The sequence below is a fragment of the Pinus tabuliformis genome, chromosome 2_1 (genome assembly GCF_031772625.1).
Source record: "Pinus tabuliformis cultivar Carrire ecotype Pingquan chromosome 2_1, CPIR1, whole genome shotgun sequence".
In the NCBI taxonomy this organism is placed as follows: Eukaryota; Viridiplantae; Streptophyta; class Pinopsida; order Pinales; family Pinaceae; genus Pinus; species Pinus tabuliformis.
Window position 1 is genome coordinate 6519464 of NC_142299.1, and position 72089 is coordinate 6591552.

At 39.7% G+C, this 72089-nt stretch overlaps 1 protein-coding gene and 3 pseudogenes across 1 annotated transcript; all 4 read right to left on the reverse strand.

Moving 5' to 3' along the window:
* Positions 1-14027: 14027 nt before the first annotated feature.
* On the reverse strand, positions 14028-14608 carry LOC149198419 (E3 ubiquitin-protein ligase UPL7 pseudogene; annotated as a pseudogene).
* Positions 14609-14612: 4 nt separating this feature from the next.
* Positions 14613-18529, reverse strand: LOC149198420 (E3 ubiquitin-protein ligase UPL7-like; annotated as a pseudogene).
* A 2892-nt stretch (positions 18530-21421) lies between these two features.
* On the reverse strand, positions 21422-23570 carry LOC149198421 (E3 ubiquitin-protein ligase UPL7-like; annotated as a pseudogene).
* A 40544-nt stretch (positions 23571-64114) lies between these two features.
* On the reverse strand, positions 64115-64873 carry LOC149198422 (uncharacterized). Its single transcript, XM_089403697.1, has one exon. It carries the CDS (start codon positions 64871-64873, stop codon positions 64115-64117), a length of 759 nt encoding a protein of 252 aa, XP_089259823.1.
* Between the last annotated feature and the right edge of the window lie 7216 nt (positions 64874-72089).

The window sequence follows — 72089 nt, forward strand, 5'->3', positions numbered from 1 at the left end:
AAATGTTTCTGTATCCTCATCCATATTTTTGACTTCTTGATGGCTTGCTTCTTCTTCCCGTGCTTGTACTGAGCCTGAATCCGTTGTGTCTATCTCCATCTCTGGTTGGCTCCAGATTTTCATTTTGGTGCTATGGATATTACCGTCCTGTACCTCGCTTTTTCCTTTTGATGACTCTTTGGGATCCTCTGACATGTTCGGATTTGATATACGCTCAGATGACATAGGATTTTGGACTGGTTGCTCTTCCTCAGCTAAAGCAGCAAAGCTATTACTCGTTGAAGGCTTTGTAGGATCCTTCGTGACCTGCCTGTTCTGAGACGGCTGTTTCTTATTTCCTCTTCTGCGGTTCGCTACTCTGGTGAACCCGTCGGTCGATTGCTTGTCCTGATCTTGTTCCGTGGGCTTATTATTTAACGGGCAATCTCGGAACAGGTACCCTAAGGCATGGCATCTTCTACACCTAAAGGGAACATGTTCATAGTCTATTAACTGGATCCATTCTTCATCCTCATGAGTAAGTTTTACCTTATCAGGCAGGGGTTCCTTTAGGTCCATGTAGACGCAGATCCGGGCATATGAGGTATACTTCTTCATTTTCATTTCTTCTGCAACCTTGACAAAATCCCCCAGAACCTTCCCAATCTCCTTAAGCGATTCTTCTTCCCAGTATTCCCATGGCAATGAGTATAACCTGATCCAAACTGGTGCCCAGCTCAGATCCTCCTTGTCTGGGTTAAACTTTGCTACCCATTCTCTAAGGAATAGACCCGTTGAGTTAAAGAAATAAGGTTCGTTCTCAAAGACTCTGTTTCTGTCCTCCAGGCAGTTGAAAACTGCTGTAAAGAAACCTTTTGGGCCTAAATGCAGGGATATATGCCCTTTTGGGTGCCATTTGATGTTAATCCATGTCCTCAGGGCTCTCTCATTTGGCTAAATGCCTATAAATTTGCCAATGAGGGCGTGATCCTTCATATATTGGATTCTTGCATTGATCCTGTGACTGGGGAACTCCACTGTTGGCGTATGCTTAGCAACAGACTTGCATGTAGATGATCTCACTCTCTGATCCTCTGGCTGAGCCTGATCTGTCTGCTTGTCCGGCGTACCTTCATTTTCATTTTCATTTGTTCTCTGTTCCTGCCCAGAATCGGATTGCTTTTCGGGCTGCCTTTCATCGTTTGGGGAATCCCCTTCTGCCCCCTGGCGGGGGTTCATTTCCTCTGTGCCAACGTTCTACGATCGTGCTGCGCAGCGCTGCCGCCTTGGGGTGGGCAACTGCCCCTGCAATCCGCCTGCCGCTGCAGGTCTGCAGCAAACCCTAGCCGCTATACCCTGCTTCTCTGCTCATCTTCTCCCGTTCGCCGTCCTCCGACCCGACTTGTTTATTCGTCGAGAAGATGTCTTGAGTTTTGTTGTTGCATCTCTTACTTGAATTCTTCCACTACATTAAAACATGAGAATGGGCTCTTGAGTGTTCGCATGTTGAGGCATGAATCTTTAGTCAACTTGCACACTACAACAAGGAATTTTCCTTTATGTGAAAAAATCTCTTGTCCTCGAGGTTCTGATATTTTTTCAAATCCTTGTAGCATGTAAGAAAGATCAGAGATGGATTGTCTCAACTCATGCCAAACTCCATTATTTCATCTTGCACAATCGTGGTCCATTCTGCCTTGACGCAGTGATCTAGGTGGATGTTGGTGGCCACCCACCTATCCCACTTGGACCCCCACAACTGTCTCTTTTAGTTTTTCAAATTCCTTAATTGTAGCACAATTTACTATTTTTAGCAGTTTTTCGGGTCCTGAACTTCCGGAGCCGTTTTGAGGCCCTAAACGACGTTTTTTGAGAAATATGGGAGCAACATGGGTCCATGGACGAATGGGTCCATGGACGAATGTTGCTCTTCCAAAAGTTGTAGTGCTCGGATATATCTTTCTAACAAGCTATTGTAGGCGTCAAACGGAGATTGTATGCCAAAGTTACGACCTCGGGAAGTTGATGTACCAATTTACCCAAACGAGGCCCACAGTTTGGCGTTTCATCTTCTAGGGTTAGGTTCTTGGATGTTTATTGTTTTCCATTATTTCTCAGCAATAAATAGGCCTTTGAGCCTCATTGTAACACAGTTTAGAGGCATGTAGCTGCCACATCCCTTCTGAGAGATAAGCTACCATCACCCTAGCTAGTTTATTTCCATTTCTATTTGTAAGCATATTTCAGTATTTTACAGTAATGAAATGAAGTATTATTTCCACTGCATATATGTATTTATGGTTATCTCTGTAATTTGTTGTGTTCCTATTTAAATCCAGATCAGTGGTATCAGAGGGGTCTGCTCTTTCTTTGTCTTTCTTTGCATGTCCCCAACAAGGTCGGGACATAAGGAGTCAGGGCTTGAATTGGTCGAACCTTTGCAAGACCAGCCTCGCAAATCCAAATGGCCTCCTATGGCAGATGAAAATAAGGACGAGGGGGTAGGAGATCCTATCAAAATCTTGCTCGAAGAAGCCCTCGAGCAACAAAGGAACACGATGATCGACAACTTTTCCCAGATCCTTCAACGACTACCCAGAGGCGATGCATCGGCTTCCAACAACTACTCTGGAAATGCCACACCCTTTAAGGTACAAGTTAATTTTGAAATCCCCATCTTCGAGGGTCAAATAGACGCAAATTCCATAGATAAATGGTTAAATCTGCTAGAAGGGTACTTTTCTGTTCATGATTTTTCCAGTCGGGAAAAGATTATTTTCGCTCTTCTTAAAGTAGCCCCCCACGTCAAGGACTGGTGGGAAACCTACTGCGAGCAGAAGGATGAAAGTATGGGCTCACTATTTTCAGTCACACCCACTTGGAATTCATTTCAAGATGTCATCAAGGAGCAGTACTACTCTATCAAAAGCTATGAGGACCAATACATAAAGTGGACCACGTTGCGGCAGGGAAGGGACTAAGATGTGTCGGAGTTCACAAACATTTTTCATACCCTTCGCACACAGTTGGGTATCAAGGACTCTGAGCTGCATTTGGTACTCAAGTACCGCCGCTGCCTACACAGATACATCCAGGAAGAGATGGAGTTCCTGAACATATCCTCACTCGGCACAGCATACCGATACGCTGTCAAGATTGAGAAAAAGTTTAAACAAAAGAAGCAAGACTTTGGATTTGAAAATCTGAAGACCAAAGGACAAAGCCAAGGTGGGGTGACCCAAGACAACCTGTCAAAGATGCAAGAAAATAACAACACCACAAAGTCAAAGAAGGACATATGAAAGTGGTGTGAGTTCCACAAGAGCCCCACTCACAACACAAGTGAGTGTCGGACCAAGCAGTCACTGATGGCTGAGTTGAAGGCTTCAGAATCAGATGCATGTTCTGACCCTGAGTCAGAACCCGACAAGGGGAATAGCAAAGGGAAGCAGATCATTGAAACAAAGCCCAGCGCCACTATAGCCACAGCCAAGATCTAGAAGAATGAGCCCAAAGATCCAGAGGTGGGGGAGCATATTTTCCACTCATAGGTGTGGGTGAAGAGTTTGCCGCTGCAATTCATTATTGACAGTGGGAGCCAAAAGAACCTCATTTCAACAGAGGTCGTGAAGCGGTTGAGCCTACCGACTACACCACACCCATAGCTATATAGTATTGGATGGCTTCACCAAGGACGATATCTCTGAGTGCGCCAGTAGTGTCACCTTCCCTATAGCATCAAACGCTTCACATATGAGGTATTGTGTGATGTTGCACCTCTTGATGTTTGTGATGTAGTATTACACCAACCATACTTATGGAGGCGACATGTTGTGCATGTGTCAAGGCCTCGCACTGTTATTATCACTTTGGTTAATTCATATATAGGATACCGGAGGTAGCCCCACCTATCACCACCTCTTTGATCTCTGCTAAGAAAGGTAGCAAGCTCATCTCTCAGACTAGGAAATTCATTTTCTATCTGGTTTGCTCCCAAAGTAAGGGAAAGATCATCGCCACATCCATGACCCCCACGAAGGGTTCCTCCACGCAACAATAGCAGCAGAGGGATACGGTCATGAAAGAACACAGGAACAACTTCTCCTCACCCACAAGGGTACCACACAAGTTTCAGGTGGGCGACAAAGTTTGGTTGCATCAGCAGAAAGAACGCCTTACCAATCAGAAGCTCAAACCACTCCGACATGGTCCTTACACCATTACCAAGGCTATGGGAAACAATGCTTTAGAGCACAACATTCCCTCATTCCTTTTCCTACACCAAGTGCTCAATGTGTACCACCCTCAACCATGCTTCCCACCATTAGTGGACACATCCGAGATTGCAGAACAGCTCACTAGGGACCAAGTTTAGTAGATGGAGGAACTCAACGCAATGTGGAACATTACTTCCTATGGGGGGAGGAACGACCTAGGTGGATGTTGGTGGCCACCCACCTATCCCACTTGGACCCCCACAACTGTCTCTTTCAGTTTTTTCATTTCCTTAATTGTAGCACAATTTAGTATTTTAGTAGTTTTTTGGGTCCTGAACTTCCAGAGCCATTTTGAGGCCCTAAACGACACTTTTTAGGAAATATGGAAGTAGCATGGGTCCATGAAATGATGTTTCCCTTCCTAAAGTTGTATTTCTCAGATAGATATTTCTAATGAGCTATTGTACGCATTAAATGGAGATTGTATGCCAAAGTTACGACCCCGGGAAGTTGATGTACCAATTTACCCAAACGGGGCCCACAATTTGGCGTTTCATCGTCTAGATTTAGGTTTTTGGATGTTTAGTGTTTTCCATTATTTCTCAACAATAAATAGGCCTTTGAGCCTCATTGTAACACAGTTCAAAGGCATGTAGCTGCCACATCTCTTCTCATAGATAAACTACCATCGCCCTAGCTAGTTTATTTCCATTTTTGTTTGTAAGCATATTTTAGTATTTTACAGTAATGAAATGAAGTATTATTTCCGCTGCATATCTGTATTTATGGTTATCTCTGTAATTTTTTGCGTTCCTATTTAAATCCAGATCAGTGGTATCAGAGCGGTCTGCTCTTTATCTCTCTTTCTTTGCATGTCCCCAACAAGGTCGGGATATAAGGAGTTAGGGCTTGAACTGGTCGAACCTTTGCAAGACTAGCCTCACAAATCCCGACAGCCTCCCATTGCGGATGAAAATAAAGATGAGGGGGCAGGAGATCCTATCAAAATCTTGCTCGGAGAAGCCCTCAAGCGACAAAGGAATGCGATGATTGACAACTTTGCCTAGATTCTTCAGCGGCTACCTAGAGGCGACGCATCGGCTTCCAACAGCTACTCTGGAATCACCACGCCCTTTAAGGTACAAGTTAATTTTGAAATCCCCATCTTTGAGGGTCAAATAGATGCAGATGTCGTAGATAAATGGTTAAATTTGCTAGAAGGGTTTTTTTATGTTCATGATTTTTCCAGTCGAGAAAAGATTATTTTCTCTCTTCTCAAAGCAGCCCCCCAAGTCAAGGACTGGTGGGAAACCTACTGCGAGCAGAAGGATGAAAGTACGGGCTCACTATTTTCAGCCACACCCACTTGGAATTCATTTCAGGATGCCATCAAGGAGTAGTACTACCCTATATAAAGCTATGAGGACAAATACATAAAGTGGAGCACGATGCGGTAGGGAAGGGACCAAGATGTGTCGGAGTTCACAAACATTTTTCATACCCTTCACACACAGTTGTGTATCAGGGACTCTGAGCTGCATTTGGTACTCAAGTACCGCGACTGCCTACACAGATACATCCAGGAAGAGATGGAGTTCCTGAACATCTCCTCACTCGGCACAGCATACCGATACGCTGTCAAGATCGAGCAAAAGTTTAAACAAAAGAAGTGAGACTTTGGATATACAAATTCGAAGACCAAAGGACAAAGCCAAGGCGGGATCACCCAAGACAACTTGTCGAAGCCGCAAGAAAAGAGCAACACCACAAAGTCAAATAAGGACATAGGAAAGTGGTGTGAGTTCCACAAGAGCCCCACTCACAACACACGTGAGTGTCGGACCAAGCAGTCGTTGGTGGCCAATTTGAAGGCTTCAGAATCAGATGCATGTTCTGACCCTGAGTTAGAACCCAACAAGGGGAATGGAAAATGGAAGCAGATCATTGACGCAAAGCCCAATGCCACTGTAACCACTGCCAAGATCCAGAAGAATGAGCCCGAAGATCCAGAGGAGGGGGAGCATCTTTTCCACTCACAGATGTGGGTGAAGAGTTTGCCACTGCAATTCATTGTTGACAGTGGGAGCCAAAAGAACCTCATTTCAGCAGAGGTCATGAAGCAGTTGAGCCTACTGACTACACCACACCCATAGCCGTATAGTATCAGGTGGCTACACCAAGGACGAGATCTCCAAGTTTTCCAGCAGTGCCGCCTTCCAGTGAGGTATTGTGTTATGTTGCACCTCTTGATGTTTGTGATGTACTATTAGGCCAACCATACTTATGGAGGCAACATGTTGTGTATGTGTCAAGGCCTCACGCTATTATTATCACTTTGGGTAATTCATTATATAGGATACCAAAGGTAGCCCCACCTACCGCCACCTCTTTGATATCTACTAAGAAAGGCAGCAAGCTCATCTCCCAGACTAGGAAATTCATTTCCTATCTGATTCACTCCCAAAGTAAGGGGAAGATCGTCACCACATCCATGACCCCCGCGAAGGGTTCCTCCATGCAACAGTAGTAACAGAGAGATACGGTCATGAAATAACATAGGAGCAACTTCTCCTCACCCACAGGAGTACGACACAAGTTTCAGGTGGGCGACAGAGTTTGGTTGCATCGGCAGAAAGAACGTCTTACCAGAACCCATCAGAAGCTCAAACCACTCCGACATGGTCCTTACACCATTACCAAGGTTGTGGTAAACAATGTTTTGGAGCACAACATTCGTTCATTCCTTCGCCTACACCAAGTTCTCAATGTGTACCGCCCTCGACCATGCTTCCCACCATTAGTGGACACATTCGAGATTGCAGAACAACTCACGAGGGACCAAGTTCAACAGATGGAGGAAATCAATGCAATGGGGACCATTACTTCCTATGGAGCGAGGAATGATCCAGGTGGATGTTGGTGGCCACCCACCTATCCCACTTAGACCGCCACAACTGTCCCTTTCAGTTTTTCAGGTCCTGAACTTCCGGAGCCATTTTGAGGCCCTAAATGACGTTTTTTGGGAAATATGGGAGCAACATGGGTCCACAGACAGATTTTTCTCTTCCCAAAGTTGTAGTGCTCGGATAGATCTTTCTAACGAGCTATTTTATACGTCAAATGGAGATCGTATGCCAAAGTTACAACCCCGGGAAGTTGATGTACCAATTTGTCTAAACGGGGCCCACAGTTTGGCATTTCATCTTCTAGGGTTAGGTTTTTGGATGTTTAGTGTTTTTCCATTGTTTCTCAACAATAAATAGGCCTTCAAGCCTCATTGTAACATAGTTCACAGGCATGTACCCTCCACATCTCTTCTCATAGATAAGCTACCATCACCCTAGCTAGTTTATTTCCATTTATGTTTGTAAGCATATTTCAGTATTTTACAGTAATGAAATGCAGTATTATTTCCACTGCATATCTATATTTATGGTTATTTCTGTAATTTGTTGCATTCCTGTTTAAATCTGGATCACACAGTGATCTCTCTCTCTGTCTCCTTCCCGCGATAGTCGTAATTGATTCCATCAACAAACTCTTCTGCACGCATTTACTTAGCTGCTGACTCATTCATCCTTCACACTCCTATGTGTTGGAATTTTTTAGCCCAATCATTTACTAACTTTATTAAGTAGATGTTACGAAATCGTGAGATCTTGATTGGTCTTTAGCCCTTTTTGCTTAGCCCCCTTTTTTTTGCTCCATGTGATTACTTGTTGTGACAGGCGGCTTCATACACCTCCATATTGGAATTTTAGAGCTCCCACATATTGTAACTTTTTATTAACGCGATCTTACAATATTACAAGATCTTGAAATCCCAAGCCTAGCCTTTAGCCCCGTTTGCTTAGCCCATTATTTCTTTTCACCATATGATCGGGTGTTGTGACTAATGACATAACACTTAGATGTTAGGGCCTTCAGTCTCCTATCGGGGGCTGATCTCCTTGTGTTCTTTCTCTTCTCCTTTGGTTCTTTGGGCTTTCACGACCAAACGCCAACACATCATAGCTCCATGTATTAGGTCTTTCTCAAAATTCACTTACGAAGGAGTTACGAAATCTCCAGCATCTGAAATACCCATGTGGTGTCTCAACAACACATAAGTGCTAAGCCTTTCTTTGTGCCCTTATTTCTTTGGGTATCCATGACCAAACACCAATTATCATCGGAAGCCCTTTGCATCAAAATTTTTTCAAATTTCAATTAGAATGAAGTTACAAAATCCCAACCTCTGATGCGTACTTCTTAAATGATGTCATTCTATCATCATAAAATCCATGTGGTGCCTCCATAGCGGTGACACGTGTCACCAATATTTTCCCCATTAGGCCACCTAACTGTAATACCCCCTCCTCCCATGTCTACCCAAGCAAATGACCAGGTAGGGTAAACATGTGACAAGAGAGGCCACTATAAGGGATTCAACCTCCTTAGTGACGTTAACGAAATGGAATCGACGGAAAACATCAACCAAACCCACCCACATCAGCAACAACACCCTCAGGAGACATGTCAGCCACTCAAACATCTTGTCCCTGATCCCCACTGATGTTTTAAGCCTTTCACCCCCTGGTTTCCCTCATTCTATAGGCATGAAAACATCTAGAAACCCAGAGACGCTCTCACAGGCATATGTGTCAGTGTCCATGGACTCTTCTTAGTAGACTTGTGCCAGGTTCACCAAGATTTGAGCTACTTTTCTAGCCCAGAATCTTGACCTTTTCCAAGAACTTGTTACAACCTCCATAATCCATCAAAGACATGATGACAATACTATAAATAAAAAAATAAACCTCATTATTAAGCATGAGCATCCCCAACCGAGATTGACATTCTATCAAACACTTGGCATCTGAATGCAACCTACAAGTCTAGAATACAAGACAGAGCATGAATGATTGAAAGCAGTTATGAAACATAACCAAAAGGATCAACACCTTCTCCATTGAACTATTATAACCTCAATTATGTCTTGCATCCATCATTTTAAAAATTATAAGTAAATACATGAGATGGCCATGACATGAACCAATCATATAACCATTCTTACAACCAACATAAAACCATATAAAAATTAGAGATATGACAACCATTAAATCCACTTATAAACAAGTGAAAAAGTAAGAGAACTTAACTTTTATTAATCGAAGGAAAACCCGACTAGGTTCAGGACTTCCACGTACCACCCGACCATAAACATGGCTGAACCAAATCTTTTTTTCAACTAGTCACCCTCGTGCCATATTCCAAGCATGAATGTGATATCTCATAGAAAAAAAAATCCAAGAACAATCAAGGGAATCCAGAGGTTAATCAACTTCCACCCTCATCAAACTGGGATCACACCAAAACCGGTGCTCCGATCATAACCAAACTTCCAATGCCATCTGGAATCCATCACTATCCTTGAGGATTTTTTGGCCTCCTTGTCTCTCAAGCTTTACCACAATCCAATCCTGGATCACTATGCCCTAAATCGAGATCAGTCTCTCAAGCTTTACCATAATCCAAACCCAGATAACTAGGCCCTAAACTGAGATTTATCCCTTAGGCTTTACAGTGTATCCTACCAAAACTGGTCAAGAGATTCCTATGCCTTTGGGAATGAAACTTTAGACCACCTCCACTCCAGATTCTGGAATCCATCCAGCAAACCAAAGCTCAAATATTGAAATAAACATCCCAACACCATGGCATCCAAAAAAAAGGCAAGATTATGCTGAAAACTATTGTCATAACTCGGTAAAACCATACCACCGACAATAAGAGAACCATACACCAACATGCAAAGCCATGCATGTCCAAACCAGCTAGGAAATCACACATGAAAAAGGTTACCTGCAAATATACATGTTGAAGCTTCTTGATCCTACTTTTCCTTCCTTGATACTTACCTTCCTTCCTTTCCCTTTGCTTTCTTTTCCTTCCTTGCTCCAAAACTAGATTGCTCCAAGAAAACTCTATATGACCAAGAGTGTGAGAGAGAGAGAGAGAGAGAGAATAATTAGAGAGCTCCAAACTTCAACTGACAAAAGGTTAGCAAAAGCTTTCCCATTGATCCTCAGAAGCCTTTTTATTAATGAGGCCTCTATTTCTTCATTTTCCTTCATTTTCCTCCTCACATGCAACCTGTGACCTTTCACCTTAATTTTCTCCTAATTTCCTTTATTTTCATAAATAAATGTGCAAAAAATGTCTTTTTTCCTTTTTAATGCCTTTACCTTAGCCTTTGCCAATTTTCCTTATCCAAATAACACATCTAGTGATGCCTACTAGGATATCTTTGCCCAACATTCAACTTGGAATAATTGTCCCTTAACCATGGTCTTATTTTTCCTTTAATAACTTTTATTACATGAAGTTTTCACCAGGGTTGTTAAAGAACCCTCCCCCTTGGGGAACATTGTCCTTGGTGTTAAACCACACCATGACCTCAAAAAAACCGCTGAAAAGAAAACATACTACCCATGGAGCTTTATAACTTAGCTCGTTCTAGTATTTACAATGAATATCTACTCAAAAGAAAAACATCATGACAACATGAAAAGATAACAACCATAAAAACATGACACCCATAACTCTTATTGGAGATTCATAAATTATCTCATGGTGGTATTTACATCCATATACATATACATACATATACCAAAACATCAGCAAAACATATGCCAAATATGTACCAACATCAAACCAAAAATACAATGCCTCAATAGGAAAACAATGAAGGATACAGGGTCCGCATCTGATTCGCCATCTCCCATATAGCTTCTTCAGGCCCAAAGTGCTTCCACTACACATTACATCTCTCTATGGCTCTGTTCCTGAGCATGAGATGTTTCCGCTGCAATATGAACTGAGGCTCTAGCTGGAACTCTCCTTCTTGCTCCACCTGCAATACAGACCAATCAATAACATGATCAACATCCTTTATATACTCATGAAGCAATGAAATATGGAAAAATCATGGAATTTCATTGTTGGAGGTAGTGCAAGTTGATATGCCACTGGTCCAATCCTCTCAAGGATCTCAAAAGGCCTGCAATACCGTGGTGCCATCTTAGCACATGATCCAATCCTCAAAGAGATTTTCTTGGGCTTGATGCATAAATACACATGCTCCCCATCCTGAAACTCCTTGAATACCCCTTGCTGATAAGCATAAATATTCTATCTATATTGTATTTCCTTTATATTCTTCTTTATAACTTTGATTTCCTACTCCATGTCTGTCAACATATCTGGTCCAATAAGTATCCTATTCACTGGATCACTCTAGCTGATGGGAGTGTTAGAAATTGGTCCATACAATGTTTCGAAAGGACTCATCCTCAATGACTCCTGATAACCATTGTTGTATGCAAACTCAACCAATGGAAGATACTCCTCCCATTTCCTTTGGTGGTGCATCACATACACCCTCAACATATCCTCCAAAATCCCATTGACCCTCTCTGTCTGTCCATATGTCTATGGATCATAAGCTATAGTGAAGTCCAACTCTGTACCCATGTTTACAAATATCTCCATCCCTTGGAAGTGAAATTTACATCCCTGTCTGACACAATCTTCTTTGGAACACCATGCAGTCTCACTATCTCTCTAATGAACACCTATGCTACCACACTGGCTCAATATGTAGTCTTTACTGGAATGAAATGAGCTACCTTGCTCAACCTGTCAACCATGACCATAATAGAGTCATGCTATCTCGCTGTCCTCGGAATACCTGTAATGAAATCCATGGAAATAACCTCCCATTTCCATTGAAGAATCACAATAGGCTATAGTAAACCACCTGGATGCTTACATTCTACCTTTACCTATTGAAAATCTAAGCATCTAGCCACGAACTCTGTGTTATCACTTAGAATGAACCTCAAGGCTGAGAAGAGGCAATTACGAGGTAACCACAGACCAAGCTTTCAATTTGGCATCTAGCCCTGCCAGACCAGAGAGGGATCTCTCTTTGCCACCAAAATGTGGCTACAATGAGTGAATCTTAGGCTAGTTATGGAGTGCAAGGATTTGTTTGAAAGTTTTTGGGTCGAAACAGCAAGAGAAAGGACGATTGGGCTATGGAGTCAATGCCAGTTTCTGCTGGCAAACTTGGGGAAAATTAAGTGCCATGTTTAGCCAGATAGAAGATTGCAAATGTGAGAAGAATAGAGGGGAGAAAGCCCACTGCCCTGCAGGCATCAAATAAGGGATAGATCTCCAGTAGCAGCATTAGACGAAAGAGAAACATGAGGTTTCTCAACAAAGCATCTAGCAAAGTATGAATTCTGCAAAGACAACCATTACATCTAACAGCAAAATCATCATGAAAGGAGCATCATAGGGGATGGATTCCTAACACATCACTTAGATAACGTCGTAACAAGGTAGAGAAAACAAAATATGTAAGTGAATTACAGGAAAAACATATTGAACAATAAACACTGTGATGGATCCCAGGTCTAAAGGGAAAAAACTGCTTTATTAAAATGATATTAAGGAAAACTTTACACAGTGCCGAGAAGCCTCTCTCTGCTGCCAAAATCAAACCTCTACCCTTTAAAAATAATCCTATATATACTAACTTATAAATCTATTTTTATTTCCTCAACATAGGAAATAAAAAAATTAAAATAAAGAAATACAATTAATGATAAAATCCTATCATAAAACAATATTAGAACTAAAAAATATTGAATAAAAATCTCATGAAATATGGAAAATAGAGTTGCTTTGGAAAACCAAAATTAGTGAATTTTGGTCAAGATCTGCTTCCTTTAAGGGTGGAATTCCACAAAATCTTCCCTTTGATTGCCAGTTTGCACCTGCTTGCACGAATTTTGGAGTTGGTTGATTAACTTGGTGTTCCTGTTTCCTCCTTGGATGTTCTATGACCGCCATTTGTACCTAGAATTCTACGAGCTATTAATTTGTACAACAATAACTATAATGTCATCACTACAAATGTCATACTCCAACCATAAATGATATAATTCATTAACAATTTCGGCACAAGCATCGCGAGGATCATCGAATTTGGCAACCATATCCACCATCGCTTTACTGGAGATAAACTCAAAGATTCCATCACAAGCAACATTGCAACAAGATCCTTTCCATAACCAGGGATTTGCTACAATTGTTTGACCATTTCCATAGATTTAAAACGTTACCAGCATTTTGTATCATTTCTGAAAACAAATTTTATAAACTCAACGATCATTCCAGCCCAGTTCAACAAACCTTGTTTAATAATCATTAATAAAACAACTAGTTTGTTTTCGATTTGCTGAAGGTGTCATCATTGGACATCTGGAACTTTTTAACAGCTACACTCTGCCACCATTTTGCTCATAATCATCGTAGGCATGATATTTTCCTTTGTCATAGTTTCTATCGCTTCTTCTTGCATTGTACTGCTTATTTTCCAGGTCCATGTATCTACCAAATTCCCTCTCTTTCCCATATCCAGTCCGATCATCATTTCTTCCCCTATAACAGCTTCCAAATCGATCTTCGCCATATTCATATCCACCACCAGTGCTTGGCTCACTACTAATTACATCAAAGACCTTTTTGCTCGATTCCGAGCACCTTTAGAACTTTGTTTTATAAGATGGCTATACGCACAGTGCCATAGTCCAGAAGCACAACGCCACAGCCAGGAGCGTAGCGCTACACTCCAGATAGGTTTGGTTTCAATTTTTGACTTGTGTGTGTTTGTGGATGCAAGGGCGATGAGCTAGGCTTTCGGTTCTCATGGTTAGTATGACAGAAAAACAAGAATGTTTGTAACCCATACGCAAGGTTGCTTCAAAACCATGTTGCAACTTATCCTCCCCAAAATAATTTAACAGTTTGACTACTCTCAGAGTAACCACCTGTGTACCAAGTGTTGTTTCTCTGGTCATCAACATCAAAGTCATGCTCTCCCCAGAAAGCAGTTGATTGAACTCCCTTGCATTAAATAAGCTCATCCATGATGGTGAAATCAAATATGATAATCCTTTATTGAATGCATTTATTAGTGGCTGGATCTGCCGATTAAGTTTATAGTCTGCCATTGCATGTACATACTGTAACCTATTTTCATTTGTAACAATCATATTAGCACCACCCGGTCTAAGCTCAATAACCACTAGATTTCCAAAAACCTCCTATGTTACTGTGAAATCCAAAGCAAGGTCTCTAACATCCCCTTCATAATGCTTTAGGTACACAAGATTTTGATGCAATTCTGGATCAAGGCCAGAAAGCTCATCAAGGAAGCTATATCCACCTAGCAGTTTCCAGACAAAAACATGAGAGAAACAGTAATCTAGTAAAATTCCCTCATACAAAGTTTTTCCAACAATTCTACCGAGGAACTCAATCATCTGCACCCCAGTTGCAAGGATTCTTGTTGACGAGTGTGGAAATAGCAGACACAGCTTCATGTGCTCTAGTTGCTACAATAATTGGAGGACGATATTTTATAGCAAGAGCAAGCCATAGAGATGGGGGCCAGAAACTACATCTACAATCTCTTTCATAAAAAAAGTACAAACACCTAACAGTTACATCCATGAAGGGATTTCTATAATGCCCAGAATTATTCAAAAATCCATTGTAGACCATTGTATTAAGCATTGCCCCAATTGTTCTTTGTTGTTCCAGTGTAAAAAGAGCCAGTTTTTCATAGAATTCTTCACCATCAAGAATCATAAGCAAGTGGGGATAAGTTACACAAAATAGAAGTAACATTGTTGAAGTATCTTTTGGAATGCCATGAGGACCCTTCTACATAGGTTCCAAGTCCCATACTGTGCATGCATCATCTTTATCAGTATATCGTTGAAGAGAGTTATCTTTACACATATCAGTACTGCTATCTCCATTTGAAGACTTCCCTTTCATTCTTAGAAAGGCAGAGGCCCATTTATTGCTTACATTTCTGATCAAACTTTCCTCCTTTCTGCCAACTATATCGTGAATTTGGTTCTCACCAATACTTAGACTGGTCTGGAATTGCTTCTAAACTCTTGTAAATCCATCTTTCTTAAAAATAAGAAATCTCTCTAACCATTCCCACAAATGTGACAAAAATCCCTGAGTGAAAGCTAATAAATTAAGAATAGGCAAAGGTCCACCAAAGGAATTCAAGGAAGAAAAGGTAGCGAGCAGGTATGAATACAATTGGGCAACATCTTTCAGTTCCAATTTTGTCTTTAAGCCCCCATGACCCAGATATACTTCATGCACAGAAGAACCCTCCTTTTTCACTATAGCTAGAAGCTGGTGCAAATGCCACTGTTGATGGACTGGACTCAAATACTCGATGAGTGATGAAGTCAATTCAGTAAATCCATCCCCATTTTCTGTACCACTCAAAAAATGGTGCTTGCGAACACTAGAACTATGGTCATCATATTCTTCCTCATCCTCATCTACTTTCCGCTTTGATCGCTATTTTTTTCTCAATCCATGGCATCAAATTCTCTAAAATACAGGAAAGAGCAAACACATATTCTCTACAACATAAGCCCTCCACAAGGTGTCCAGAATGTTCAGGGCTCTCGATAGAACCTAATGCCAAATTAACAAGATAACTTCCTTTGAAATCTGCCATTACCACCATTGTTCTCAAACATGGAGAGAAATTCGATGAATGTTGAAGAGCAGGTAACAATGCAGCAGGAAGCCTCTATGTGAGATAAGAAATTGTAAGTATATATACACAAAACTATTCTGCTGCACTTTTAACTCTAGCATCATAACCTTAGAGACAATTTTTTTGATTTGATATAGAAAAGACACTTTCACATAAATCCGATGGCATAGAATGGAAAGGACGGAGGACCATGGTTATAGCACTTGCAGTAATGATAAAAGTTTCATCTGTCTATACAACAACCTTGTTTTTCCTATTCATTGCACTATTGCATGTCATAATGTATTGATGAACTGAAGAAACAGTTTGGCTGGCCGACATATGAAGAAAAGAAAGGGTCTTACAATATCTTCTAATATCTGTTTTGCATTCAAAGAAATATCTTCTGACTGAGTTAAATGTGCATCCCACTGATAACGAAACTGTTCTGCAATATTTCCAGTCGCACAGTGTCCTCTCCAGACCCTCTAAATGAATAATGCTACAGCAGTAGCCTTTTTGGCATGATTACGAATTTCCCTTTCATGTGTAACTTTCTCCAATAAAACATCTCTAGTTATCTCGTTCACACTTTCTCCCCTTAGTGAGACCTTTCACCCGCAATATCGTTGTCAGCAATGTACAGTGTCCTCTACACAGATTCATGGATATCTCTTTCAATCAAAGCAGAACGAGCTCGGCATATGTTGAGATGAGGATTAGCAGCATGGTAATAGGCATTCAAATGCTATGTTCTCTCCTTCTCTATCATAATTCAGCCACTGACATCTCCTAGTTTCCTCTGGATCATTAAACACATAAACAGCTGCACGGGGAGATCTTTGAGTTAATCATTCATTTGATCATATCTTCTGATCCGAGAACCAGTTTTTGGAGTGTGATATACCGTTGGAAATCTCTTTCCAAGCTACTTCTGATGGACACATTTAAGACATGTTTTGTGCTAAAAATCATGTGCAAAACATCTAACAAAACCAGACATAGTAAGAGGCCATGTTGATCCCTAGTGACAGGCTGCGAAGACTGGAACTAACATCGGCCTTATTGGGGATGGCAGCTCCTTGGAGGTGCCAAGAATCGTAGATCTCTAGGAACATGTAGATTAGTGCCTCATCCATTGGGCAATACGGTCAAACAACTACAAACTTGAACAACTTATACCAACCCAAAAACATAGACACACTGCAACCTATACATAAACAAATATGGGAAGAAAAATGTTTCCTTGGGCAGCTTATTTATTTACAAATCTACCCTACTCTGATGCAAAATCAATAGATCAAGTAATGTTGTAATGCTAGATCAACCAATCAAGTAACTGTGACAAGGATGTTGCTTGGAAGTGCTTGAACCACGACACAAGTGGAAATGTTGACATCCATTCATGCACATAAGGAGTCTGGTTGTGTAAAAGACAATCTAACCTATCATTCAAACTGAAAAAATTTTCCATGTACGCTGCAATAGGATCGAAGAAACCGGACTCTGTTTTCTGCCTTAACTCCTCAATGCATGCTTCCAGCTGCAAACTATCAATGCAAATATCCACGACTAGCCCTATTGTTTCTTGTTTTGAAGGAGGGAGAGTTTCCAAGAACTTTTTGGGATCTCAAAATTCATGTGATTTAATTTGAACATCCAATATTTCAATTTCATTTTCTAATCTTTCAACAACTAAGCCCAGAAAACAATATTTATTTTCAGGTATGAGTCATCTGGATTTCAAACAAAGAAATACTAATGTTGAGAAATTCTGATCAATCTGAAATTTTGCTAAATCATCCCTTAAAGTCAATAACATTTCACTAAATAATGGATTTGCCACATACCCTGTCATTGGTGATTACCATCAATGTTCTGAAATTTGTATTGGCAGTGAAGTCGCTTTAAAACTTTGAAGTTTGGGATCTTGAACAATGGAGTCGTCAGGTGGATGATTCCAGCCTTCATACGTGTCTAACTGCTATCCATCATCAGCAATCAGATCTGCAACTTGAATGATCTTTTCCGTAGAAGATCTATCACCTCGTCCCTGGCAACGACGACAAATTGTTATCACTCAGAATGAACCTCAAGTCTGGTAACCACAGACCAAGCTTTTGATCTGCTAGACTAGAGAGGGCTCTCTATTTGCCACCAAAATGTGGCTACAATGACTGAATCTTTGACTAGTTATGGAGTGCGGGGATTTGTTTGAAAGGTTTTGGGTAAAAACAGCAAGAGAAATGACGATTGGGCTATGGAGTCAATGCCAGTTTCTGCCGGCAAACTAGGGGAAAATTAAGTGCCATGTTCAGACAGATAGAAGATTGCAAATGTGAGAAGAATAGAGGGGAGAAAGCCGACTGCCCTGTAGGCATGAAACAGGGGATGGATCTCTAGTAGAAGCGTTAGACAAAAGAGAAACATGAGGTTGCTCAATAGAGCATCTAGAAAAGGATGAATTCTGCAAAGACAACCATTACATCTAATAGCAAAATCATCATGAAAGGAGCATCATAAGGGATGGATTCCTAACACATCTCTTAGAGAATGTTGTAACAAGGTAGATCCCCAGATGTGGGTGAATAGGGAGGCGATCAGTGTGATGGGACAGGAGTGGTGGGAGGCGGCTCGACACCTGCTCACCCTGTACGTGAAGTGTAATGTCAATCGGGGGAGGACAGCCTGGCATGCAGGCCATTACATTCTCCCGTTAAGTGCCATAGGATCCGCTGTTATGGCTTCGGCTCTCGCACGCTGTGACCTGCAAGCGATGGCGGCCTCCATCAATGAGGCAGTTATGGTGTGGGTTAATCGAGAAAGGGCAGACAACTGTAAGGAGGGGCAGGGTAAAGCTAGTGCGATGCAGCTAGGTGAGGTGTTAAGCTAGGTTGTCTCTGTCAATTCTGAGCCTGAAGCGGAGACGCTGTGTCTGGTTTTTTCTAATTCTCTTTGGGGTGCTGGTCAGAGTTCGGGCTCTGGGAAGTGGCCTCTGATTTCGGGTCTTGGGTGCATTGGTCCTATCTCCCGCAAAGATTGTGAAAAGGGGGGAGGGAACATTGTGGGAAACTGATTTCTGCTCCCGTTCGTTCCTATTCCATCTCTGTTAGCTCTGAGGTTTTTAGTCTCAAGGTCAGCGGCATTCCATTTGTTATGTTATCTAGCTCTGAAAGGAAGCCTCTGTATTTCTCTTCCCTTAGCTTGAACCTCCTATATGTTGGCCCTGTTCTATGTGTGGTCCTTGAAAGGGGTGGGTGGAAGACAAGGGAGAACAAGCCATCTTGTCTTGTTCGGTCCTCGCACACCTCTGCGGGCTTTCAAGGCTTCAGTGTGGTGTTTGGTGAATATTCGTCAGAGGCCCCTCCTATAATGGCCTGCCTTCGAGAGAGAATGGGTTGCCGTCAAGGCCAACCCAGGCGTGCCTCCAATGACTCCACTTCAGACTCGCCGGCCACCAGCGAGCTATTCACTGGGCGTTATCCGAGTACCCGTAGTGGGCGAGGAAGGCGCCGCATATCCAATCTGCCTCCGGGGCTACCTGCAACAACTGGGTCAGCCATTTTTACTTTCAATAGTTCACTTCATTGGCCACGGGTCATTGCACACATCTCTGTGGTGTTCTACAAAACCACACAATTGGAAGGCTCTGATAGCCACACGGGAGGTTCAGTAGCTGCTGATGGTCCTCCCCTTGCGTTCCAGCTTGGCATTGGTATGATGCCACAGCCTGCTCGAGTGGAACTGGGGACAGGTATTCAGGACCCGAAGATGCAACCTACCAATCCCAGTCCCTCTGCTCAGTTCAACGCTCCGTTTGAGGATCAATAGGAATTCGGCTGGTGTTGAATTGTGGAGGACGGCCTGATGAGTAGCATGCTTCTGCTGGAGGTGATCCTCCTTCTTTTTGATCAAGTTTTGGCTATCCTCGGCTGCTTCTTAGTCATCTGGGTTTTGGGTCTTCTGGCTGCTGGGTCTTCTGGATCCTGGTTTTGTTTGGGATGTATGGGACTCCATGGGTGTTTTTAGAACATGGTCATGTGTTTTTTGGAATGATGGCTCTCTTCAGAGCAATGTACTAACTTTGGTCACCCTGTAAATACCTTCTCCTCTTCTTAATAGAATAAATTTTACTTAGAAAAATGTTGTAACAAGGTAGATAAAACAAAATATGTAAGTGAATTACAGGAAAAACATACCAAACAATAAACACCGTGATGGATCCCAGGTCCAAAGGGCAAAAACCACTTTATTAAAATGATATTCAAGAAAACTTTACACAGTGCCAAGCAGCCTCTCTCTGCTGCCAAAATCAAACCTCTATCCTTTAAAAATAATCCTATATATACTAAATTGCAAATCTATTTTTATTTCCTCAACATAGGAAATAAAAAAAAAATACAATTAATAATAAAATCCTACCATAAAAAAACATTAAAACTAAACAATATTGAATAAAACTCTCGTGAACTATGGCAAATAGAGTTGTTTTGGAAAATAAAAATCGAATTTTGGTCAAGATCTGCTTCCTTTAAGGACGGAATTACACAAAATTTGCTCTTTCACTGCCAACTTGCACCTGCCTGCACGAATTTTGGAGTTGGTTGATTAACTTGATGTTCTTGTTTCCTCCTTGGATGTTCTCTGACTACCATTTGTACCCAGAATTATGCCAGCTATTAATTTGTACAACAATAACTGTAATGTCATCACTACAAATGTCATACTCCAGGCATAACTGATATAATTCATTAACAATTTGGGCACAAGCATCACGAGGATCATCGAATTTGGCAACCATATCCACCATCGCTTTATTGGAGATAAACTCAAAGATTCCATCACAAGCAATATTGCAACAAGATCCTTTCCATAACCAGGGATTTGCTACAATTGTTTGACCATTTCCATAGATTTAAAACATTACCAACTTTCTCTATCATTTCTGAAAACAAATTTCATAAACTCAATGATCGTTCCAATGCAGTTCAACAAACCTTGTTTAATAATCATTAATAAAAAAACTAGTTTGATGTCGATTTGCTGAAGGTGTCATCGCTGGACATATGCAACATTTTAACAGCTGCACTCTACCACCATTTCACTCATAATCATCGTAGGCACAATCTTTTCCTCTGTCATAGTTTCTATCGCTTCTTCTTGCATTGTACTTCTTATTTTCCAGGTCCATGTATCTGCCAAATTCCCTCTCTTTCCCATATCCAATCCGATCGTCATTTCTTCCGCTATAACAGCTTCTAGATCAATCTTCACCATATTCATATCCACCAGCAGTGCTTGGCTCACTACAAGTTGCATCAAATACCTGCTCGATTCCGGGCACCTTTAGAACTTTATTTTATAGGTCCTACACATAGCGCCAAAGGGCTACGCATAGAGCCATAGTCCAGAAGTGCAGTGCCACAGCCAGGAGTGCAGCGCTACACTCCAGATAGGTTTGGTTTCAATTTTGACTTGTGTCTGTTTGTGGATGCAGCGATGTTGAGCTAGCCTTTCGGTTCTCATGGTAAGTATGACAGAAAAACAAGAATCTTTGTAACCCATACGCAAGGTTGCTTCAATACCATGCCGCAACTTATCCTCCCAAAAATAATTTAATAGTTCGACTACTGTCAGAGTAACCACATGTATACCAAGTGTTGTTTCTCATTTCATCAGCATCAAAGTCATGCTCTCCCCAGAAAGCAGTTGATTGAACTCCCTTGCATTAAATAAGCTCGGCCACGATGGTGAAATCAAATCTGATAATCCTTTATTGAATGCATTTATTAGTCATTGGATATGCCAATTAAGTTTATAGTCTACCATTGCATGTACATATTGTAACCTATTTTCATTTGTAACAGTCATATTAGCACCACCCGGTCTAAACTCAGTAACCACTAGATTTCCAAAAACTTCCTCTCTTACTGTGAAATCCAAATCAAGGTCTCTAACATGCCCTTCATAATGCTTTAGGTATACAATATTTTGATCCAATTTTGGATCAAGGCCAGAAATCTCATCAAGGAAGCTATATCAGCCTAGTATTTTCTGAAAAAAAACATGAGAGAGACAGTAATCTAGTAAAATTCCCTCATACAAAGCTTTGCCAAAAATTCTGCCGAGGAACTCAATCATCTACACCCCATTTGCAAGGATTCTTGCTTATGGGTGTGGAAATAGTAGACACAGCTTCATGTGCTCTAGCTGTTGTAGCAATTGGAGGACGATATTTGATAGTAGGAGCAAGCCATAGAGATGGGGGGCATAAACTACATCTACAATCTCTTTCATATAAAAAGTACAAACACCTAACAGCTGCATCCATCAAAGGATTGTTATGATGCCCAGAATTATTCAAAAATCCATTGTAGACCATTGTATTAAGAATTGCCACAATTGTTCTTTGTTGTTCCAGTGTAAAAAGAGCCTTTTTTTCATAGAATTCTTCATCATCAAGAACCATAAGCAAGTGGGCATAAGTTGCACAAAATAGAAGTAACATTGTTGAAGTATCTTTTGGAATGCCCTGAGGACCCTTCTTCATAGGTTCCAAGTCCCATACTATGCATGCATCATCTTTATCAGTATATTGCTGAAGAGAGTTATCTTTACACATATCAGTACTGCTATCTCCATTTGAAGACTTCCCTTTCGTTCTTAGAAAGGTAGAGGCCCATTTATTGCTTACATTTTTGATCAAACTTTCCTCCTTTCTGCCAACTATATCATGAATTTGGTTCTCACCAATACTTAGACTGGTCTGGAATTGCTTCTGAACTCTTGTAAATCCATCTTTCTTGAAAATAAGAAATCTCTCTAACCATTCCCACAACTGTGACAAAAATCCCTGAGTGAAAGCTAATAAATTAAGAATAGGCAAAGGTCCACCAAAGGAATTCAAGGAAGAAAAGGTAGTGAGTATGTATGAATACAATTGGGCAACATCTTGCAGTTCCAATTTTGTCTTTAAGCCCCCTTGACCCAGATATAATTCATGCACAGAAGAACCCTCCTTTTTCAATGTAGTTAGAAGCTGGTGCAGATGCCACTGCTGATGGATTGGCCTCAAATACTCGATAAGTGACGAAGTCAATTTAGTAAATCCATCCCCATTTTTTGTACCACTCAAAAAATGGTGCTTGGTAACACTAGAACTATGGTCATCATATTCTTCCTCATCCTCATCTCCTCATCTACTTTCTACTTCGATCGCCATTTTTTTTCGCAATCCATGGCATCAAATTCTCTAAAATATAGGAAAGAGCAAACACATATTCTCTACAACATAAGCCCTCCACAAGCTGTCCAAAATGTTCAGGGCTCTCGATAGAACCTAATGCCAAATTAACAAGATAACTTCCTTTGAAATCTTCTATTACCACCATTGTTCTTAAACATGGAAAGAAAGTCAATGAATGTTGAAGAGCAGGTAACAATGCAGTAGGAAGCCTCTGTGTGAGATAAGGAATTGTAAGTATATATACACAAAACTATTATGTTGCACTTTTAACTCCAGCATCATAACCTTCGAGACAATTTGTTTGATTTGATATAGAAAAGACACTTTCACATAAATCTGATGGCATAGAATGGAAAGGACGAAGGACCATGGTTATAGCACTTGCAGTAATGATAAAAGTTTCATCTGTCTGTACAGCAGCCTTGTTTTTCCTATTCATTGCACTATTGCATGTCATAATGTATTGATGATCTGAAGAAACAGTTTGGTTGGCTGACATATGAAGAAAAGAAAGGGTCCTACAATATCTTCTGATATCAGTTTTGCATTCAAAGAAATATCTTCTAACTGAGTTAAATGTGCATCCCACTGATAATGAAACTATTCTACAATATTTCCAATCACACAGTGTCCTCTCTAGACCCTCTGAATGAATAACGCTGCAGCAGTAGGCTTTTTGGCATGATTACGAATTTCCCTTTCATGTGTAACTTTCTCCAATAAAACATATCTTGTTATCTCCTTCACACTTGCTCCCCTTAGTGAGACCTTTCACTCGCAATATCGCTGTCAGCAATGTACAGTGTCCTCTACACAGATTCATGGATATCTCTTTCAATCAAAGCAGAACGAGCTCGCCATATGTTGAGATGAGGATTAGCAGCACGGTAATAGGCCTTCAAATGCTATGTTCTCTCCTTCTCTATCACAGTCCAGCCACTGACATCTCCTAGTTTCCTTTGGATCATTAAACACATAAATAGCTGCACGGGGAGATCTTTGAGTTAATCATTCATTTGATCATATCTTCTGATCTGGGAGCCAGTTTTTGGAGTGCGATATACCGTTGGAAAGCTCTTTTCGAACTGCTTCTGATGGACACATTTAAGACATGTTTTGTGCTAAAATTTTTGTGCAAAACATCTAACAAAACCAAACATAGTAAGAGGCCATGTTGATCCCTAGTGACAGGTTGTGAAGACTAGAACTAACACTCTATGACTTCCTTATTTAGATTTGGCCAATAGCAAAACTTCTTCACCACCATCAATGTCTTTTGATATCTTGGATGAACCAATTAGGGCTTGGCTTGAAAATCCCTCAATATAAGCTTCTTGATCTCACTGAAATTCGGCACATAGATCTTGTCCCTGAATCTCACCAAACCATCTGTCGTGAGACTATAATATGCATCCTGATCACCCATACCTATACCTATACCTATACCTGTACATATTCTCTATTGTAACCTATGCATGATCTCCAAGTATTTTCATCCTGTTGTCCTTCTTGCAAGATCCTATCCTATAACTTTGTCCCATAAGAGCTCATAGCTACTATATGATTTACATGTACCTTCCTGCTAAGAGCATCTGCAACCCATTTCTCCTCTCATTTCCTATATCTGATCTCGATGTCAAACTCACTAACGGTAGCCAACTATATGATTTGCCTAGAATTTAGATTCAGTTGGTCAAACAAATACCTCAACCCACTGTCATTGCTCATCAACGTAAACCTCTTTCCCAGAAGATAGTGTCTCTACATATTTAATGCATGTATGATCGTTGCTAGATCAATATCATGCGTTGGATAGTTCTGCTTGTGCTCATTCAGTTTTAGTGATTCATAGCACATTACCTGTCCTTCTTGCATGAGAAATCCACCAAGGCCTCTCTTGCAAGCATCTGTACATGCTACAAACTCCTTGTATGGATCCACAATCTTTAGCACTGGTGCATGTGTCAACAACTGCTTAAGCTACTCAAAACTAGCCTCACATTCTTCTGTCCATTTGAACTTCTTAACTTTTCTCTATAATGATGTGATAGGATATGCAATGCATGAGAAGTTCCTGATGAACCTCCCATAGTAACCTTCCAATCCCATAAATGATCTCACCTCATCCACATTCCTAGGATCTTCTAACTCCATGATAACCCTTATCATTCCTGGATCTACTGTTATGTCATCCTGGGAGACAACATTCCCATGTTGTTATGAAACCAACTCACCAAAAGAGAGAAAATATATATCAACACCTTAGAAATCAGCCTCTTCGAGGAGGCAAACTCCTTTACATTACACAAATGAACAATTCTTGGATGATACAAATGACAAGACCTCCTTTCTATATATAGGAGTCTAAGGTGTCATAATATAATCAAAGTCGACATAACAATAATAATATAAGGGCACAATAATAACAATAGTGGGCTTCTATGGGGCACAATAATAACAATATGGGGACTACATGGGCACAACAATATAATAAGGGGGTTGCACTAATAACAATAAGTGGTTACACAAGTAGTATCATGACCTAACATGCCCCTCTCCTTCAAAAAGTGTTGTCCTCAATGCTTGAGTAGTTCTTGAAGCTTTTGTATAAAATTCTTGTCCTCCCATGTGGAATCTTCAGCGGGTAAGTTCTTCCACTTGATGAGATACTCTGAACTTGATCGATTTCGTAGCTGTCGAGTTCTTGTTTCTGTGATTGCTCCAGGTTCCAATATGATTTTTCCTTCCTAATCAAGTTCTGGCAATATTATTTGGACTGGGATCTTCTTATAATGTAAGGTCGCCATTCCGTAAGTGTATGTAGCCTTGACAACATTTCCTTCTCATAAATAGCTTTGTGTAAATACTTTCCTTTGATTGGATGACTTTCGAAAGCAATGGGTCTTTCTTCTTGCGTCAAAACATCATCAATTCCATTTCCTGATGTGTCATATTCGACAATAAATATTTTTGTGAAGTCTGGCGTAGCTAAGACCAGTGCTTGACACATTCCCTCTTTAAGATGTTCAAAGGCCTTCGTTGCTTCTAGATTCCATGAAAATGCATCTTTCTTCAATAATGTTGTTTTTGGAATGTCTTCAATTTTCATTCTTATTTGATGATATCCTGAATGAAGATCTAACTTGGACAAGTAAATTAATCCATGCAATTCATCCAATAATTCATCAGTGGAAGGAATGGGAAATTTATCTTTAATAGTGAGTTTGTTGAGTTCTCTATAATCTAGACACATGTGCCATGACCCATCCTTCTTGTGCATCAATACTACTGGAGCAGAGAAAGAACTTTGACTACGTTGAATTATACCAGCGTCTAGAATTTCCACAAACATACGTTCAATTTCACTCTTTTCGGCATAGGGATATCTGTAAAGCCTAATGTTTGGAGGAACACTTCCTGGAATCAAATGAATAGAATGATCATGATCACGAATAGGTGGGAGACCTTTGGGAGTATCCAATACCTTGGAATGATTGTCCAAGGCTTTTTGGAGATCTGGATAAGTAGATGATTTTGATGTGGGAATCTCTAGCGAACATAATTGTGAAATTACGCCTCGTTTTTCTTTCTTTAGAATCTTTGTCATTCTGTTAGAGCTGATTATCTTTCCAATTTCCTTGTGATACCCCTTAATTCAACTTCCTTTCCTTTCGAAGAAAATTTCATGAAAAGTTCTTGAAAATTAAAAGCTATTCTACCCAAGGATTATAGCCATTAGACTCCTAATACAACATCAGCACCACCCATTGGAATGGAAAGCATTGGGCTATTCAATACATATTCTCCCATGGATATCTTGATATTATGACACTTTCCATAGCAATTTATGGTTCCTCCACTTGCAACCATCACTTGACACTCTGGTGCTGGATATAGGAAGCAATTCAATTCCTTGGCTATCATACAATGAATAAAATTATGGGTACTAGCCGAATCAATCAACACTATTATCTTTTTCTTCTTGATATGTCCTTCTATATTGATAGTTTGAGGAGTGGTAATTCCAGCCAATGCATTACAAGATATGGTCGGATTCATTTCTTCTTTCTCGATGTGATCTTTCACTTCTTGAACCTTTTTCTTCTTGATATGTCCTTCTATCTTGAGAGTTTTAGGGGTGGAAATTCTTTCCAATGCTTTACAAGATATGGTCGGATTCATTTCTTCTTTATATGGGGTTGGTTCCTGGTGTATATCCTCTTCTTTTGATGTTTCTTGATCCTTTTCTTCCTCCTCTTCACAATCTGTGTAAAACAGTTTCTTCTCATCACACTTATGACCTTTAGTGTATTTTCTATCACAAATGTAACAAAGCCCTTTTTCTCTTTTTCTTCCAATTTTTGTGGTGTAAACCTTGTAGGTTGGGGAAGGCTAGGAGAAAAAACACTTCCATATTTATAGTTTTGAGTGGTGGGATTGCTTGTTTCCATAATTCTGCTTTCAGTATCTCTTTCCAACCTGAATGACTTCTCTAATGAATCAGGTTCCCAAAGATGAACCTCATGTTGAATGTTATCCTTTAAAGTCCCTATAAAGACATCAATCCTTTGATTCTCTAGAATATCATTTACCCTTATATCCAATTTTTGAAATTCCTCAATGTGCTCTACCATTGAACCCTTTTGTTTGAGATTTATCAATTGGCTAAAGAAGGTTTTTCTCTTTGTATCCTCATAATGTGCTATCATTTCCTTCGTGAAAATTGACCACGTGACAAGTGGTTTACAAGAACAAAGCCCTTCATACCATAAAAATTGATTCGGTTCTAAATATAAAGATGCAATACGTACCTCTTGTAACAGTTTCAGCTCATGTAGATCAAAATATTTCTCCATCTGTAGTATCCAATTTACCGGTTCCTTGCCATCAAACTTCCTCATATCATTTTTTCTTTTTTTTAGGAGCTCGATCTTGAAATGATTGTAACTCTGTAATTTCGAATCTTTAAGTTCCGAAATTTCAGTCTGTGATTGTCCTCTATGTCCTCTTACTAACCCCTTAAGTATGATCGTAATTGTATTCCCGAAGAAAGCATTATGTCCAATCTCCTGAGATGACCTAATTATAGACTGGTTCAATAGAGCGAACTTCTATGACATGCCACGTGTCACTTTTTTGACCTTAGGTATTGAAAATGAAACCAAAAAAACTACAATCCATCTCATTTCTATCACTTTTTATAAAATTTGAATTAGATGCTCAGAGAGAGAGAGAGTTATGACGATTTTCCCAAGGTCACCTGTTTGGGTGTAATTCGAGAGCCTGCAAAAATCCATAAATGTCTCGGACCATATCTTTGAAAATATAGCGAAACAAGATCTGAAATTTGTGACAAATATTCACCAAGATTTTGGCTCAAATGGATTTTAATTTCAGAATCTAAGCCTTCGTAGAACAAAAATTAGAGCGAAAATGCCACGATGACCTGTTTGAGATGGAATTCTGGAGCTTGCACAAACCCTAACTTCCTCAGATCATATCTCTGAAAATATAGTGATACAAGATTTGAAATTTTGAATCAAGGTTAAGTGACATGTGGACTCAAATGGGTTTTTTTTTGAGCTTCTGAAACATTGTAGAAAATAATTTATAGTGAAAATTACACGATGACTTGTTTGGAGAAACGAAACCCTAGAATCCAAAGCTTTGATACCAAATGTTATGAAACCAATTCACAAAAAGATAGAAAAGTAGTTCAATGCCTTAGAAATCAGCATCTTCGAGGGGGGAACCTCCTTTAAATTACACAAATGAACGATCATTGGATGATACAAATGAAAATACCTCCTTTCTATATATAGGAGTCTAAGGGGTCATAATATAATCAGAGCCGACATAACAATAATAATGTAAGGGCACAATAATAACAATAGTGGGCTTCTATGGGGCACAATAATAGCAATATTGGGACTACATGGGCACAACAATATAATAAGGGGGCTGCACTAATAACAATAAGGGGTTACACTAGTAGTATAGGGACCTAACACAACTAATGTACCTCAGTTGGAAAGAAGTTGCATTTGCTAAGTTTAGCATATAATTGGTGCTCTCTTTGCAATCACAACACTATTGTTAAATTCTTGGTATGTTCTTCCCCAGTTTTGCAATATACCAATATGCCATCAATGAATACAATTACAAACTTGTCTAGATAGGGATGCAACACACTATTCATCAAACACATAAATCTAGCTGGAGAATTAGTCAAAATAAATTGAACTACAACAAACTCATAATGTTAAGACCTGGTCCTAAACGCAATCTAGAAGAAGTCCTCTTCCTTGATGCATACCTGATGGTGTCCTGATATTAAGTTGACCTTTGAGAACATTGTTTCTCCCTTAATATGATCGAAAAAATCATCAATCCTCGACAATGGCTACCTATTCTTTATCGTTACTTTGTTCAACTTCCTATAGTCAATGCACAATCTAAGAGTATCATTTTTTTTCTTTACGAACAACACTGGTGCACCCCAAGGGTATACACTTGACCTAATGTATCCCTTATCAAGCATCTCCTTTAACTGCAACTTCAACTCTACCAACTTAGGTGTGCTCATACTGTAAGGTTCCTTTAATGTTGGAGCTACCCCTGGCACCAACTAAATTGAAAATTCTACCTCCTTGTGAGTTGGAAACTCTATAATTTCCTTGGGGAATACATCCTGAAATTGTTGCAAAAATGGGTACTTTCTTAACACATCTACATCCTCAATTTCCTTACCTTTATCACTAGAAATTTTGTTAAACACACATGGACAACAAAGAATAGGAAAGATAAATCAGTGAGTACATTTTTTTTTATTAACATCAGATATACATTTATAGTACAATATGTGACTCTTGGGTTTCAGATCCCAAGGTCTCTTGGACTGCTTTTGTCCATTCGACTTCCACACTAACCCATTGAGGATTAGGTGTCCAACATTCCCCCCCTTAATCCGAAGGGTTATGTATGAGTCCAAGAAGAGAGCTGTAATATAAAATGTGCAAATAAATGCATCGCAGCACTAGGCTGAATGTGCTCTATGAAATGTTGGTAAAAAAGGCGGTGGTTTAAGGATGACCACCAACACTGGAACGCTTAGTGCAGTTCCTGGAACTCTTCCAAAACTGGCAAGAAACTGAAGTTTTCTGCTAGAGGAAGTGATCCTATTGTTTTAAAGAGGGAAACCTTCAACCATAAAAGGGAGGTCTCACCTGTGATGGTTTAAGGATGACCAACAACTCTGGAATGCTTAATGCAATTCCTGGAACTCTTCCAAAACTGGCAAGAAGCTGGAGTCTTCTGCTAGAGGAAGTGTTCTTAATCTATGATGGTTTAAGGATGACCAACAACTCTGGAATTCCTGGAACTCTTCCAAAACTGGCAAGAAGCTGGAGTCTTCTGCTAGAGGAAGTGTCCCAGATTGCCAACTGAAGGCATGTTCAAGGGCATCTTTGTCTCTGGCTACAACTCTGAAACTGGTGTGGCAGGTTGTGGCTCAGGCTCGCTTGATGTGACTTTGAAGCTTGTAGATGACCATCATTTCCCCCCCTGTCAGATACAAGGTGAGATGATGGAGAAAACTCAGCTGCAAGACTGTTCAATACTCTAGAACAAGTTCTGACATGTGTTTGGAATATCTTCTTGGCTGTTGATGCCCATTGCCAAGAAGTGATCCATCCAAGATGAATCTTTGTTCTTGCAGGATGTTTGTTTTTGAAGCATTTGTTTAAAGAATGACTGGTTTTTTGATAGTGCTTACATGGATGAAGATCAAAATAGTGATCTTTCAGATGGCCAACTCGGTCATAGTGTTGGCATTTCACAATATGTTGTTTTTGTTATTGTTGTTGTTGCTGTGGAAGAGGAGCAGAATCTGGAATAGCTGGAGGTGAACTGTCATGAAGAGCAGGTGAACTGTCATGAATGAATCCAGCACTCTGAAACTGAATGGGCTTGGCATAGTCTGGAATATGAAAGGACAAGTCCTTGTCATATCCAAGACCAGTTCTGTGCTTGTTGTGGACAAGCTGTTCCCAAGGTCTGATGATGAGCTTGGGAAGTGCAGACTGAGTTTCTGCATCTGCATGTACAACTGCTGCTTTATTTGAATGAACAGTAACATTATTGACTTGCTGTTTATGGGAGTCTGTTTCAATCCTCTAAACAGAAACAGGTTCAGAATGATGACTCCACTGTTGTAGCTTTGTTTCCAGCTGCAAAAACTCAATATTTTCCTGTGCATTTTGTAGGCATGTCTGAATTTCTGAGAGAAAATCCTTACTGATTCTGATTGTCCCATCAACAGTGGAAAAGATTAGACTATTTAGTAACTGTAATGCATCATCAATTTTCTCCATTTAATGACAATGTTGCACAAATATCTCATACAATGCCAAATAACCGCAACTTTAAAGAATATAAATAGCCCCCAATGCTTATGAACATTGAACTCTGTCGTTCCAATTAATCCTCCAATTGATGAGGGTGCCCTTTTAATAGCTCAGAGCACATTAATAGAAATGTCTCAGTTCTTTGATGTAATGGATGAGGATGGAAATCTTCGAAATACCAATGGACATGACACAGATGGAGATGCTGGTTATTTTGAAAAATAATGCAAAGTGGCACCTTCTAGTAATGGCAAGCAGCAATGCTATAAGGAAAGGTGCAATCAGTGGTAAACAAGGAACCCCAGGAGATAAAAAAAAAGCAATGGGAGACACAAAATCACATATTCAAAAGCAGAAGAATATTGATCATAGACATTCAATTACTATTCCAAGTGATGGAGCTGCCACTTCTATGTGTGTTAAGAATACAAGTGGATTGCCTCAGAGGAATGAACTCAGGGACAATGTCCGTTGGTTTCGCAGGCGTGCAAATCAAGTAAAGACTGTAAAAGACAATAAAAGTGAGCAAGGGTAGCAATGGCTGATCAATTTCAATTTGGAGATCACAGCACCGCTGACATTCAATTACAGTTAATCTACACAGATGGAACTGAGTACCAAAGAAAGCTTCTTCATCTTCATTCCATTGTGCTCAGAAAATCTGAATTCTACAACACCTTGTTGTCTGAGCGCTGGTCCTTGGAGAAGACGAAGCCTTTTGAAATCACTGTACCAAGCCGTTACAGTGGTGAGATTTATATTAAATGTATTCAGCTCATGTATTCTTCTCATGCAGGAAAACCCTTGCTTTTCTCAAATGTGGATGAAGCCCTTGCTATTCTACCAGTTGCTTCAGAACTCTTGTTTCAACAATGCATGGAGGAATGTATGAAATATTTGAGTGCCGTTCCTTGGAGCACTAAACAAGAAGTCAAACTGCTTGCTGTGCGGACGATTTAGCACTTCGGAGGCCGGTAGAGACCGAATTCGGGCGTCAGGATGAAGGTTTTCGAGTGAACAGCGGCTGCTGATTTATCAGGGCAAGGCACTGAAGGAAGAAACTTTCAATTCTCAAAGCAGAACCTAGCGAAAATCTTCAACTCGGAAAATTATTGATGCTACACAAGAAATATCCTTCAGCTTAAAGAAAACGGCAAGCAGGCCAGGTATTTCTTGATGCTTCTCAGAAATTTTTCAAAATGTTACCAAATCCTTCACTAACTTGTTACCAGCATGGAAAGTGACGGTGCCAAAGTAATCCAAATCGAAGGGAGAAACATTCCATTAATTGTTGTAAAGAGGGATGGTGGCTTCAACTATGCTTCGACTGATATGACAGCACTGTGGTACCGGCTTAATGAAGAGAAGGCACAGTGGATCATATACGTGACACACAAATTTGGCCTCTTGATTATTGTATGATCCAGGTTCTTTCTCCAGCAAGGCACGTTCAGCTCAGCAATATTTTTGAGAGTAGCAGCCTTTATACACCAACAGAATAAGCCAAATTTGGTTTTTAGAATGGTACGCAGTCCAGAAGTGGCATTACAGTAGCCTCCAGTACAATTAAGAACTCCATTGAGAGGAACGCTCTCCTACTGAGTCAGCCCATATACATCCCAGGCACATCCAATAAAAAAATAAGAAGACCACTTATATTTATTTATATATCAGTCATATAATGAGTAACACGTTACCCCTTTTGCTCCAAATACTTCAGACACAGACGATAAAGACTTCTGTCATGCCCAACAAGGATAAGTCGAGTCTCTCCAAGTCCAATGTTTTCCACTATAAGCAAAGGCTATTCTGGCAATATTCACGCTCAGGAAATAACAGGAATGCTTGGCACATACAGTTAGTAGCAACACGGCCAACTTTAGATTGTGAATTAGGCCCTGGCAGCGTATATGTTCAACCCAGCATCCAGTACGTAGCCCAGAAAATGCAGACTACGTCCAATAACAACAGGAAACTCATACAGCAAGAGAAATGATGGTTTTGGGTTCTGATCCTGCTGTTTACAACAAAAGCTTCTCACACATCCCCAGAGTAATCTATGAAAACTCGGTTTGGACCATTGAATCGGGCATAGAGAAAAGAAATACTCGAGAGAAGACGACTTCTCTTCTTCCTTTGGAAATGAAACGACATGTTACAATAACCAGAAGCGTTTAAACTTCATATCTACCATAAACGAGATTGAAAGGAAGGATAGCACCGTGCCTTGGAAAGTAAAGGATGTACGCACGTGGAAACGCAATCAAGATACCTGGGGATGGCTATCTTCTCCAACAGCGACCAGTCAAACTGTGCATGTTTGAAGGGTCAGAGTTGACAAACTTAATTTTTTTTTTTTATTCAGCTCCACGCTTACCATGTTAACATATAAACTTGAATCAGGCTCTGGGCTTGCAGAAGATGCAATCCAGAGACCGTCACTGCAGCTCAGACCTATAGATCAGGCTTTTTGGCTCTTAATCGCATCACGCGTGCTCTCCAAGCAATGTCGGATAGACTCGGGCAGCGCTCTCTACTGATATTGAAAGCCATTGCAAATATCTTGTAAAAGAATCTTCATACACTTAAATCTTCATACTGCCATTGCAAATCGTAGAACCCCACGGTTTCTAGCCATAGTTATACTTCATCTATTTGTCGAATGAGTGGAGAAACAAAAGGCCTGTTAAAAAGCGCCCACTGCAACTGAGGTTCCAATCCGGTCCATGGCGTCGGTTGAGGTGGACTATATTGAAGAGAAGAGGACTGCGAGATTGGAGCAGAGAATATATTGAATATGAAAAAGGTAGCTAACAGAACCGGCGAGCGAGAGTGAAATAGCCTTTTGACGAGGCGATCACCTTCCCTTTCTCTAGTCAGATCCAACTGGTCCACACGATGAGGAGTTGAAATTTATATTCGAAATCGATTGGGTTGTGTAGCAGGCAATAAAACACCGGCCCGCACAGTGAAATCCATGAGCCCTTTTCACCCGAGAATTCGAGCCTCAAATATTTTTTCTTCACCCAATGATTGATACCCTGTGCAAAGGATTAGAGAACGACTATGAATCAATAAAGAGCCGAGGTCACAATCCGAACCACCCGGCCACTGCATGCTAAAAGACACCACACAGCCATGGGATTCGAATCTGTTCTCAGTGCAGCACCTCCTCTCGATCTATCATCTTTTTTTCTCAAGGTGGATTCTCAGTCCGTTTCTTAAGAGCGAAGCCATTTGGAGCTGACCCGTCGCAAACCGTAGCAACTTAATATTTTGTCAGACCCGTGGCACCAGAACAGCCAGATTCATTCTGTACCAAGGCCCAGTTACATAAATAAAACCTCTGCGACATTATTTGACACCCATTGAATGTTTCTCGGACCAAACAAGGACAGTGCAAACGTTTCAAATCAGGTCAGGATGACAGCGTTCAGTGAGAACAGTGCTCAGGTCAGGGTAGGTGTGAATTCATTCAACATTTTCAAGCGTTAAACAACTACCGTCAGCGCATTCTAGGGCATTTACACGCAGACCTCTGAGCACACAGCGCATGGTCTCACATTCATTACAATGCAGCCAACGCTCCAATTTCTGGCAGAGGGACAGGGAATAATGAGGCCAATGACAGAAAACTTGCGGGAGTTACAGCACAAAAAAACTAATTTGGGAACCTGGGACCTGTGGCAGCATCAACGCATAGTAACATGAGCGTTGTAATGAGCAGCATCAACGCATACTAATGTAAGACCATGTCAGACCAGTGTACAGCACACAGTAAAACTGGCAATTCTGATTAGGAGAAAGACAGAACTGACATGTAGGTAGAGACCACAAAACAAGTGGCTCAAATATGAGCAGGGCCAGAATTCGCCTGCTCTGATACCATGTTAAACACACATGGACAGCAAAGAATAGGAAAGATAAATCAGTGAGTACATTTTTTTTTATTAACATCAGATATACATTTATAGTACAATATGTGACTCTTGGGTTTTAGATCCCAAGGTCTCTTGGACTGCTTTTGTCCATTCGACTTCCACACTAACCCATTGAGGATTAGGTGTCCAACAAATTTTTACTACAAACATCACACAACCTTTTCTACAACTATGCTTAGCGTGCATAGTGGTAACCATTCTCACTAATGCAGGCTTCTTCTTCCCCTGCAAAGTCCTATTTTCTCCACTATCATCCACACACTCAATGGCCTTGTCTAAGAAATCCACTTTGGTTCTATGAAGGTATAGCCAATCCATACACAAAATCATACTATACAATCATGATGGAAAGACATTCAAGTTTGCTATTGTAGGCATACCATTTAACTCAAATGCACAAGCTCTTAACCAATGTTGAACTTGCTTCTTTGTACCTATAGCCAAATATACCAACCAATATTCTGCATACACTTCTTTTCTCAAACCACATTTATCTAGCAGGTTAGGATTAATATAACTATAGTTAGATCCATGATCAATCAAAAGAGAAACAACTTGATCATAAAGCTTACCATCCACTCAATTATCGATGCCTGATGATCCGCTTGCCTGTTTTCCACAACTATATAGATGCGAGGAATGTTATGACCAACATCTCAAATTGTATATGCCTCCTGAGAGCTATAGATTTTAGGCCTACCACCACTCTAATATTGTGGAAAATCCCTCTTACGATGATCCTTACCACATATCCAACACTGTAATGGTTCCCTACTACTCCCTCTAGCCTCCTGCTCTCCATGTCCTTTCTCAACTGTATTGAATCTCTTGTAAGGAACTGAATTTTATTTCTCACTTACATGTTGAGGTCTTCCTCTCTTTGGTGGCCATTTTCCTTTAGTTTTCTCATTTCTTTTCAAGTCATGCTTAGGCTCAACTTTTCGCTTCAACTACTCATAACAATGTTTCAACTTTCAGATGGCTTCCTCCAATGATCTAGGCTCATCAAACTCATTCTGGTCTCTGAATGCTACTGGCAATCCACTGATGAATATTTGAACCTTGGCCTTCTCCTCCTCGAGGTAAGGCACATATCTCAAAACCTCCAAAAATCTATTATTATACTCCTCATCGATCATAGAACCCATCCGCAACTCATAAAATGCCTTAGCCCTTTCATCATAGTACCTCTTCGACAAGTACTTCTTCTTGAAGAGCCTTTCAAATACATTGTTGGGAAAATTATATATGTTATAATTCCAACATTAAATTATCAATCCGAGGATTGTAAGCTTTGAGGTGAAAGCGTAGGTAACGCAGGATCAGAGCGTCTAACCTAGATTAACATCATGAAATCTGAAATCTATTCCTAAATTAAGTATGAAATTTCTATTCCTAGTTTGAAACTAATCTATTGATAAAAACATGCTCAAACAAAGGAATAACTCTAATCAAATGATGAACTAATTAAAACTTACTGAGAACTAATGAGCGATCTATTTAAATGAGTGCTATTTGATTCAAAACAACTCAACATGTAAAAGCCTAAAGCTAATTTCTCACACAACGCAATTTATTAACAAACTGTCTTTAATTCCATAAACTGCAAAATCAACAAATGATTAACTATGATAATTACTCTATTCAACTTAAGAAATCATGACAGGCTTAATTGAAATCACACAACTCACACTTCCAAACTAAATTCTACCAATCAACTAAAACAAAGAAATTATGAGTACAAAATGTAGCTATAGGAATCCTAAGTACATAATGTGGCTACAGGAATCCTGAGTACAGAATGCGGCTTGAGTACAGAACTAGACTATGCGCAACCTTCAAAGAGAAACCAACATCAATGCACTCACTGCCCTCTACTCAAATTGTTGCCCTCTACTCAAATTTTTTCCCTGTACTCAGATCTACAAAACAAAAATAAATCTAGAATACAAAATGGAGTGCTATAATTTCGACAACTATTTAGGAAAAAACTTGGAAATGAAATGTAAATCTATTGATTGAAGAAAAACAAACTTCCTACATAAAACTATTCCCAGGATCACACCATAAATCAAAAATAAATTACATAATCTAGAATGTAGAAATAAATTGACAAAGCAATTAAATCTACTTCAAACCATTTGCAAGAAATAAAATATAAAAAGGAAATAAACACACTTACATAATCTATATTAACCTTGCAAACACGATGGGTTCAAGCGGGTTTTCTTGTCCATGTGTTGTAGGTCTAAGCTCAATTCATAAAATGGGCACCAAGGCTACAACAATTTCATCACCTTTTATTAATTCATCCAAAAACAGAGTTCAATGTACAACAATTGTGCTTCCTCTCCTACATAACTCCTCTATGTGTAACTTGTAACTCATAACTCTAACTCTAGTACTGAGTGACTAAAATATATACTATGCTTTTACAGTTTGAGATCCCAAACTCAAGGATCTGATCTTAGCCACATGCCAACAAAATTACAAAAATACATTTCAATTTGATTTTTTTGCGATTTGGTTATGTCAAATTTGTCTTGGAAAATCTCATGATCCATGCATAGCTTGATTGAGATATAAAATATCTATTTGCAGATCCATATAGCTTTAAAAGTCAATGAATAAGTCTTCAACCTGAAATATCCAAAAATTTGGCTGATCCAAAACCATCAAACCCATAATTTCTATACTTACCCCAAAAATTTTGTACTTGATTCTATACTTAAGATTCCATTGACCATAAATTATTCATGGTGACGAATTTTGACAAATAGTTTCTAGGTTACCTGAATGAGGGTACTTTGAACAAACCCCATGTATCAGAATCCTAAGATTCTTCTTCATTTGATAACAAAATGAGAAATTAATCTACAGGAATTTGGCCCTTTCGTACTAAACCTCTAGCAACTAGTTTAATTGACTTATGAAGAATTTCAGCATTGAATCCCTATAGTAAATAAACTTGGAAAAACAATCATTATAAAATCTTAGCAAAGTCACATCTAATAATTGAAAAGAAGGAAAACTAATGATAATCAACCTTGAAGTGTAAGATATGAATTGGCAGCAAGTTGTGAAATTATGGTATGAAATGAGTTAAAAATATAGGAATTTAGGTTATGAATGGCGGTATTGTACGATGGAAAAAATGGGCATATTTGAGGCCCAACACACAATGTGCCAAGTCAAATATTCCTTAGGTATACCTTTGCCATTCTTCATGTCTTCTCACCAAATATCTGTTTTACCTTTGACATTGAAAGTGGCTATCTTGGCTTTCATGTTTTCTGAATAATCATGCAATTGGAAGAACTTCCTCATACCAAGAAACCATGTCTCTGCATCCTGTGATTTCTTCATCTCTCCATCAAATGTAGGTGGCTTTTCTTTCTTAAACTCATCTAGCAAGTATCCCCTTTAAGTCCTCTTGTATGGATGATAATGATGTCTGTCAGAACCAAAACTAGAATAGTAATTATGTCTATCACCTCTCCTATCTCGAGTGTCCAACAGCCTATCATCTCTCACCATGTCAAATCTATTTGACCTGTGACCCCCATGCGACCAACTACCATATGCCCCAATGGTTCTATCCTCCTATCCATGGTTGATCTGAAGTGGCCCCCGTCGTTGCAATTTTGACAAACGTTGAAGTAGTATCATATTCACCTCTTCTTGTTTCTCTTGTGACTGCATGATTTTTTCATTGTCTACTTTGCAACTCCTTATTTCTTCCTTCATGCTTCTCAATGTGTCTGCCAAGTCAGAATAGTCCCCCACACCACGCTGGCCGTCTCATTCATAGGGATATTCTATGTAGTCTGCCACCTTTCTAGCCATTTGATCTCTTTCTTGTAAGGCATACTATGCCAGCTAAACCAAATCGCAATAAACCATCGTACCTTAGCATAATTTAGGGAGGATAACTTTTCTTGAAGATCATCAAATCGACATGATACATGTACAACATACTAATAACAACATATAGAAATTTATTGAATAAGTGTATCAACGCATAAACATCATTCTAGTTAGGGTCCAGTCATCAATGCAAGAACATATCAACAATGCATGCTATGACCTCATGCATAACAATAACCATTACTCCATTGTACAGATTTCCACATGCAACTAACAACATACATAAGAAATGCCTAATCAACTACACATATGTATGAACACATGTAGTTGAGAATAAGTGATCAATTCCTATAACCAACCTACAAGACTGATACATGTAATCAAACAAATAAGAATGAAACTTAACATATGAGGATGTAATCAAGCTACATATAATCATGTAGCTAGTCATATACTCCTAACGATGCATCCCACAAAATCAACATCAAGTTCCTCATGAAAACCTTACTACAATCATGATCAACATGATGCAATGTAACAACCACATGGAATGCAAGTGTAAGAGACACACATGAAACTGACATGCATACATGAGCAACACATTTACCCAAGGAGAGCGCAACAATGCTATGATACCAATCTATAACATCCCCTCCTCCCAGGTCTACCCAAGCAACCTGCCATCTAGGGTAAACATGCGATGAGAGGGGCCACTATAAGGGATTCAACCTCCTTGGTGACCTTAAGGAAATGCAATCAATCAAACACATCAACCAAACCCATCCACCTTAGCAACAAAACCCTCAAGAGACATGTCATCCAATTAGACATCATGTCCCTGAGTCCCACTGATATTTTAAGCCTTTTAACCCCTAGTAACTCTCATTCTATGGGCATGACAACATCCAAAAATATAGAGTCCCTCTCACTGGCCTACGTGCTAACGTTCTTGACTCTTATTAGAAGACCTGTGCCAATGTCCTCGAGATTTGAGCCACTTTTCTAGACAAGAATCCTAACGTCTACCTAGAACTTGTTACAACCTCCAGAATCCATCAAAGAGATGATGAAAATACTAATAAATCAAAAATCAACCTCAAGATTAGGCTTGAGCATCCCCAACTGGGACTGACATTCTGTCAAACACTTAGCATCATGCAACCTATAGGTCTAGGATACAACACAGAGCATGAATGACTGCAAGAACTTATGAAACATAACTAGAAGGATCACCACCTTCTCCATTAAACTGTTATAACCCCTATTAGGTCTTCCATCCATCATTTTAGTAATTATAAGTAGATACATGAGATAACCCTGACATGAACCAGTCATATAACCATGCTTACAACCAACATAAAACCATATAAATATCAAAGCTATGAAATCCATTAAATCCACATGTAAACAAGCGAAAAAGTAAGAGAACTTAGCTTTTATTAATCATAGGAAAATCTGACCATATTCGGGACTTCCACGTACCACCTGACCATAGACATGTCTGAACCAAATCTTTCTTTCAGCTAGTCAACCTCATGCCATATTCCAAGCATGCATGTGGGATCTCTTAGAACAATCAATCCGAGAACAATCAAGGTAATCCAGAGGTTAAACCACCTCCACCCTCATCAAACCACGATCACACCAAAATCGATGCTCCGATCACAACCAAACTGGACTTGGAATTCCATCTGGAATCCATCACTTTCCTTGACAAATTTTCAGTTTCCTTGTCTCTCAGGCTTTACCGCAATCCAATCCCAGATCACTAGGCCCTAAACCGAGGCTAGACTCTCAGGCTTTACCGCAATCCAAACCGAATAACTAGGCCATAAACTGACAATTATCCCTCAGGCTTTACGACGTATCCTGCCAAAACCGATCAAGGGATTCCTAGGCCTTTGGGAATGAGACTTGAGACCACCTCCGCCCTATATTCCGAAATCCATCTAGAAAAACAAAGCTCAAAATATGAAATGAACATCCCAACTCCATGGCATCTGGAAAAAGGCAAGGTTATGTTGAAAACCACTCTCATAAACCAGTAAACCATGCCACCGACAACAAGAGAACCATACACCAACATGCAAAGCCATGCATGTCTAAATGAGCTAGGAAACGACACATGCAAAAGGTTACCTATAAGTATTTCTATTGAAGTTCCTTGATCCTACTTTTCCTTCCTTGGTCCAAAGCTAGAGTGCTCCAAGAAAACTCAAAGTGACCAAGAGTGAGAGAGAGAGAGAGAATAATGAGAGAGCTCCAAAATTGAACTGAGAAAAGGTTAGAAAAAGCTTTCCCATTGATCCTCATAAGCCTTTTTTTTTAAGGAGGCCTCTATTCTCTTCAGTTTTCCATTATTTTCCTTCATTTTCCTCCTCACATGAAACCTATGACCTTTCACCTTACTTTTCTCCTCATTTCATTTATTTTCATAAATAAATGTGCCAAAAATGCCTTTCTACCTTTTTAATGCCTTTTCCTTCCTAAGCCTTTGCCAATTTTCCTTAGCCAAAACAAACATCCAGTGATACCCACTAGGATATATTTTCCCAACATTCAACTTGGAATAAGTGTCCCTTAACCATGGTCTTATTTTTCATTTATTAACTTTTATTACATGAACTTTTCACCAGGGTTGTTACACCAATAATGTTGAATCTAATTGCCATGTTTCCTCCTTACTGCCACATCGTGCTAACATCATCTTCAATTGTCAAATCCTAAGGTCCAATCACTTTCTTCCATTTGTCCTATCTGAGGAGAGAGAAAGGGTCCCTTGGTCCATGGTTTTGCAAACAATTCCTTTTGTAATCTCTTCTCCCCGCAACCCTCGAGGATGACCAAATGCCAACAATATCGACAACCACTGTTATTGGAACTCTTAAAATAATTCATTAATGAGAAGTTATGATGTTCCTGTTGGAAAATCCATAGACTCGCTGGAAGTTAAATGATTTTCCTTATTAATGAGAATAACTTATGATGTGTTTAGTATTAGTATTATATCTTTTAATTATCTTTCCTTATCATCAAGATTAATTCCAAGCAACAAATAAAAGAGATCAAAAGATGTAGGCACGCTACCAAAGAAAAATCACACTCTAGGGGAAAACCCGGTCAAAATTTTTCCTTCAATAAATTCAGGATGAGACGACCAAGACCCTTACAAATTAGACTCGAGACTACCTCCATCAATTCATCCTTCTTCCTTTCATTTTGTTAGCATTGAATACTTACCACTAAGTTTGCATCAGGACATTATCACTACAATACTACTTAGTCATTATCATTGTAAGAGCACCGAACTGAGGTTACACCGAAACTGTGAGACTAAAATAACACCGAGTCACTATGACATATCACATAACTATCTCCACTGAAATATGCATTTTAAAACTTGTCTATGTAGTTCTATCTCTCTGAAATCACTGAGAATCCATCTTTTAAATCACCGAACAATCATCTTCAAAATCACCAAACAATCACCTCTGAAATCACCAAACCTATGATTCTAAGACCACCAAAACATCTCTTTGAAATACGAGCTCTGAACTATGCTTAATTCGAAGTCTTTAGGATTGTATATATAGTTAGTTGTTCATCATAAATGAGTCGAAATGTGTTCATGAAGCGATGTATCTTTCTTTAGGTCGACTTGAGTTCATTTGATTATAATTCCTTTGAGGCCGACTTGAGAAGAATTCTTTCAACAACAAGGAGACTTTACTTGATGGAGGAGTCTTCACAAATTTACTTTGACAATAACCTAATGCCTACAATGGAGGCTTGATCTATACAATTGACCCAAGCATGATACCCATGCTATAATAAGTCAATTCAAAAATAATAATAATTATTTTTCTTCTCTTTTGACAAATATATTATAAGATGATTGAAATACATCAAATGAAGACCGAACCTAGTTACATTTCCCAACACTCCCTCTTAACTAGGGAGGTATTCATATTTACATATAATCAAAGAATTACATGGAGGTATCAAAACACATCATCTATTAAGAATTTTAGGCACCACAATTCCATGGATTAGATTCCTGACCAAGGGAATCTATACATTGGTCTCTCAATAATTTAGGCACCACAATTCCATGGACTAGATTCGTGACCAAGGAAGTCTATCTAGGTGGGACTAAGATGGACTCAAGATTCATGCAGTCTAGGTACCATCAATCTTACTTGCTAACCATCAACCCAGAGATCTAGGTGCGTGTCAGAGCTCAATGCCCAATGCCACCCTTCCTGTTGAAATATGGAAACAAGAATATTCCAATATAATTTGTCCTTGAATTAAATTGTGAATTAAAATCAAATTTAGTATTAACAACGACTTGGAAATAATTTATTAATTCATTTTAAATTAATTAGTTGGAGAAATTCAAGTTAGAAGTCTTTCTGAAGCCATGAAAGACTTATCCCTTAAATTAAGGAGATAAGATTGAGTTATATTTGAGTTGCAATTAGTTAACTCAGACTGAGTTAAGTCCAATTAAATTAGTTCTAAAGTGTTTGAGGAACTAATAGAGAGTTAATATCTCAAAGTCGAAACCACCCCCACGGGCAGGAACCAGGCCATTACTGTGATGAAGCAGGATAAATGGGGTACGCCTCCATTTCCTTCATTCAAACTGAACTTTGACGGGGCGTCAAAGCAAAACCCGGGGAAAGCTGGGTACGGTGGAGCAATCAGGGATCACACCGGGAACATCCATCTTATCTACCATGGCAATCTGGGCACAAATACCAACAATGCTGCAGAGCTAATCGCTCTCATCAAAGGCATCACCCTGGCTGACCGCTACAAATTTCTACCTCTGGTGGTGGAAGGAGATTCGGAGATTGTCATCAAGATGATGAGAAAACTCCAAAACGGCACGCAAGTGGACAAGCTAACACCCAGTTGGAGGCTCTCGGCAATCCTGAAGGATCTGCAGGGCCATCTCAGCAACATTCAAGGTGTCACCTTTCAAGTGGTCCGAAGAACAGCAAATAAGCTGGCCGACACCATAGCCAACGCCGGTGTTCAATCCAATCTTGAAGATTATCACATCCTCTAGCAAGACTTGGAGGAGGGGGAACTCAGAGAAAAATGCAACACCATAAACAATGCAGACCATCGAGCATAATGGATGCCGAGTTCCCTTGATTCTTCTATGTATGCATCTATCGATAATTCCACAAGCTGTAAACGATCCATTCAAAAAAAAAAGCAGAGACTAGACCAGCTCAGCTGTACAAAGGCAGACACAGGGAGGTCCCATCGACTCCCACTCTACATCATGTATTTTACTGTATTCTATTAATATAAAGTCCTGCTGAACCTTTACAAAAAAAAAAAAAAAAAAAAAAAAAAAAACTAATAGAGAGTTAATAGTCAATTGATGCATTAGTGCACTCAGCTAGTGCTACTCCAGTTAACTAAAGATTCCCTCATCAGAAACTCATGCATGTCTATTCTAAGAAAGACCTAGTTGAGATTAATGTTCAAGGATAGTGTACTATTAGTTGCATGTGTTTTCTCATGGAGAAAACTCATGCATGCAGTCAAGGATTCATTCTTGAGGATTATGCAGTTTTGAAGCCTTGGTTTTCCACTTGGTAATAGGAAAAATCTTCCATAAGGAACAATGCAAGGAAATAGGAGCTTGGTGGGTAAAGAGGAAGGCTAGAGAGAAGCCAAGATTTCTTGTGAGCATCTGTGAAGATTGTACTGAGAGCTGGCTAGCTGTGAGAGCTAAGACTTTGTATAATTCCTATGTATTTCCACCATGTATGATAATACAATAGTGTGGGGTTTCTATTTGAGACTTTCCCCAAAATATTTTCATGTGTATTGTGCAATTAATTCTTCTTCTTCTGGTTATATTGTTTAACTTGATATTTAAGCTTCCGTAAATTGATAGTAGAAGTAGGTTATAGTATTCTGCTTTGATTTATATTGCATTATCGGGTTAACCTACAACAGATTTTCTACATGGTATCAAAGTTGTAAACAATATACTGAGAAGAGAATTCAAAGTTTGAAGTTCGGGGTTGCAGGTGTAAATCGAATCCATATCATACTTCAAGGTTGGCCAATGGCATTCTATGGCTTGAGACTCAAGTATGCCTTGGAAGGTAGCTCGAATTACATAGAATGGAAAGATAGAATGGAGGTTGTATTAGAAGACAATGGCTTGAAGGAATTCATTGATCAAGAAATCCCAAAGTCAGCTTCAACTAATGCACAAGAGTTGGCTGAGTGGAAGAAGTATGTGGCGAAGGTGAGACGGATCATCCTTGAGGGAGTTCGAGACCATATTGTCTCGAGTCTCCATGAAAAGGATACTCCATTTTCAATGTGGAAGACATTGAAGGACCTCTACCAGAACAGTAGCAACCAGAGGAAATTGGCGCTTAAGGATAAGCTTCGAAGAATCAAGATGGAGAAGGGTGATACTATTTCCACATATCTAAACAAGCTCACCACCTGCAGAAATGAGCTTGGCAGTGTGGGAATAACTACTGTCGATGATGATATGGTGAGCCTCGCTCTCCCCAGCCTTCCAAAGAGTTGGAATAGCTACAAGGACTCTGTGAATGTAAGGGAAAAACTGCCAGATTGGGAATGACTATGGTCAGATCTTATGCAGGAGGAGATCAAGAGGAGCACACGAGATGGTTCTTCATCCAAGAATGATGATGAAGAAAATCTGGCTTTAGCAAGTAAGGAAAGGAAAGGGAAGGGGAAGGCTTCCCATTTCAAATCGAATTCTTCTCATGGAGGGAAGAAGGGTGACATGTCTAAAGTAAGATGCGTAAATTGTCACAAGATTGGACATTATGCGACTAATTTCCTATCAAAGAAGTCCAAGAAGGGATCTTCGGAAGGATCGGAAGGTGAGGTATTAGCCTCTCAGTTCGAAATTAACTTTACCCTCATCACATGCATGGTGTCATTGATGATGGGTTGTGTCTAGTATCTTGACAGTGGAGCCTCATTCCACATGACCAGTGATAAAAATTTATTCAGTGCCTTGGAGGAGAAAGACCTCAAGATGCGCTTAGAGATGGGTGAAGACAGAAGGTATAGTGTTTCAGGAGTGGGAATGGTTGCTTTTCAGAGGGAGCATGGAGCTCCTATCACCTTGACAAATGTGATGTATGTGCGTTGACTGAAGAAGAAATTGGTATCGGTCACGATGTTGGAGGACAAAGGCTACGATATTGTCTTCACTAAAGGAAAGTCGTTCCTAAGATACATAGCCATGGGTCAGACCAAGAGGATAGGGATTCGGGTGAAGAATCTCTATAAACTAGAGGTAGATGATTGTGCAGCATTGAGTATGAAAGAAGAGTTGGTGCAAAGCCAAGACATTGGCGAGTTGTGGCACAGGTGGTTGGGCCATTTGCGTCATGGGTCTTTGAAGATAATGCAACAGATATCTACAGGGCTTCCCAAAGGTAAACTTGAGCAAGTTGACACATGCAAAGGTTGTACATTGGGAAAGTACACCAAGTCTTCCTTTCATGATCGAGACAGTAGGGCAAAGGCTATCTTAGAGTGAGTTCATACTGATTTGTGTGGACTATTCTCGATGACATCCACATCGAAGAAAAGGTATCATGTGATTTTCATTGATGACTATTCTCGTAAATGCTAGATTTATTTCATGCAGAAGAAGGACCAAAATTTCACAAAGTTTTGTGAGTTCAAAGCTTTGGTCGAGAAAGAATCAAGGAAGAAGATCAAGGCCTTGAGAAGAGACAATGGTGGAGAACATGTCTCTCAAGAGTTTAAGGAATTCTGTGCAGCGGAAGGAAATAAATGAGAGTTGACGACACCTCATAACCCACAACAGAATGGGGTGGTCGAGAGGAAGAATGGAACTATTATAGGGGTAGCATGGGCAATGTTGCATGACCAAGGCATACCACTTCACTTATGGGATGAGGCATGCAACACAATGGTCTATTTGCATAATAGAAGCCGATGTTGCATACTTGGGATGAAGACACGTGAGGAAGCTTTCTCCGGTAAGAGACCAAAAGTGGGTCACTTTAGGATCTTTGGCTCATCGGTATATTGCCATGTGACAAAGGATGCACAGAAGAAGCTTGAGGCGACAACATAGTTGGGGATATTTGTGGGGTACACTGATACACCTCACAACTATCAGGTGTACTTGCCTACCAGTCGGAGGACAGTGGTTCGCAGAGATCTCAATTTTGATGAGCAAAAGACCATGCGAGTTTCCCTTGAGAGGGAGCTCCAACTACAGGCTGTGGAGGAACTGTGGGTTCCTAAGGAGGAGGTGCCTCAGACTGATGTGGAGCAGCCGCATGCAGAGGTTCTAGGAGTGGAGACATCCACTCAAGTAGAGTCTTCTAGAGATGGACAAAAGCGCATAAGAGAAGCTGACAGATTGTTGGAGGATGAGAGAGAGAATGTCGGAGAACCATCTTCTCAGTGAAAACAGAGGAGGTCACCTAAGAGGTACACTGGATACATGGCCCTTGCTCGAGAATGTGTTGAGACTGAGCCATCTTCCTTTGAGGAAGTAGTGTAGTAGCCGATATGGGTTGATGCTATGGTGGAGGAGTATGACTCCATAGTTCATAACAGTGTTTGGGACGTGGTTCAGAGACCAAAGAACAAGTCAGTTGTGAGTTCCCATTGGATTTACAAGGTAAAGCAAGCTGCTGATGGTAGTGTGGAGAAGAATAAGGCAATATTTGTTTCCTGTGGCTTTTCACAGGTCAAGAGGATCATGTTGCTGCAGTATATTTAGACAAAGGAGAAAGATGCTGAAATTTTGAAAAAGGCATTGTCAAAGTGTAAATTTGAGTTCCACAGAGACATGATCGGGGTGGCAGATAATCATTTTCTTGTTGAGAGGGAGTGTTGAAATATGGAAACAAGAATATTCCAATTTAATTTGTCCTTGAATTAAATTGTTAATTAAAATCAAATTTAGTCTTAACAGCTACTTGGAAATAATTAATTTATTTATTTTAAATTAAATAGTTGGAGAAATTCAAGTTAGAAGTCTTTTTGAAGTCATGCAAGAGTTATCCCTTAAATCAAGGAGATAAGATTGATTTATATTTGAGTTTTAATTAGTTAACTCATTTTACTGAGTTAAGTCCATTTAAATTAGTTCCAAACTATTTGAGGAACTAATAGTGAGTTAACAGTCAGTTGATGCATTAATGCACTCAACTAGTGCTACTCTAGTTAACTGAAGATTCCCTCATCAAAAACTAATGCATGTCTATTCTAAGAAAGACCCAGTTGATATTAATGTTCAAGGACAATGTACTATTAGTTGCATGTGTTTTCTCATGGAGAAAACTCATGCATGTAGTCAAGGATTCATCCTTGAGGATTGCACAGTTTTGAAGGCTTGGTTTTCCACTCGGTAATAGGAAAAATCATCCATAAGGAACAACACAAGGAAATAGGAGCTTGGAGGGCAGAGAGGAAGGATGGAGAGAAGCCAGGATTTCCTGTGAGCATCTGTGAGGATTGTACTGAGAGCTGGCTAGCTGTGAGAGCTAAGGCTTTGTATAATTCCTATGTATTTCCACCATGTATGATAATACAATAGTGTGGGGTTTTTATTTGAGACTTTCCCAAAAGTATTTTCATGTGTATTGTGCCATTGATTCTTCTTCTTCTGGTTATATTGTTCATCTCAATCTTTAAGCTTCCGCAAATTGATAGTAGAAGTAGGTTATAGTATTATGCTTTGATTTATATTGCATTACTGGGTTAACCTACAACAAATTTTCTACACTTCCAACTTCGGGACCTAGACATTAACACAAAGTGTCAACTGGATGTCCTCCTAGGTAATGCTTCACTCACAAAGCCCCAACACCCCTTTATCCAGTAGATCAAGAACAACAAATCTTACCTGATCAAACTGATTAGTAACCATCATGCAATCAAAGCCTTCGAGAGATTTACATGTACAAACACAACCCCAATCAATAATATACTTTCACATGTACATAATCAAATACAAACCTTCAAGGTATTCTAGACAACTTGATATTGCTTCTCAACTTTTCATAGTAGGAATATCAACCAAATCTTTGAAAAACTATTCCTCAATCATACACTTTCCTTTCCTACTTCATATGCAGCAAAATAATGTTCAATCAGATCCTTCTTTCCTTCTTTTAGCAACACCTCAAAACACATTCTCCAATTTCCTTCTCTCACTCATGGCCTTCACTAAAACTTACAGTTGTTAGTCCTAGTCTAGAGCATGCCACATGAAGTAGAGAACCATCTCTATCACTCCATCTTAATCAAAGACGATCTAATCATTCCTATACAAGGAATATTCTCAACCATCCTCTTATAATATGGAGATCGCATCCAAGCTCCCTCTTAACCTAGGGAGATTTCATCCAGACTCCCTCTTAGCTTAGGGAGTTCTAATTCTTCTTTACGACATCGAAGAATATTTTATGGCTTCCATCCTTCTTATCAGAGTCATTCATATATCATTCTTATCACATCAACTTTACTTACGATCATCTTCACCAACATGAGGATGATGTACCTACACAACTTTGATAACCAAAATTATGAAAGCATGATGTTATCCATATCAAAAACTTATAATATCGGAAGAGTTAGCCTTTACACACATAATTAGCAAGATACTATACTTCAACTTCTTGCTCAGGGTTAGTTACAAACCTTAACTCACATTCATATCTCATCAATCAAATTCATTATATCTAGGGTTTCAATATTCTTTCAACGAAAAATTCCTTCATATAGAAAACCCTAGAAACAAATCAAATTAATGAATCTAACAAATTTCAGAATTCATATGTTAGACTCCTCACTAAGATTCATACATATCCTAGATTTCATGAGCTTCAACAATAAAAACCAATCATATCTTAATCAACATCATGACTAGCATCTACTAGGGTTTGATATTCACTCTAGATTTGATCATTTACACAATCTCAACAATCACTATGTAGATTCATAGATTGTCGTATCACACATACTTAGAGAGTTTAACTACTACCAGGTTTTAGCTACAAGACCCTATATTTTTCCAAACATCATCCTAGACCATCAAACTTTGACTATGGATTGTTTCCAAACCCTAGGAATCATAACCATTAATACTTAGGTCAACACATATGTCTAGGATTTCAACAACACATCATATGTCAGGCAATATTAATATGTTAGACATATACTAACATAGGACAGTCTAGGGTTTCAACCAAATGAACACATACCTAGGGTTCATTCCTAGGACTCTAAATATTTAACAAGAGTTTTTCTTATAGACCCAACCAAACCCTAAATATCTAGGGTTTCATAACTTAGCAAAGAAAACCCTACTATTAAAAAAAATTCAAATGTTTGTGATCTCATAAAAACATCATTCAACCCTAACAAGTTAGGTTTTCATGATCATACAAAAATCCCAAACATGAGATCATCAACAAAAACTTCAAATAGAATTTCCCAATAGCCCTAAGTAGTTTTATGGTTTCAAAATTTAACATTAGCATACCCTAAGGTTAGGGTTTTCTAGATAACCGGTCTAGGGTTCTATAATAACAATCAAGGATGTATGGAGGGTAGATTTATCAAAAGATGAATTACCCTAAGCAATAATATTTATGATTCAAGATATCTAGACATAACGATGTTAGTAATGTAATGCAAACTTTAAAAATAGGATGATCATATCTTTAAGAGAATATTGTAAGGAGTATAGTTTGAGACACACCTAGATATTTTCCTTAACAAACATGATAAGGATTTCTTGAAGTGTTCTCTTTGTATTAAGCCATCATCTCTTATACATGTAGTCGATACTTACAAGCACAACATGTGATACCAAGGACATGATTTAATTTATTAGGTTAGATTTCCTACATAGCCATGGAGGATGCAATTCTATGAAAAAATATTCTTTCTTTCAGTCAAGGACTTTTGCTTGGAATCCTAGATTACTTGTAAATCCTAGAGGGAGAGGATTAAGGTTCTAATATGTTAACTAGAAAGTACACTTTAAATCCTAGACTAGTTAGAAACAAGGATTATATGAACCATTAGTGATAATAGAAATTCAAATGTTTATGAGCATACATAGCTTGTGTATTACAAACCTCTATTTTATTATACTTGTTGTATGTGCTTCTTGTTGGTTACGGAGCACTTACCATTGTGTTAACACTGAATTCTTTTTCGAAATGTCAATGCCTTCAAGAAGTGTTGAGACTGTGCCTTTACTGAAAATATTAAGACTATATCACAAAAATGTTAGGACAATGTCATCACTAAAAATTTTAAGACCCCATTCTGGAAAAGATCCAAATTGTGGAAGCATAGAGATTATCTTGACACCCTATCCAAGCTCCTTGTAATGACAACAAAACATTTGTTTTATTCAAACTTTATATCTTTGTTATTCTTCTTCATGAGATCATATCACTGTAATTACATTGGGACAAAGATTGCATCGATATATTCACTATTGTAATACTGATCCCTTATCACTGTTGATATACCCTTAACCTCAGACCGAACCATTAACGTTGACCCTTCTTACTACTATGGTACCGAAATAGTGTTACTCCCATACTCATATATTCGAACTTCATCTCAAAGGTAGGTTGAAATTTCTCATTGTGTAATAGCACTAAAACCAATTCACTATAATCTGCAATAATATCAGATATCCAACCTTATGTGAAAGCACCGAGATCATCCGAGCTCTTGTAGTGAGTTCCCTTAGTTTCATTAGCCCATAATTACCTTTGATCATGACCATAGCTCTCATTCCATGTTGGAAAATCCATATAGGTGACGGCTAAAATATTTTCCTTATTAATGAAATAAACTTGTGATGTTTTCATTATTAGTATTAGATATTTTAATTATCTTTCCTTATCATCAAGATTAATGCCAAGCAACAAATAGAAAAGAACACAAAAAGTAGGCACGCTGCCAAGGAAAAACCCTACTCTAGGGGAAAACCCAGTCAATATTATTCCTTCAATAGATTCAAGATGAGACAAGCAAGACCCTTGAAACTTAGACTAGAGACTACCTCCATCAAGTCATCCTTCTTCCTTTCATTGTGTTAGCATCGAATACTTGCCACTGATTTTACATCAAGACATCATCACTACAATACTACTTATGCCTTATCACTATAAGAGCACCAAACTAAGGTTTTTTGATACCACCGAACTGAAGTTATTGTGATAACTCTAAACTGAGGTTACACCAAAACTATGAGACTAAAATAAAACTGAGTCGCTGTGATCTATCACAAAATTGTCTCCACTGAAATCCACATTCTAAAACTTGTCTATGTAGTTCTGTCTCTCTGAAATCACCGAGAAACCATATATAAAATCACCAAACCTATGATTTTGAGACCCTCGAAATATCTCTCTAAAAACCGAGCTCTGAACTATGCTTAATGTGAAGTCTTTATAATTGTATATATAGTTGTTTGTTCATCATAAATGTGTTAGGTCCCTATAACACTAATGTATTCCATCATTCTTATTAGTTTAGCCCCCTTATTATTATTGTTGTGCCCATGTAGTCCTCGTATTTTTATTGGTGTGCCCTACAGAAGCCTACTATTCTTATTTTTTTTCCCTTACATTATTATTGTTATGTCGGCTCTGATTATATTGTGACCCCTTAGACTCCTATATATAGAAAGGAGGTTTTTTCATTTGAATCATCCAATAATTGTTCATATGTGTAATATAAAGGAGTTTTACCCCTCGAAGAGGCTTATTTTGAAGTCGTTGATCTATCTCTTCTTCTATTTTGTGAGTTGGTTGCATAACATTGGGTATCAGAGGTTTCGATTCTAGGGTTTCACTACTTCAAACAGGTTATCGTGGAATTTTGACTATAAAGTTTTTTCTACGAAGCTTTAGAAGCTAAAATTAAAATCCATTTGATCTGAAATATTGGTGAACCTTTTGTAGGAATTTCAGATCTTGTCTCACTATATTTTAGGAGACATGATCCAATGAAGTTATGGATTTTGTATGCTCTCGAATTATATATCAAACAGGCGATGTTGGGAAAATCGTCATAACTTTCTCTATGAGCATCAAATTCAAATTTCATAAAAGGTTACAGAAAGAGGAAGGACTGCATTTGGTTGAGCATCGTTTTCAGAGCTAAAGGTCTAAAAAGGGACACATGGCACTTTGTACAAGTTCGCTCTACTGAACTAGTCTATAATCAGGGCATCTTGGGAGATTGGGAATAATTATTTCTTGGATAATCAAATCTTGATAAAAATTGTCTCCTTGTAAAGAGGATGCAATTTTAGGCCTTGGATATGTGAAATTTTAGAGATACATCAGATTCAATAGCGAGCTCCTACAAAGCCAAAAATTGTGTGTAGTCTTTTTAAAAATGTGCATAAGTTTTGTTTGAAAAGTTAGTTTGAATTGATTAAAAGCGAATAGTGAAGCATAATTATTATTAACTGATGCCCCAAAGAAAGAAAATGGAAACACCTAGTAAGCAACCTGAAATCTCTACTATGGATCATGAATAAGAGGAAGAAATGCAACATGATATATCAAAATTACAAGACCAAGTGCTACAAATTTCACTCTCACCAAAAGTAACATAAGCTAAGATGGAAGGTTTGAAGAATAAAATGGAAGTTAAGTTGGATGGTTTAAATAATGACATCAATGAAAAAAAAGACAACATTGCAGATTTCAAGAAAGACATAGAAGGTTTGAAGAGAGGTTTGGAAAATTTACTACAAGAAATGCTTCCTAATGGCGAAAAGGTAGTGGAGGAAATTCATGATGAAAACAAAAGAAATGTTAGTCATGATTTCATAGACTCTAACATTTGATTGAAGACCCACCATATTCCAAAGATAGATATGAGGACGTTTTATGGAAAGGATCTTGTAACATGGATACTACAAATGGAGCGACATTTTGATCTCCATAATGTGAAAAACACACAAAATGTAGGCATTGCAACTTTATATTTAGAACCCAATCAATTTGTGTGGTATCAATGGATTTCCTCTCGTAAAAAAAATTTCACTTGGTCAATTTTTATGGAGGAAATGATATCAAATTATGAGGATACAAAGAGAAACACCTTCTTTATCCAATTTATAAATCTCAAACAAAAGGGTTGAATAGTGGAGAACATTGAGGACTTCCAAAAATTGAATATAAGGGTAATGATATTCCAGAGAAGCATAGAATTGATGTCTTCATAGGGACTCTCAAGGATAACATCCAACATGAGGTTCACCTTTGGGAACCTGATTAATTGGAGAAGGCATCTAGGTTAGCAAGAAAAATTGAAAGAAAAATTATGATAATAAGGTAGCCTACCACTCACAACTATAAAGATGGAAGTGTGGTTTCTCCTAGCCCTCTACAACCTACATGGTTGACGCCACAACAATTGGAAGAAAAAAGAGCAAAAGGGCTTTGTTATAGTTGTTATAGAAAATACATTAAAGGTCATAAGTGTGCTAAGAATAAATTATTTTACATCAATTGTGAAGAGGAGGAAGAAAAGGAACAAAAAACGTCAAAAGAAGAGGATATACACTAGGAACCAAACCCACAGAAAGAAGAAATGAATCCAACCATATCTTGTAATGCATTGGTAGGAATTACCACTTCTTAAACTCTCAAGATAGAAGTACATATAAAGAAGAAAAAGGTAATAGTGTTGATTGTTTGAGGTAGTACCCATAATTTTATTCATTGTAAGATAGTGAAGGAATTAAATTGCTTTTTATATCCAACACTAGAGTGTCAAGTGATGGTTGCAAATGGAGGAACTATAAATTTCTTGGGAAAGTGCCACAATATCAAGCTATCCATGGGAGAATATGTATTGAATAGTCCAATGCTTTCCATTCCAATGGGTGGTGCTGATGTTGTATTATGAGTCCAATGGTTACAATAGCTTTTAATTTTCAAAAACTTTTCTTGAATTTTTTTTGGGAAGGAAAGAAATTTGAATTAAGGGGTATCTTAGGGGAATGAAGAAATATAATAAACTCTAATGGAATGACAAAGTTTCTAAAGAAAAAACAATGAGGCTTAATTTCATAATTATGTTCACTGGAGGCTCAAACATCAAAACCATTTATTTCTCTAGACCTCCAAAAAGTCTTGCAAAATCATTCCAAGCTATTTGAGACTCCTAAAGTCCTCCCACCTATTCGTGATCATGATCACGTTATTCATTTGATTCTAGGAAGTATTCCTCCAAACATAAGGCATTACAGATATCCCTATGCCCAAAAGAGTGAAATTGAACGTATGGTTGCAGAAATGCTAGAGGCTAGTATAATTCAACCCAGTCAAAGTTATTTATCTACTCCAGTAGTATTGGTGCACAAGAAGGATGGATCATGGCACATGTTACCATATTATAGGGATCTCAACAAGCTCACTATTAAAGATAAATTTCCAATTCCTGTCACTGATGAACTATTGGATGAATTACATGCAACAATTTACTTCACCAAGTTGGATCTCTGTTCAAGATATCATCAAATAAGAATGAAGACTGAAGACATTCTGAAAACAACATTTAGAACTCATGAGGGTCATTATGAATTTTTTGTCATGCCTTTTGGCCTTACTAATGCACCTTCTACATTTCAAGGTTTGATGAATTCCATTTTCAAACCATTCCTTAGAAAATATGTGTTAGTATTTTTTGATGATTTACCAATCTATAAGAAGTCTTGGAAGGACCATGTTCAACATGGTGATAGGGTTCTCAAGCTATTGGATGTTAGGTCCCTATACTACTATTGTAACCCCTTATTGTTATTAGTACAACCCCCTTATTATATTGTTGTGCCCATGTAGTCCCCATATTGTTATTATTGTTGGTGAGCACCAGTATTGCAGCAATAATGTTGCAACTCCTGGGCTTCCTACTTTACTTTTATCAACCTAGTAGTTCATAACAAACTTGGAAGTGACGATGCTGTATGCACAAGTACTAGTTTTTACTGCAGGCTGTCACTTGGTCATCTGGTGCAATATCACTAGGAGCTCAAGTCAACTTCTAGGAATTCCAGAAGAAGCTTTATATGTGATGAAAGAAAGGAAAGCTTACCCTACAGGGGCTATTATACTTGAAGAAAATGAAAGAAGACTAAAATGTGAAGTAACCCTAGCAAGCCCTAATTAACCAGCTAACCCTATTTTTGCAGAAAGAGAGGTAAAAAAAAAACCATAAAATGAATGCCATTACCTACTTAGGAAGTAAAACACATCTACTCAAGCTATTTCTAGAAGGAAATGAGAAAAAAACATCTTTTTGGATTTTTATGTATTTTTAGCTGAAATTGTCATGCATGTAATTTATTTGTTTGTGAATGTGGTAGCGATTAGGTGGCGATGGAGGGAGACTTTGGAGTTTGCAGAGGTATAGGAAGGTGTGGAGGGGTCTTAGGAGGTCCCAGGTGGCCTCCTAGAGGCTTTCCCTACAATCAAACTTCAAAAAGACACCTACAAGAAATTCTACAGGAGGCTACACGGGATCTACAGGAGGTCTACAAGGGGATGCTGAGAGTTGTTTTAGAGGTTTTGAAGGGGGGGAAATGGGTGGAAAGGATAGCTGATGGCTAGGAGGATGGTTTAAGGTGTCTAAGGTTCATCAAGGAAGATTAGGGAAGAGAAAGATGGTTGGACTTGTTCAAGGAAAGAGAGGAAAGTTTATGGGAAAAGTGCAGAAAATTAGGGCATATTTGTGAAGGACTTTGGATGACCTATGGAACATGGATCAAAAAGAGATGGTGATGGCTGATTGGTGGACTTATTGTGATCAGAGATGTACTGCAAGAGGACTGAAAAAAAAGCTCTGAAACTAAGTAAGCAGAGAAACTAGCTACACTAAAAAAACAGAACTATTCATCAAACTAGTCTAAACTCTGATCTAGGAAAGTAAATGTTGAAAAATGCTATATGGAAAGAAAGCATGGAAATAAATTTATTGTAAATACAGAAATGAGCATGATGAAATAGATCTACAGCAAAGCATTAATCTTCTAACAAGCTGCAACGCTAGAAATCCTATTGGCAAAGGCAAATTTGTGTTTTTTTTGGCAGCAATAAGGTCTTGGCCTCAGTTCATGGTCCTGGAGGAGAGAAAGGAGGTCTAGGCCCTGTTGATGGGATTTTTGTATCTTCTTCTATCACTATTCAACCTGCTACAGTAAACTGAAATGGAAACAACGTTTTAAATTACCAAAGGCAACCTATTCTTGACTAAGGAATAAATCTATCTAACATCAACTCATTCATAAACTGAAAGAAAGCATATAAATACAAAACAAGAGGTGCTTGACTTCTTGGATAGGGCCCTAACCCAAGAGCTTCAGCCCTCTGAGCTAACTCAGTGCTAGCTTAGAAACAATCTCATCTTCATTATCAAAATAACAGTAAAATTGCATGAAATTGTCTACAAAGGTAAGCTCGAAGTTGAGCCAAGCAAGGGTACAAAAAAGTGAGAAAATTTGACTAAAATCCAACAACCTAATGAGGCCCTTGGCCTCTCTACTTATACATCTGGAGCTTCCAACAACTCCCTTAAGATTAGGGAGGCTCGACTCCTAGAATTTGAGATAGGCAGCAGTTATACTCCACTTGATCGGCTACCTCTTTGGTGAATTGATGTGGTTGCTTGTGCTCCGAGCTTTCGAAAGGAGAATTCAAAGTAGGGAGCCATAAATGAGGGGAACACCCTCCTATAAATCCTCTCCCTTGTTTTCATCGAATATTTGCTGCCAAATGTTCATTAAACCTTTGACTTTGTCTCGAAAATTGACCAAAATTTTGCATTAAGCACACATTAGACTTCAAGGCATAATGACCAACCCAACTCACTCTATTAGCATAAATATAATAAAAAACATGCAATAAAATAATGAGAATGGTGGATTAAACTAAGTTAAGAGGCAAAATGAGCCCATATAATTACACATTTATTGGGCTCATCATCACCCCCCTACTGAATGTGTTGCTCATCCTCTGAGAAACTAGTCCATCTCTGCGTCTTTGATGGCCCTGATGGCCTCCCTGACATCCCATGCTTCTGATGTGAGGTCCTCTTCTTTGTCATGGAATCCTGCTTTTCTGTCCACCTCTTCCCACTGTTGTTTTTCTTCTTCCTCTTTGGTTGTTCTTCTACCCTTTTCTCAGGTTTCTCAGTCTCCTGTAGCTTAGTTAGGGTCTCCTGTAGAATAGTCTGTGCTTCCTGTAGAGCTGTTTTTGAGCCCTGTAGTTTCACTCTTTCCTTTCAAATGGAAGATCTATGACTTCCTCTTTCATATGTGATGGGGATTTAGAGGGAGATTCTTCCCCTTTGACAGTGGGTGAATCTTCAATTACAATAGGCACAGTTGAAGATTGTTGTGGTTTTCCCATTTTTATCCTTGTGCTTTTCTAAGCCCTGAAGTACATTGATGTTTGCCTCTTCCTCTTTTGTTTGGGTTTCACAGGGGTGCTGAGGGCAGCAAGAGAAGCTGCTGCATCTCCTTCTAGGGTCTCAGGAGACACTTCTATCTTTTCTGCCCCTTGTTCCTCTCCTTTTGTCTTCTCTGTCTCTGTTGATTTTGTTTCCTCTTGCTCTATTTTGTTTTCCTCCTCCTCTGGTTTAGTTTCCTCCTTCTCTATTTTAGTTTCCTCCTTCTCTGTTTGCTCCTCAGTTCCCTCCCCTTCTTCTCCTTGCTGTTATTCCCCCTCACTTTCAGAAGGACTAAGGTCATATGTGAGGGCCTTTACATCATCTTTCCTTGTCATATTTCTGAAGATCTCCCATGCTATGGGGATTGTGAAGGTGTGGAGGGCTTCTTCCACCATAGTTTTATTAACCCATGGTGAGCCAATTTTTTTTTTTTTTTCTAGGTAAGAGTAATCTATTAAAAGAAAATAAAAAGGTATTTACAAAGGTGTTCTGGCCGTGAAGGAACACATCCTATCTCAGCTTGCTCCCATTTAACTAGATCTAAGACTGCCCCAACAGAGGGGAAACTAGTCTGATAGAGAAGGAGATGCAAAAAAGAAGACAACACTAGAAATTAACCATAGTTTTCTAAAGAGAGCCAGTAAACCCGCATTGTAACCCCAGCTAATCTACCCAAGAATAGCCGACCACCCATAAAACCAGTAGTACATCTTCATTGGATCACCTATGTGGACAAAAAGAGGAAGAAAAAACCAGGAGTTAAATGAAGTGCCACCTGGCATTCGTGATGCGATTAATGAAATCCTCCGTGGCAGGTTCCTCCACTATCGGGCAACCCCAATCATATGGGTTGTCTGGCTCAGTTTGGTCCACGGACTGATGCTCACCTTCTCTGCTACTTGCATCTAGCTACGGGTCTGGCACGTCCATCATGCACCCTTCCATAGCTTGCGTGTCATTTTGTGGTTCCAATTCCTCATGCAGGCTGCCAACGATGGCCTCCCCACTCCGTTTGGTCTGACCACCATGACCTTCGTGTGATCTTCCTTGTCTCTGTTTCGACTCAGTCCAGCCCTGTGCATCTCATCCATGGAGAAGGTCATCGGGATACTCTGCTCTACTTCCTCAGAAAATGAGATGGAAAGAGTGGTCATGATGATCGGTTTATTGAGAGAGATTTTGAGCTGGAATTGCGTGGTATGGGGGGTGTGATGCAAGGGCAGAGGGAAGAGAGCAAAGCGAAGGCCTGCTCTACCACGGCCACTTCTTGTGTTAGGATAGTGGGGATTTTCCATTGAAGAAGACAGAGAGTCTGAGATAATTTGCTGCCTGGCCTAAGGCCGAGAGCTACCACCCCACGATTCGCCCCGTCTACTGAGCATACGTTGGCGAACCATGGTGGAATGAAGAGCAAGGAGAGCACCCAGGTAAGCGGAGGGGGGATTGATAAGGAAATTGGGAGAAGACAGAGGCAGTGTCGCAGAGTTGGCCAAGCATAACCAAGCAGCATACCAAAACACAACTTTACCAAACCAGCAAAGCACTAGAGGCTTCCAAACGATTGCAGAGATGAGCCTGTATTTAGCCTCATCCTCCCTTCCTTGGATTGCACCCGCAATAACTCCAGCATTGAAGAGAGTTGAGGCCCAGCTCAGGTCAGAGCATGCGGAAGTGATGGAGAAATCAGTGTACAGGCTGTGCATATCAAAGCCACATGATGTGAAACCAAATGAAATCTGATGCCTCTGTTTAAACTTTGTCCGGCGATGAACCAAGTGGTACAGGGCAGGCAGGTGTCGTCCAACCTCACCGCACCCCTGTCCCATCACATTAACCAGCAGTATAAGCACCCGCATCCGGGGGAGCTGCATCCTTTTGGACCAGAATGTTGCATTCCTGTTCTTGTTCATGATTCTGAATTATGTCTAGAGCTCCAGTGAGAAGAGAATGCCTATTTTCCACTCCCAGGTTAGCCAATAGATCCGCGACCTTGTTGCTTTCCTGTTTAACATGGTTGAATATGATTGCTCTGTTGGTGTTGAGTGTTTTTTCTATGGTGTCCAGCCTGGCTTCAAGTCTCCAGCTACTGGAGATTTTATTCGCATGAGCTCCATTGAGCAGTTGTTTGGCCAGATTGATGAGGATTAGGGAGTCTCCTTCAATCTCGAGAGGCTGGAAACCATGGTGTTGGGATAGGAGTAATCCTTGCCAGAGCCCCTCCAGCTCAGCTGAGTTATTCGTGTCCCATCCAATGTTGCCGAGGTAGATCAGGAGAGGGGAGCCCTTATGATCTCTGAAAATGCCGCCAAATCCTGCTTTGCCAGGGTTACCCTTAGAAGCTCCATCAAAGTTGAGTTTGAATCTATGCCTTGGAGGGGGGAACCAGGAGTGCTTACTGATATTCAAGCTTTCTGAAGTTTTGCAAGCAGGAATTCCTTGAGGGAGTTGAATGTTCCAATTTTCCCATATGGCTATCTCATTTGCCTGCGTGGGAAAGTCATCCAGGAGCCAAGATTTGAGCGCCAATGTCTCTTTCAGGTTATGACAGAAGTTGCCCCAGATGATTTCTAAAGGAGTGCTTTGGTCTTTGAAAATACGCTTGTTCCTTTCTTTCCATATAGTCCAGAGGAGGAGGCCAGGAATGATTCTCCATAGATGGTTGAGAAGTGCACTTTTATAAGGGCTTTGGTGCCAGAGGCATATGGAGTTGATGATGTCCTCGGACTCTCGGCATTTTCTTTGGCAGCGGAAACTGGTCTTCTCCCACAGATGGTTGGCCAGAGAGCAGGAGTCCAGGAGATGTTGTAACGTTTCCTCTTGAGACTGACAGTTGGGGCAAATGGAGGGCCCGTGAATGTTCCTCTTCCTTAAATTGTCCCAAGTTAGGATTTTACGATGCCCAGTGAGCCACAGAAATAAGGAAACTTTGGGCCAAATGCCTGGAGTCCAGATTCTTCCCCAGATAGGATCCTGAGGCGCAGAATCTTGGCATTTGATTTTGTAGGCCTCTTTCATAGTAAAGGATCCTCTTGGGGTGTATCCCCATCTCAAGATGTCTTTGCCTTCGGAGTATCTGATTCGGCATTTTTGGAGCTCTCTTTCCAAGATTTCTTTAGTCTGGTTGTCAACATTTCTGATGAGCCTGTCAGATTGCTTCCATTGTCTGTATCCTTGTTCTATCTCCTGAGTCCACTGTTGCTTGACCGATTCCTTTTGTTGCTCCTCCCAATCTTGGCTGGGTGGTAGGTTGAGAATGTGATCAAGCCTTGGAAGCTGATTCCAGGCGTCCATCCAGAATCGAGCTGTGCTGCCGCTTCTAATCTCCCAAAAGCTGTGTTGTTGGATCAGCAAGAAATGTTGACTGGCCGCATTCCAAATTAGCGAGCCTTTCTCAGAAGGAGTGAATCTGATAAGCTCCTCCGCTGGTCTGTGGTTGGCATATTTGGCTGTCCAGATGGCAACCCAAGGCTTATTGGGCTCAGAAAGCCATTGCCACCATATTCTTGCACCCATGATTTCATTACTGTGATTAGGGTCTCGCAGACCTATGCCCCCTTTTTCCTTTGGCTTGCAAGCTATAGTCCATTTGACAAGGGCCCATTTGCGATTTGTTCCATGTGCCCCCCACAGAAAATTGCGTTGAAGATCTCTGATTTTTTTAAGAACCCATTTAGGTGCTGCCAGGATTGAGAAGAGATAGAGGGGCATTGCCTGAAGCATAGCTTTGATAAGTACTAATCTACTAGCTATGTTCAGAGCTCTATGAGTCCATAAAGAGAGATGAGATTCGAGCTTCTCTAGGAGCCTACGCCAGGAGGCGTGCTTGATAGCAGAGTCTATGAGAGGAGCGCCCAAGTAATTGGAAGGCAGGGATGCTATGGAAAAACCTAGAATGTGTGCAATAGCCTGTTGAGTGATAGGAGGCGTGTGAAAAAAGAAGATTTGTGATTTGGCTTTGTTTATGCTTGTGCCAGAGGCGTCTGAGAAATCCTTCAGAAGGGCTTTGAAAATGGTGGCTTCCTGAACAGATGGGTACCCGAAGAGCATGTTGTCATCAACGAATTGTTGGTGGGTGGTAGCAGGGGAATTGTGAATTGAAATTCCTTTGAGATGCTGGGAGAGAAGGGCATGCTTGATATGTCTACCTAGCCCTTCATCCATTAAAACAAAAAGGAAAGGGGATAGAGGGTCCCCTTGCCTGATGCCTCTGGAGGGGCTGAATGGTCGAGAGGGAATGCCATTAATGAGGATTGAAAAGAAGGTAGAGGAGATTAAACTCTGAATCCAACGAACCCACATTGGTGAAAAACCAAAGGCACATAACATTTTTTGAATGTAAGTCCAACTTAATTTATCAAAAGCTTTGGAAAGGTCAATCTTGAGAATCATACCTGCCTGTTTGGAAATCTTGAGGGAATGGATGATTTCATGAGTGAGGATGATGCCATCCAAAATTTGACGTCCTTCAACGTAACCAGATTGTTCAGGCGATATGAGCAGGGGCAGCAGCGGCTTCAACCTGTTGGCAATGACTTTGGATATAACCTTGTAGATGACATTGCAAAGAGCGATTGGGCAAAATTTGTCTGGAGTGATAGTACTTTCTTCTTTGGGAATGAGGGCGATAAAAGTAGAATTGAGCGATGGCAATAGCCAGTGAAGAGAGCGTGATTCCTCCACCACTTGCCACACTTCCTCTTTTATAAGTTCCCAGAAAGAGTGGAAGAAAGTTGTGGAGAAGCCGTCCGGTCCCAGAGCTTTGCCCTCCTTAAGCTGCTTCATGGCCAAATCCACCTCCTCGGGCGCTACAGGTCATAGAAGGAGTTGGTTGTGTTCTTCTGTGATAACTTTTGGCACATTTTGAGTGATCTTTTCTATAGCATGCCGTCTATCAATCTGGGGTTCTTGTAGGACCTCCTGGAAGTGATTGATGAATTCCTGTTCAATCTCTGCATGGTTTTCCACTCTTCCCCCCCTTGCTTTTGTATAAAAGAGATAGTGTTGTGCATTCTTCTTTGAATAGTAGTTCTGTGGAAGAATTTAGTGTTTCTTTCGCCTTCTTTCAGCCATCTAATCCTGGATTTTTGTTTCCAGAGAATTTCTTCCTGCTTTCTTCTCTCCTCCAATTGATTATGTATGTGCCTTTCCCATTCCAGAGTCCCATCCTTGTATCCCTCTGTGATTATCTGTTGCTGGAGATCTTTCATTTCCTTGTTGAGGTCTTGTTGGGCCTGAAAGATGTTGCCAAAAGTCTCTTTATTCCAGCTTTTGATTTGGGCTTTTAGGAATTTGAGCTTCTGTTGAAACTGGAACATTTTTTATCCCTCTGGCACAGAGAAGTTGTTCCAGGTGAATCTGATGAAGTCGTTGAAAGCGGGATGGGATAACCAAAATGCTTCAAATCTAAATGGACGTCTGGTTGAGTCACCTGGCCATTGCCATTGGAGAGAGATAGGCCAGTGGTCAGATCCAGAGTATGGAAGGATGGATGTTGTTAGGTCACCTCCGAGATGCACTGCGTTATCCGAGATGAGGAATCTATCAAGTTTTGAAGCAATTTGATGTCGCCCAGCCCTGCGATTGCTCCAGGTGTGCATTCCATTGGAGGTTTGCATGTCTATTAGCATATTGTTGTGGATAAAATCTTTGAAGTGGTCCATTTCCTGTTCCAGCCTGGCCCGACCCCCCGTCTTTTCCTCTAACTTGGTGATCATATTGAAGTCTCCTCCAATGATCCAAAGAGGATGGTCTCTATTGTAGTTGAGTGCTTCTATGGTATCTAAAAGAGCAATTTTGTTGGCTGCTTCCTGCGGAAAGTAAACATTGGTAAGATGACCATGAGTGTTAGTGCCAATAATGTGAAACGTTGCCTGAATAATGTTATGGGATGCATGGAAATTTGAAAGCGTTATTGCTTGCGTATTCCAGGAAATTTCCAAACCTCTAGAGGCACCTGACGCATCCACAGCAACCGAGTGACAGCCTGGCCAAGCTTTTGAAAGGATGTTTCCCAGGGTGTTACTGTTGCATTTTGTTTCCTGCAGAAAGAATATCTGGGGCTGTTCCTGCTTTATCATAATTTTAATCATTCTAAGTTTCCCAGGGCTATTGAGCCCTCTTAGATTCCATGAAGTGAGCTTCATGATTCACTATTAGTAGTGGGCTTGTAGTACTTTGTCAATTTAGCATATCTACCTGAGTCAACCAGGATTTTCCCTATGGCTATAGTTCGTTGGAGGTCTATCTTTCTTCCATGTTTTTTGGTGTCTTTTGGAAGGAGGTAGCCGTCCCATTGACTTCCCGGTTGTATTCCCAACTGTTGTTGCTGATAGGCTCTGGATATGATGACTTCCAGAGTACTAAGCTGATGCTCTTGGATTTTGTCATACTCCTTCTTTTTGCAAACTTGTTGTAGTTCAAAAATATCTAGACCACCCAAATCTATGCTTTCTGGTTCTTCATCCATGTGTTGCGCTTGACTACTTTCCTCTGAAATGAGCGCTAAGTGCAAGGATTGGTTTTGGGGATCATCCACATCCATCTCCTTGGATTTCCCTTCAGGGTTTTTTGGGCCTACTTTGAGAGTCCCACTTAAGATTTTTGGAGGCAGGGGTTTGGGAGAGGAGGCCGAAGGGGGGATCAGGGGAGATGAGATAATCGGCTGAGGGATTGACATAGAGATTTGGGTTGGGTCTTCCAGAGTTTTTGCCAGAACCTCGAAGCTGTTGCTCATGGAGGGGATGGAAGCAGCATCCTGATGGGGTTTTTTCCCAGAGGAGGGTTTTTTGTGCGATCTCTTGCGACTTGCAACCTTGGTGAAACCCTCATGGTCCGCCTTGCCTGAGAGTTCAAATACTTGTGGATGAGAATTTAGAGGGCAGTCCCTGAACAGATGTCCGAGGGCATGGCATTTATGACAGTGAAAGGGAACATGTTCAAAATCTAAGGGTTGAATCCATTCATAGTCATCGTGGAAGAGGCTTACCGATTCCGGAAGGGCTTTGTCCAAGTGCATGAAGACACAAATGCAGGTGTATGAGGTATATCTACACAACTTCATTTCTTCAGCAATTTTGACAAACTCTCCCAGCCCCTTTCCTATCTCTCTGAGTGATTCTTCATCCCAATATTCCACGGGGAGCGAGTATAGCCTAATCCATACTGGCGCCCAGCTGAGATCCTCCTTGTCAGGGTTGAATCTCTCTCTCCAAGCTCTTAAATACAGGCCAGCAGAGTTGAAGAAATAAGGACCTTCATCCATAACCCTATTTCGATCTTCGATGCAGAAGAAAATCACCGTGAAAAACCCTTTCGGTCCTAGCTGCAAGGTGACCTGTCCCTTGGGTTTCCATTTGGCTGAAATCCATCCATGCAAGGCTTTTTCCGTTGGCCAGAATCCAATAAATTTTCCAATGAGCGCATGGTCCTTCATGTATTGGATCTGACCATTGATTCGGTGGCTGGGAAGTTCTATTTTGGGTCTTTCAGTAGCTACAGGTCTGCATGTCGATGAGGTACACTTTGGCGTTTCCTGTTGCTTGGAGTTTCCTTCTTGTTCTTCATTGTTTCTGTCGAGCTGCACAGTGAAGTCTTTTGTCATTTCCTGCATTAGAGGGTGTCATTTTTCTTTGTCATGCTCAGCAGTGCCCAGAGTTTCAGTGGTATTCGTCGCTTGAGGACCACTATCGAAAGTGTCGGGGGGGCTTGGAACCCCCCTGGGGGAATGCCATTGTGGCGCAGCGAGTAACAGCAGGCTGAAGTCACAGTATGGAGTGTGAAACGGAGAGAGGATCCAGAAAAAGGATAACGGGATGCGTCGTTGCAGAGGCACTTTAGAACCCTAGGTTGTAGAGAGATCTTCCTGGGTTCCATGGTGAGCCAATTGATATGGACCCCCTGCCTTTAACTTAATGCTGGAGTCTATAAGGGACTGCAGGAGAAAATAGGGGATGCTGAGTTTTTGGGGTGTAGGAATGTTCATGCCATATCTCAACTCGTGGACAAGTCTAAAATGGTAGCCATAAAATATGCTATACCTCCCTTCATAGGAAATATACTTGATGATTTGGTAACTGACCTCATCCAAAGGGTAAGTTATGCTTGTTCTTCTAATGCCATTTTTGTCTTCTATAGGATTTTCATCTGGTTGGAAGAAGGTTTTCTTGGAAATTTGTCCCATTGGATTTTCCTCTTTGCTCCAAGGTAATCCAAGGGGAAGGCTGGTAACTCTACTGATATATTCTGGGGTGATTTCCATGGTGAGACCTCTGAAAGTAATAGTGGTGTCTAGTCAATTTAACGTCTTAAATTGCTCTACATAAATTATCAATCTGGGTATCGTAAACTGATGAAGTGTGGTGCACCATATGTGCTTAGTTAACCTTTCTCTTACTTCGTTGTTTTATAGTTTATGTTGTTTTTGGGGTTTTGTTCTTGTTGGTTTTCTAAAGTGTTTAATGCAAATGGAAATCCTATTCTAAGGTCTTAAGAATACTTTTAAAGGACAAGTATGGATAAAGATTTCAAGACAAGGCCTATGTCCCTAATGGTAACTTCCAAAACTTAGCACTTCAAAAGAACTTAAAACATGTTATTGATGGAATTAGTATTTAAACAAAAGTGTAAATATACAGCTAGTTCAATCAAAATAAAATGCAATAACCAAACAATGAGCTAGTGACTATGAGACCCAGTATCCTTGCTGCTTCAGCAGAAGGACAAGATGATTCTATCATGTCATTAGTCATTAAAAGGCTATGTGCATCACTAATCTACAATCAACTTGAAAGAAATTTATGTACAGCTAATATACAGAAGCATAACAAAATTAATGTAAAACAACAGTAATCAAAACAGCTTGTTATGTACAGCTAATATACATGATGAAATAAAACGCAGCATTTAAATGACAACTGTACAGCTAATATACATGAACAGGAGAAAAAAAATAATGCAAGAGTTAAAGGACAACTGTACAAGGCTTTAGTGAGCAGGGGCCCTCTGCCACTTATGAAATCAAAGCAAAATTGAACACACTTGCATGAATTAAAATTGCATGAATGAAAAATCTAATCTATCAAACTTGAAAGCAATCAAATAACATAATGAAATCAAGGCAAAATTGACAAAATGAAATCTACTCTACCTTACATTCTACAAAGCAATATTTACAAAATGAAATCTACTCTACCTTACATTCTAATATGCTCCATGACATCTACTTCACATCTCCTTCCATGTTGAGAACATCAAAGCTTTATTCAATTTCTTCAAAAGTACAAAGTACAACAAAGTTCTCCAAAGCTTTCAAAAGCCATCAAGGAAGAACTACAAACTTAAGAAATAGGGACTAAGGACTAACAAATGAAGGAGAGAGATCTCCTATTTATACAAAAAGATGAGAGCCATCTCATTAATGAGAATCCATGAATCTCTCCCTCTACCTCTAGAGTCCTAATCAAAATAGGAACTGATAAGACACATGTCTTCTTAGAGTTACAATACAATTAGGAGATGTGACACATATCCTCATGATCCCATGATTCTTTCCACTCAAATTCGAATTTGTTAGAAAATTATATATTACGGAGCAATGGAACACATAAAATATTGCAGAAATATAAACACAGAAAACGCACAAAACAAGAGAGACACAGATATACGTGGTTCACCCAGTTTGGGCTACGTCCACCCCGAACAGCCAGTCCTTCCTTTCTATTATCCAGCAAAATGAAGAGACACAACCTACAGCCAATCCACTGTAATATCCTCTGTTTTCTCTCACAGTCTCACCTCTCCGTTTCTCGCTCACAGAATACACATCTATCACACAGCCTCAAATACAATACCCTCATACAAAGAGAGGGGTTGCCTTCTAGGGCAAAAAACCCTAAACTAAACATAAGTTCTACCGTCAGATCATCTGCCTAATGAACGGCCCAGATTGACTAGAAATTACTATACTTTTACAAGGCAATTTTACAACTATTTTTAGCTTCGGGGGAGCTGCCCCCGAAACCCCCCTACAGCGAATATTTTACGGGCGGCGTTGCCACCCCCATTTCAAACTAGGGTCCTATGTGGTGATACCTTTGAATATAGAAGATAATCAGGCTCCACACCCAACAGAATTTGGCCTTGGGGTGCCACATAAGGGTCTTCTAGAAGCCTCCTTTCAACCTACACATGTCAACAATCTCAACCCATTTGTTAGGTATAAGCATATGCACATTATTTTCTAATGTTTAACCACAAATTCAATTAAAAGGCTTAGAAATAATAAATATTGGAAAAACATAAAGGTGGCCCAATGATAATGAAAGTGGGATGAATGTGGTGACATAGTAGTGAAATGGAGGTGATATAATGGACATAATAGTGAAAGTGTAATGGAAATGAATGACATTTTCAAGACTCAACAAGTGGCATGGGTCCTCGAACAAGGTACTAAAGCAAGGGAAAACTCCTGAGCCACTTCTTCATCAAACCCTCAAAAATTTTCGAAAAATGGCATCCAATTTTCTCTCGTAAAAATGGCTACTACTTCAGGATGCTTGATGAGCCCCAAAAATGGATAATTATTTGGGCTCATTCAACCTCCTAATTTGACTTAATCCACCATTCTCATTAGTTTATTGCATGTTTTTTATTATATTTATGCTAATAGAGTGAATTTGGTTAGTCATTATGCCAACAAGTCTAATGGGTGCTTTGTGTAGCCTTTTTGGTCAATTTGGAGACAAAATTGAAGGTCTTAATGAGCACTTGGCAGCCAAATTCGTGGGAGAACAAGGGAGAGGATTTGTAGGAAGGTGTCCCCTTCATTTATGGGCCATTACCTTGAATTCTCTACCATCAGCTCGAAGTTCAAAGGCCACCAAATCAATTAGCACAAGGGCAGCCAAGCAAGTCAAGTAGGACTGCTGTTAACTACATGTTTTGGGCAGCCGAGTCCCTAAATTTTAGGAGGACTGTTGGGGTCCTCAATTTGTATAAATAAGAAGGCTTAGGGCCTCATTTTGGTTAGCTAGTGGTTAGTCATTTTGTAGCTGGTAGTTAGTCATTTCATAGTCTTGTTGTAGTAATTTTGTAGTTCGATTTTTAGGCAATGGATTAGCTTTGCTTTCAGCTCATTCTCAAGCTCTCCTTGTGGACAGTTTTGATGTAACTCTTCATTTCTTGATCAATAAAGATGAATCCAGCTTTGCACCAGCTCTAAATCTCTCTTAGGAGGTTGTAGCTCTTGGGGTTGGGCCCATCTCAAGCGCCCAACACCTCCTTTGTTTATCTTTATGTGTGTTTGCTGCATTCTTAGAATAAAATCTGCCATTTGTATTTAAATCTTGCTTTGTTATTTAGATTTCTTTTGATGGTTAAAGTAGCTTCTCATGGTTAGAATAGATTGGTAGGCTAATAACAAGAAAAAGGCTACCAAACACCTTGGATCTCACCTCCCCCTCAGTGGAATCATGAGCTGGGACCAATGTGACTTTGTTGCCAACAAAAACGCTGTTTTGCTTTGCCATGCAATTCTTAGTGTTGGAATCCTCTTTTGTAGATGCTGATATTAGTAGTATTTAAATGCTTCAGTTGATGATTTCTTAGTGGCATAAGTTAGTTCATGCATTTCATTTCGAATAAACTGCTGTTCATTTCCTTTTGTTGTTACTTAGGTCAGAATAGAGTAAAGTAACTAGGTCATAGGTTTTATAAGTGTTTGTGTGTTCAGTTTGAAATACCACTTGCAGAGTACCTATTACCCTTCCTTACCTGTACATACCCCATCCAACCTACCTGTTTCATCCTTCACTCAGAACCCTTACCTTACATTTACCTCATTCGCTTACTTTGCCATGATTCTCATCTTCTTGGGCAACATCATCTCATCCCTCCTTGAACAAATCTCACCATCTACACCTTCTCCTCAACTCCATTCCCCAAGTCCTAGACCTCTTCACACCCCTATTTCACCTCCATACTCATTCCTCCATCTTTTTCCCTCCATCTATGCTCCAAAATCCCATTTCGAAACATCCTGTAGAAATCCTAAACATCCTGTAGAACCCCTGCAGACTTCCTGTAGAAGCTCACAAATGAGGTTTCTTGATAGCCAAACTCTGTGAAACTCTATGGAAGGGTGTTGGGGACTCCTTAGACCCTCTCTGAACCTTCCTGACCTCTTCCAAGCATTTCTCCTCCTTGATCCACCTTTGCACAGTAAAAAATAGTTAAAATCACATGCATGATAATTCCAACAACTTAATCAAAAATACAAAAAGACGCTTTCTTCAGATAGAGGTAGTCTAGACACATGTATTTTACCTTCATAGAAGTAATGGCATCTCTTTCAGTAGTTTGCATGCTCTCCTTTGCATCAGTGGGACTAGCTGGTAGAATTAGGGTTTGCTAGGGTTTGCGTTTCTTTTTGGGTTTCAGTTTCTTTTTGAAATTAGATTAGCTTCCTTCGAGTTAGCTTTCATCCATCAATTAAAAAGCTTCTTCTAAGAGCTCATAGAAGTTGGCTTAAGCTCCTAGTGGACTTGTGCCAGCTGACCAAGTGACAACTGCGGCAAGAGCTAGTACTTGTGCATACAGCACCGTCGCTTCCAAGTTTGTTATGAACTATCGGGTTGATAAAATTAAATAAGGGAGTTCCAGGAGTTGTAGCATTATTGCTACAATACTGGAGCCCACCATCTTTTTGGCACCGTTGCCGGGGAAGCGTCAGAGTATTGGTGATTGTCGCTTTTCTTCTATTTTCCACTACAATCTTCTGCTAAGTAGTTTATTTCATTTCCATTATGCAATTTCGTTTATGCAAAAGTAGATTAGCATTTCCCGCTTTCATAGATTAGCATTTCAATTCCGCAATTTCAATTCCGCAAGCGTAGACTAGCATTTCATTCCTGCAATTTCATTTGAGTAAAACAGATTAGTCCTTTTCTGCTTTCATTTCAATTCCGCATTTTCATTTTAGCAAGATAGTTAGTTGCAGTTAAATCTATTTCAGTTTTGCAGGTAGAAGTAGAAAAAAATCAAAAATCAACCAAAAAGATTTCATTTCATGCCTTGTAGGAGTAGAGATAAGTTAGAAAAATGATTGCACAACACCCCCACTGCTTCACACAGCCAACCTTCTCTCTCTTCTTCGATGGCTGTGATTAAAGAACCCTTAGGTGGACAGCAAGACATATTTGAAGAACCTCAAGGGGAGAAGAAGAAGAAACCATTCCTGTGGAGCAAATGGCTACAAGCAGAAATGTTGGGAGCAGTCCCTTGTCCAAAGACAAATTT

What these genes read in the sequence shown, in the direction of transcription:
- LOC149198422 (XM_089403697.1), bottom strand. Translation starts at nt 64,873, where the DNA reads ATGATAAAGCAGGAACAGCCCCAGATATTCTTTCTGCAGGAAACAAAA.